Below are 70,099 nucleotides of genomic sequence, written 5' to 3'. Positions count from 1 at the left end.
TGTGTGAATACATAGACAAACGGAGTGTCACTAGTATGCCTCTACTTGGCTAGCTCATTAATCAAAGATGGTTAAGTTTCCTAGCCATGGACAAAGAGTTGTCATTTGATAAATGGGATCACATCATTAGAGAATGATGTGATTGACTTGACCCATCCGTTAGCTTAGCACGATGATCGCTTAGTTTACTGCTATTGCTTTCTCCATAACTTATACATGTTCCTATGACTATGAGATTATGCAACTCCCGAATACCGGAGGAACACTTAGTGTGCTATCAAACGTCACAACGTAACTGGGAGACTATAAAGATGCTCTACAGGTGTCTCCGATGGTGTTTGTTGAGTTGGCATAGATCGAGATTAGGATTAGTCACTCCGTATATCGGAGAGGTATCTCTGGGCCCTCTCAGTAATGCACATCACTATAAGCCTTGCAAGCAATGTGGATAATGGGTTAGTTACGGGATGTTGCATTACGGAACGAGTAAAGAGACTTGTCGATAACGATATTGAACTAGGTATTGAGATACCGACAATCGAATCTCGGGCAAGTAACATACCGATGACAAAGGGAACAACGTATGTTGTTATGCAGTTCGACCGATAAAGATTTTCATAGAATATGTAGGAGCCAATATGGGCATCCAGGTTCCGCTATTGGTTATTCATGAGAGAGGTGTCTCGGTCATGTCTACATAGTTCTCGAACCCGTAGGGTCCGCACATTTAACGTTCGTTGACGATATAGTACTATATGAGTTATGTATGTTGGTGACTGAATGTTGTTCGGAGGCCCAAATGAGATCACGGACATGACGAGGAACTCCGGAATGGTCCGGAGATAAAGATTGATATATGGTATAATAGTGTTTGGTCTCTGGAAGGGTTCCGGAATTCATCGGAAGGGGTTCCGGATGTTTCGCGAAATGTTTGGGTACGAGAACACTTTATTTGGGCCAAAGGGGAAAGCCCACAAGTTTTTTGGAAAGAGCAAAAGGAAGTTTTGCGGAGTCCAAGGGCCAGACGCCAAGGTCCCTGGCGTCTGGGTCCAGACGTCGGGAACCCTGGCGTCTGGTCCTGGAGTCCGAGAAGGTCTCTTGCCTTTCAGGTGAAACGGACTTTGTGTAGGCTTTTACTCCAAGTTTCGACCCCAAGGCTCAACATATAAATAGAGGGGTAGGGATAGCACCCAAGACACATCAAGAAATACCAAGCCATGTGCTGGCAACCCCGTCCCCTCTAGTTTATCCTCCGTCATAGTTTTCATAGTGCTTAGGTGAAGCCCTGTGGAGATTGTTCTTCACCAACACCGTCATCACGCCGTCATGCTGCCGGAACTCATCTACTACTTCGCTCCTCTTGCTGGATCAAGAAGGCGAGGACGTCATCGAGCTGAACGTGTGCTGAACACGGAGGTGCCGTATTTCGGTACTTGATCGTGACGGATCGTGAAGGTGTACGACTACATCAACCGCGTTGATAAACGCTTCCGCTTTCGATCTACGAGGGTACGTAGACACACTCTCCCCTCTCGTTGCTATGCATCACCATGATAGATCTTGCGTGTGCGTAGGATTTTTTTTTTTGAAATTACTGCGTTCCCCAACATAAACTCCTCATTGGCCTGAGCTATCTCATCTTGCAGTTTCGCGACATCCACCTTATGATGTGCTTGATTCTCCGTTGTTACCTCTGCAGTCAATAAGGTTGCCAAAGCCTCCAAGAGTTCGGATAAAACTTGAGCCGGCGGGCACGCAAAGCCGCTCGCCCCGGCCGACGCCGCCGCTGTTGAGTTGGAAGTCATAGCTGCAGCAGTTGAGGAATTGAGCACCGGTTGTGTACCGGCCATGAAGATTGCGACCCTGTTCGGCGGCTCATAGGGGTCCGGAATACTGTTACCATCGGAGCAGCCCCCAAGCCCGCCGTCTTGCAATTGATACATCGAATTGGTCTCACCAGTGGAAGACTCGTGATCAGAGTAGATGGCCGTCTCTCCACCAGATACAGATCCGTCCTCGAGATCCGCCCCATGGATAAAACCAACAAAGGCATCCTTCACGACGGCTTGAACCTTGGCGGGTCATGCACGCTGAGCCGTCTCGATGATGTCGGTGCAGACTCCCGGCTCAAGCTCCGACTCGCCGATCTTGCCGATGAAGATGTGGATTCCGCCGAAGGGGACCCGGTACCCATACTCGATTAAGCTGGCCACGGGGCCCCAGTCAGCGTCGTCGATGTAGAGCTTGTCGCGACGGCTCTTGGTCATCCGCCCTACGATGTATCCCTTGATCCCTGTGAAGCTGCCCTTCAAGAACTCGAAACCACCGTGCGCTGGCCCCATGGTGGGCACCAATTGTCGAGGTCTTAACACGGCAGATGCCCTAGCAAAAGGACCTAGGTGTGGGGCCATCGCAACTAGGTTAACTTAAAGGGGTTAAACGGGACAAAGGACACAGAGAGTTTACCCAAGTTTGGCCCCTCTCAACGAGGTAAAAGCCTACTTCTGCTTTAGGTTGTATTGCTTGGGTTTCTATTACCAGGGAGCGAATACGCTTGACCTAGTTCTCGATTGATTCTTACTTGAGTTAACCCGCCGCCGGGTCACCCCTTTATATACAGGTGGATGTCCGACGGCTTACAGAATCCCGGCCGGCTCACACAAACGTGACCGGCTCGGTTTCTAACTAAGCTTGCTTTACAAAACAAGTTAAACATATGGCGGCTCATCCCTTTGGGCCTCAGGTCGCCTCTGGGTCTTGGGCCTCCAATAAGCCTGCTTCATGAACCGCCATCTTCATATCTCCTTGGACCTTATCGGGCTTCTTCATCTTTAAGTCGCCAGCGGCGTGACCCGGCCCCTCCTGAGCGGGTCATACCCAATAGTTATATCCCCAACACCCACCGTATGCTTTCTTCGAGAGAGAAGCCTCTAGTGAAACCTATGCCTCCCGGGTCTATTTTCCATCATATTATTATCAGATCTACAAAACTAAAAATCCAAAAATATCTTGCTGCAATTTATTTATATTTACTTATCTTTTATATCTATCTCTATTAGATCTCACTCTTGCAAGTGACCGTGAAAGGATTGACAACCCCTTTTCGTGTTTTGTGCAAGTGTTTTTTAGTTTGTGTAGGTGCATATATTGGGGACTTGTTTTGTGCCTCCTACTAGATTGATACCTTGGTTCTTAACTGAGGGAAATACTTATCTCTACTTTGCGGCATCACCCTTTTCTCTTCCAGGGAAAATTCAACACAAGCTCAAGAAGTAGCAACGTTTGATACACACAAGGCATTCCTCCGGAGTCCGGGAGTTGCATGATCTCATGGTCGAAGGAACATGTATTTGACATTAAGAAAGCAGTAGCAATAAACTGAAAGATCATATGCTATGCTAACGGATGAGTCTGGTCCATCACATCATTCTCCTAATGACGTGATCCCTTTATCAAATGACAACTCATGTCTATGGTCAGGAAACCTTAACCATCTTTTGATCAACGAGCTAGTCTAGTAGAGGTTTACTAGGGACTTGATATATTTGTTTATATATTTACATATGTATTTAAGTTTCCGTTCAATACAATTATATATTGAATAACAAACCTTTATCATTATTAAAGAAATATAATAATAACCACTTTATTATTGCCCCTAGGGCATATTTCCAATAGGCAGGGACGCCGGAACTGGGCGACGGCGGCGACGCGATGGAGCGGGCGAGGGCTTGCTGACGATAGGGATGGAAGAGAATAGCCAATGTGCCATCGACTGGCGGGCCGACAAGAGGAGTAGGCGTGTGTCGCCCACGTCTGCTTTGTGTCCGTGCGACGCAAATAAGGCCTAAATTTGGGCCAGAAATAAGTCGGCAGGCAGACGATAAGCAGACGCTTGTCCGTCTGGGTCGACGCGTTGGGCCGACTTTTCTGCCCGCGACGACCCAAACACATACGCGCGGATGAAATGTGTGAGAGTGTTGGAGTTGCTCTTAGATGTCTAATTCATCAGCTAGAAGCCCGTTTAACCAAGCATCCCCCTTAATCAGTTGCAGATGTAGACAGGGGTCACATCGTTTTCCCCAAAAAGAAGAGCTGGACAGCAAGTTCACTCCAACTTGCATCAACAACATGGCAACCGCAAAAAAAAGTAAAAAAAATAACTCTACAGATACTTGACCCAGAAAATGAAATGGAACACATAAAAGGCGAGACCAAAAGAAACATGATAATGTGCACACAATCACAACGTTACCACTTAAAAAAAGAAAAGAAAACTATGTCCATGGCACATCGATTTGCAAAACCAGCTCCTCGGTGACGTTCAGCGTCGGGCGTCGTGATGCCCTTTCACTTGGCCCGGCTCCAGTCCTAGTGACGCAGCAGAGTTATCTACGGCTCTTTGTAATAACGTCGCGTTTTGGAAATACTCGCTCCGTTTCTAAATAAAGTCCTTACGGACAAAATGAGTAAATCATACTCTAAACTACGTCTATATACATTCGCATGTGGCTTATATTAAAAAAAAATTAAAAAAGTTTATATTTAGAAACGGATGGATGGGGTACACGTCTAGAGAAAGTATCGGATTTTGGATGGAACTACATACGAATAAAACAAGTGAATCATACTCTAAGCTACCTCTACATACATCCGTGTGTAGCTCATATTAATAAAATCTCTAAAAAAACTTATGTCTATGGACGGACGAGAAGGAGTATACGTTTAGAGGAAGTAATGGGTTTTGGGCGGTAATCGGCGCGCCGAGGTAGACGACAGGCGAGTGGGGGAGATAAGGATGAGGGCAGCCGCACGTGCCCTGCGGCTCGACAGATGGACCCAACTAAAATTTAATGGAAGCATCCATGCCAACAAACAGCAGAGTGTGATAAAGCCACTCGTAGAGCGGAGGCGCCACAGAGCAGAGCAGAGCGGAGGAGCAGAAGCAAAGGCAAGAAGAGAGAGGAGGGAGGGAGGCGCCGGAGGGGAAGCACGACCGCAGAGAATTCAGATCAGAGCGAAGGTTTATATCCCTCTCCCCTCCCTGACGCGGACGTCGTCGGCCCCTTCCTCTCGTCTGATATTTCAGTGATCTAGACGCTCTTGTATTTCTTTACGGATACGGAGGGAGTAGTAGTAATTTTATATGCGCCGAGAGAGAAAGAGAGGAAAAAAGAGGCCATCTTCTCCGTCTGTTCCATGCGTATGCGCGTACAGTAGGTTCGCCCCGCCCTCTCCTTTTATACCCCTCCTCTGTTTCGCTGCGGCTTTGGGTGGGAGGACGAGAAGAGAGCAGCAGCAGCAGCAGGAAGAGAGGAGCGGGGCCAAGCAAATGCGCAGCGCTGGTGAGTCCTTCGGATCCGGGCGCTACTAGGGTTCCTCCTCCTCCTCCTCCTCCTCCTCCTCCTTCTCCTCGGTGTTGGGCTGGTTCTTGATTTCCGGCGGAGATGGCTCGGAGCAGTGCCAGGCAGCGGCCATGGACCGCAATTCTCCCTGCTCTTCTCGAACGGATCGTGGCTCGAAATTCTCGAGCAGCCCTTAGAACGTCGCCGCTCGTAAAAACAAGGGCCGATTGGTCCGCTCCGCCGCAGCGGGGTTTTAGACGGGGTGCAGTGCAGTTGTGGAGCCGGAAGCTCGATTTGGAGACGAACTGTTGAATTACGGGTGGGTGGGGGATCAGTTCTTGATCTGGCCGCTTCCTTCCATCTGACGGGCAATGGCGTGGCGTCATCCGAGTTCCTTCTGGGTTTCTTTTTCCCAGCGGGATAAGGGCGGAACGGGCCAAAGGAAGCGGCGCCTTTTGTCAGTCTGGCATCCAGAGCGGGTTTCACTGCAGCGTTCCTGCCTTTTTCTTCTCTTTTCTTTCACTGGTGTGCTTTTGTTGCCACTCCACAGCAAGAATGCTTTGGAATCTTTGAGCTGGTCTCGGCTCGGATGGTGTCCGCTAAACCTTGCAGCTGCAGCTTCCCTTGCTAGTTCTTCTTCCCCAATGCTGTTTACAGAGTTGGGTTAAGCTTAGCGCCAGTAGAAGCCAGCGTGTTTTCTTTTAATGACCTGCTTCCTCGTTTGGAACTATTAGGTGTTCTAACTTTTTTTTTCTGGATCGGGTGTATATAGACGCGTTTTACCTGTGTTTGTTCACTCATTTTAGTCCGTAGGTAGTCCATATTGAAATATCCAAAACATCTTATAACTCGGAACGGAGGTACTCCAGTATTTATGTTCTCTAGACGAATGTTACTGACTGTGTGATACTCTTGTGTGTAATGCTGAGATTACTCATGCTGCTATGCCTTTTCTTATTTCAGATTAATATCGTTGGAAGTTCAGTTTTGGTAGTTAGTTTGGGAACCTTGGGCCACGTGTATTATTAGTTCACAAGAGATCATTTGCATCTCAATTTTGGATTTGGCGTTTTGGCCTGATGTTCATGTGCAGCAGTATGTTTTACTCAACCGTGGGTTGAGAGCGAGTTCCAGCTATTAACGCGCAATGGTGGAAATCCCTTCTTGCAAAATTTACCGGGAATGCCAAAGTAGAATGATTTAAAGCAATGGTAGATCTATCATGTCATGCGTATTAGCAAATTCAACTGGATTTTCTGTCACATCATATTATACAGCAAATCTATGCTTCCTCAGGTTGACGTGAAAGGCGTTTATGTTCCTTTTTTTTAGGTGTTTTGATGTTGTGTGCAAACTCTTTTCTTTAAAACTATTTCCTTCTGGTCAAGCTCTACAAACACAGTAGTAGTTCTCTAACCATTTCCCCTGCAAGTTGGCAATTTGTCCTGTTATGCTATCTGAAAGTCCAAACATAGCTTGTAGAAGGATGCCATATTAAAAAATGAACATGTTATCTACTTGCTTTTCCAGTTTCCTCGATTGTCACTCTTCTGTGTTCTAGAAGGTAGCCCCATGTTGTAATATTCTACTGCAGGGTTATTTTAGACATTTGAGGTTATGCGTGATATTTCTAATTCTATAGTCAGTTAACATAAAAGTGACAAAATAGCCTTGCTAATGCATGTTTTAATATTGGTTGATGGAGGTTATCTTTCACTGCCAATTGTCAATTGTGACATCCCAGTTAATAAGGAAAGCGCTGCTATGATGGTGATATGCACTATATAGGATAACAGGGTGTATGGGATTAGGTGATGATATTGTATAGGATTGATCACGTGCCTCTGTTCACCATTTTGGCACCTTTCTGGCTGAAGCTGTTAGAGATTGTCTCTGTTTTTCAACATGAAACTATTAGGAACTTAAGAACTGTTTCCATGATTGAACTTTGAAGTTTTCTTAAGTTCTGATGTTCTGTACATGATATTTTGCAGGATAGATTTTATTTTGCTTTTCAAGATTTTGGTGCCTTGCTGAAAGCTAGATTATGTCACTATGTTGCAGTTTTCTTAAATTCTGATGTTCTGTGCACGAGTTGGATCACTTCTGCTGGACCTCCTTGTTGATAATATATTGATGCTTTTTGTGCAGGATTATTTGGTGTAGTAATAACTCGTTAGAGTTCTAGGCTGAAGCAAACAATGGAGAGGGAAATTGCTGCCTCATATGAGCCAAAACTGAACAGTGAAATAAGGATTTTTGAGAGTTCAGATGAGATATTAACAGATCTAGCTGAGTATATCTCCCAAGTTTCAGAAATCTCTGTTAAAGAAAGGGGATACTTCGCTATTGCCCTATCTGGAGGGTCCCTTGTCAGTTTTTTGAGGTAATGAATTTTCCTATTCTTTGTTAGCTAATATGCTATATTTGTTTCTGCGCAAGAAATTTCATTCAGTTCGGATTATTGCATCTGAAGTTTTTTTTTAATTTATGAAAAGCAAACTTTGTGAAGCGCCATACATCAAGACCCTGGATTGGTCTAAATGGTACATATTCTGGTCTGACGAACGTGCTGTAGCAAAGAACCATGCAGACAGTAACTATAAGTTAACAAAAGAAGGATTTCTATCAAAGGTATGTGGACTTTAGGAGAAATTTTGCTGTATAACCTAGAGCATATATTAGTTTCTGGATGTTTGTTGCCTGAGTTTCATTTTACGTTGTGCTTATGAGATGATATTTATACCTTGCATGAGGTCCATCATACATAGTACTTTTCTTCAGTATATCAAGTCAAATAGCCAATAGCAGTTCCCAGTTGGGTCATTCAGGGTTTTCCTTTTCATTTTCATTTTCTGTACTGCATATGGTGTTAGGTTACAATTTGTGTATCAGCTATGAGGGAAAAGAGCTGAAGTGGGTATATTTGAAATTGTTACACTGTAGATATATCATTATTGGTGTCCACTGTTAGTAGGTTATCCTGCCTGTCAATCCAATTGATTGTACGATGGACCTGTGACTTCGTACTATTATTGTTCGCCGAATGTTCTGAGTATCTGGTGCTTGATAAATGTCCAACTTGTTGGACTTTTGACAGTTAATTTGAGTAGTCAAAAGTGTAAGTGTTCACAAGAAGAATTCAGTAGTAAGGACCAACCGATGGGCTACAATAATATATTAATAATCAAATATTTCATGTTCTCTGTTACAATTAAAAAAAGTTGAAAGAAAGACCAGGTTTAGAGTTGGAAAATATAACGCGCCTTGGCTCAGAGTTGTATTGCAGTCTCATGTCTTTTTTCTCATTTGGCATATAGTACATTTTACTTGCCTGAATACTGTTCGTTGTGCTTTCGTACTGGTATTTTAACATGGTGAAAGACACAAATATGCAAATATTATTATTATGTAAGTTAAGAATATCACCTTTCTGTAGATTCTGCATATTAGATACTGGTGGTTGTTCTGGTAGCTTGTGAGTCAGGTAGGCCATTTTGCTTTACCATTTCCTGTTAGTCTGCTATGTTCAGATTGTTCGGTGTCATTTGGCAACCATGGGAACCAGATTAAGACTTCCTAACAGCTACTTCAGTAGTTCCAACTTCCAACTACTCCTGCAACCCCCACCACCAACCACACCCTTCCCTATCTTCTCCAGTCTTTATTGTCGGACTAAGGAGCTTATCCAAATGAGTACTCTTGATTGAAACATGATGATTGCCTCTGGCACACCTGTCTTAAGTTGCACCAACCACATGATTTATGTAGTTGAAGGAGTTTGTTTTAAGGCAAAGTCTGGATACCATTTTCCCCTGCATGCCACTGCCCTTGCCATTTCATGTTACATGAGTAGATTCCATGATTTCACTTTATTTGGTTTATTATTATCCTGCACCAACGAGAAAAAATCGCTTGTTTTCACCAAGTTAACCATCTGTTGTGTCTAAATTTTTTCTAGGTACCTATTATGAGTGGCCATGTCTACTCCATAAACGACAGCGCCACGGTGGAGGACGCGGCGACGGACTACGAATTTGTCATCAGGCAGCTGGTGAAGATCCGCACTGTAGGGGTCTCGGAGAGCACCGACTGCCCCAAGTTCGATCTCATCCTCCTCAGCATGGGCTCTGACGGCCACGTGGCGTCATTGTTCCCTAGCCACCAAGCCCTGGAGGTGAAGGACGACTGGGTGACCTACATCACGGACTCCCCGCAGCCTCCGCCCGAGAGAATCACCTTCACTCTCCCTGTGATAAACTCGGCGTCAAACATCGCGATCCTAGCGATGGGCGTCGACAAGGCGAACGCGGTGCATTCGGCCGTCTCTGACGGCGGCGACGGCCCAGACGCCCCTGCATCCCTGCCGGCCAGGATGGTCCAGCCAACGGACGGGAAGCTGGTGTGGTTCCTGGACAAGGAGGCCGCCTCATCGCTCGAGGCGCTGTCCGACGACGCCTACCAGCAGCAGCGTCGTGAGTGCTAGCTTAGTGAGAGCAAAGCGTAGATTCCTTTGCTGTGTAAAATGAAGTTGTGTAAGTACTTAGGTGGGTGGATCGTATGATGGAACAATGTTTGCTTGGTTCAACGCCTTTAGTCCTCTTCGTGTTGGTCCGACGGGTGGTTCGTTCCGGGAAACCGGAAGCGCCGTCGGTCTTGGCAGACGACGGAGATGGTTTTGTTGTGCGGCGTTGATGTTTATGCGGGCGTTGTGGCCTCAGAGTTGAGAACATTAAGACATGAATTGTGGCCAGTTTTTTATGGTGTTGTGAACTCCGTTCTGTCTAGCTAAGATCAGATTATTTTGCCGGCATGTGTTTTCTTGCGCGTAGCTGATCCTTGTCTGTTGTTTGAAGCGTTGCCTGGAACCCAGAGCTATAGATTCGTCCGGTTTTTACCCGATGTGGGTTCAGTGTTTTTCTTCCCTGATATTTCTTGTGATTTCTTGTGTTTGCGAGATGGAATTTGGTTCGACGTAATTTTGCTGAATTGCTGCCCAAAAGGTTCTGAAATTTCATTCTTGAAATAGGTGGCTGTACAAGCATGTGCATTGCCATTATCCGCACCGTTTTTTGGCCACTTTGCACACTTGTCCCATGTCAGCCTGGTTGAGATAATACAGGCAAAAAACCAACATCGACATGTTGATTGGTTGCCTCCATACTCTTAAACACTTTGATGCAGCTATTTTTGTAGCCCGCCACTTGTCCATCGCATGCTTCCCATAAACTGTAAACCCTCGGAACTCTCCCTCGTAACACCACATACCACTTGTCCTAATATGGCAGAAGAGCAAACAATTCAAGCAGCAAGCAATGGAGCACACTAGACATGAAATATAAGTAAGCATGCATGATCATACAGCACAACAAGTTCTGCTTGAATTGTTTGCTCTTCTGCCATATTAGGACAAGTGGTATGTGGTGTTCCGAGGGTTTACAGTTTATGGGAAGCATGCGATGAACAAGTGGCGGGCTACAAAAATAGTTGCATCCAAGTGTTTAAGAGTATGCAGACAACCAATCAACATGCAGATGTTACTTTTTTATCTGTATTATCTCAATCAGGCTAACATGGGACAAATATGCAAAATGGCAAAAAAAAGCTATGCGGATAGTGGCAATGCACATGCTTGTACAACCACCTATTTCAAGAATTTTCATAACCTTTTTGGACAGCAATTCACCAAAAATACATGGAACCAAATTCCATCTGACAAACACAAGAAATCACGAGAAATGTCACGGCAGAAAAACACAGAACCCACATCAAGTAAAACCAGACGAATCTATAGCCCTGGTTCTAGGTGGTGCTCCAAACAACGCAAAGGGATCGGCCACATACAAAGAAAAACATGCCTGCAGAAGAATCTAATATTTGCCAGATAGAATAGAGTTCACAATACCATAAAAACTGGCCACAATTCAGGTCTCAATGTTCTCGTCTCCGAGGCCACGACTCGCGCATAAACATCAATGCCGAACAAAACCATCTACGTCGTCCGCCAAAACTGACGGCCCTTCCGATTTCATGGAACGAACCATGCGTCGGACTATCACGGAGAGGACTAAAGGCGTCGAACCAAGCAAACCTTCTCCCATCATATGATCCACCCACCTAAGTACCTACACGCCTTCATTTTTCACAGCAAAGGAATCTCCGCTTTGTTCTCAGTTAGCTACTAGTACTCACGATGTTGTTGCTCGTAGGCATCGTCAGACAGCGCCTCGAGTGATGAGGCAGCCGCCTTGTGCAAAAATCACACCGGCTTCTCGTGCGTTGGCTGGACCGTCCTGGCAGGCAGGGGCACGGGGGCGTCTGGACCGTCGCTGCTGTCAGGCACGGCCAGATGCACGCCGTTTGCCTTGCCGACGCCCGTCGCTTGGATCGCTATGTTTGATGTCGAGTTTGTTACAGGGAGGGTGAAGGTGATTCTCTCGGGTGGAGGCTACGGGGAGTCTGTGATGTAGGTGACCCAGTCGTCCTTCAGCTCCATGGCTTCGTGGTTAGGGAACAATGAGTCCACATGTCCGTCGGAGCCCGTGCTAAGGAGGACGAGATCAAACTTGGGGTAGTCGGTGCTATCTGAGACTCCTACGGTGCGGATCTTGACCAGATGCTTGATGACAAATTCGTAATCCGTCGCTGCGTCCTCCACCGTGGCGCTGTTCCCCGGCCCACACGGAGGCGCCACACAATGCATGCACACGGCGAGGCGATGGCGTGGCCACTGCGTCACGCGGCAGCCCTCGGCCCGATGATGCTCCTAGCGCGACCACGACTATCGGCCTCCGAATAAATTAAGGCGGCGCCACGACAGGCACAAAGGCGGGGTTGCAGCTCCTCATCTCCCGGCCCTGGCGCGGCAACCCCGACGCGCGACGCATCCCGGCGGCGGCCAATGGCGGCTGCCTCCACACGCGGGAAAGGAAACAACGTCGACAAAACGGCGGATCAACAAGATGAAAAAGACACGCAACCGCTGCGCCCGCCGAAGTTGTCTCACCATGCTCCCAGTGCTTTGAACCGCTGCGAAACAAGCAACACCCTCAGAAGGGGAAGCGATAGCGACATTGTTGCTGCCCGGGCAAGTCCGGGGGTTTCCCCCGATACGCCGAGGGAGTTGGGTGGGTGTAAAAACCGACGCCCTTTAGGAAGGGATGATGGCGCCCGAACACGTCCCCGCGTCGGTGTCGAACCTCACACGGATTTCTCCCGACTCTCACCCCACCCTCAGACGTTTCGAAGCCCTCCCTCCCACACACACCATCAATCAGCATGCGCCACCATGGCCTTACTACCAGAAACTTGACTTTTTGCTGTGAGTGGCTTAATTTTCCCGTGAGGCCCGAAGCTCCCCACAGGAATTCGAATATTCCTGGCGGGCAAAATTTGACCCTCACGAGAATAACCTATTTTACTGTAGGTACTTCCATGCTTCTCCTCCACAAATAACTCGTTCTAGCGCCGCCCGCCTCCGACCTCCACTACCGCCCGTATCTCATCTCGTCCACATGCGTCCGCCACGCCCATCCGTCTCCCGTGTCCCGTCCTGACATCCTCTACCGCCGTTCTGCCTTCACTAGCGTCCGCCGCCGCATCCCACCTCCCTCGGCTCACACCCTCCACCGCACTCTAATAGGGTCGTCCGCTACGCGTTGCCGGCGCCTCGTGCTTCCTACTGCAGATCTGGGGAGTCTCTGGTCGCAAATCCAGCAAGCCGCCGCCGCCTCCTCTTCCGATGTGACCTCCTCCTCCTTTTCTCCAAGACCGTGGTAAGTCTCAACTAGGATCTTGAGTTGTTCACCCACGCAAAAAAAAAAAAAGATTCTGAAGTTGTTCATACAAATTATGTATAAGAATAATGGTCTCGGGACAACAGGATCTCGATTTTCTTTTTTCTTGGCTAAGCGACCGAAAGATTTTGCCATATGAGTGACAAATAAGCGCCATTTGCATTTGTTTGTAGTGTGTTGATTTATTCAGTTTTCATTTTCAATAAAGAGCTTTCTTCTTTCTCCTATCTAGAAAATTTTAGGAGCTACTTTTAGGTGTGCTATTAGCACTTCCATTTGTTGATGTCATTGAAAAACTGGAAAATGTTCTTCTCCATATAATTTGTTCCGTTACTTACTATGTGCTTTCAGGAACTCTCTGAGAATTAAGAAACTCTCTTGGTCGCTCGGAACTCTGCACCTCTTCTCTACCGTACAGCTTCTCCATAGTGAGAGAAACCTTAAGATCCAAGTGAAGAAAAGAAAGGTACATGCTTTCTGAACTGATTTCTCGCATACAAATGTCAGTGCTAGTGTTTATATTGGCTTGATAGTGTATTGTATTTGACCCAGGCTTATGCAACAACATGTAGCTTGGTCACTTGCTTTTTCTGTGTTCTTTCTCCTATTGCATCAATGAATAGCAGGCAATTTTTCTCGGTTCACTGGTGATGAGGTCTGGATATTTTCTCAATGTTGGGTATGTGCATTTGATCATGACTTCATGATTGAATTACAGTTTAATGTCCTGTTCTATGTTAATCCTATTATGTTTACAGTCAGGAGTTATTTGTATATACTATTGGCACATCGGATCTAATATCCAGACATAATCATGCAGGATGACCGCCTCACTTCACTACACTAGATTCCATTGCAAAGCTGATGGTAACTCAATTGGTAATGGTATCATATCCCAAAGTACCAAATGTTCATGGTAATGATAAATATGCTTTACTATAATCCATGCGAAATTCAAATAAATATACTTTGCTGTATAATCCATGATAAAATGCATTCTTGGCAGATGCTTTTTGAGGATCTCACTACAATTTATCTTTAGTGGCTGCAACATGCTTTCACTTATAACTATCTGTTTGCACTTGTAGGAATATACTTTGGACCTGAGAAGCAGTGGCGGAGCTACGTTGTAGCTTACAGGGGCCATGGCCCCCCCCAGCCTTGACAAAGAATAGGAAGGAAATTTTTTAAGGGATGCTTGGATTAGAAAAAGTATACACTTTGGCCCCCCCAAACATGTAGTATTTCTGTTTGGCCCCCCCTGAAGATCCTGCCTAGCTCCGTCAGTGCTGAGAAGGCCACCATAATAAACACATATGCTGTGATGAAATCTGGTATGAAAGACCTCGACGAAAGTGGCAATAATGGTGCAATCAGTAGCCAGAAAGCACAAAAGCGCCTTGTATGTTTCATCTCTTTCCCCTTTTTTGTGTTAGCTTGTACATCCTATGCTTGCTGATTCTCTGATTGCTAGTGAAACTTTACTTCTTGTTCAATGCCTACTTCTGAAACTTATTGCTAGTAAAACCTCTTGCTTGCGAATTGCCTAGGAACCTTGCATCTGTCCACCTATGTTTTTAAGGCGTCGCCTAAGCGTCGCCTAAGCGTCAAGGCGCCCCAGGATGGCAAGGCGTCTACCCCGCCTTAGACAGACATGAAGTGTACGGCTGTGGCTGCCCTAGTTCTGGCTGCTCCTGGGGCTTGGAGATGACGGCCCCGCTGTCTCCCGGCACCATGAAGAGGAGGGAGGACTGGGAGCTCCTGGGGCTTGCTGCTGTGAGGGAGAAGGGTGGGGCCATGAAGAGGAGAGGGGACTGGAGGAGGGAGGGAGGACCAGAAGGGTGTGGCTTCGTGGCGGCTGTGGTGGGAAAGAAGGGAAGGAGATAGTGGAATTAGGTCACGGGGTGTATATGGCCACTAGATGGGCTTTTGGGCCACTGGGAGGTGCATAAGTAGTGGCCCATCTCTCAGCCATTGCTCTTTTTCTAGTATTAATATGTGCAGACCTATTGATGACTCTTTTCCTGCAATGTTTAAGGCGTCGCCTTGCCTCGCCTTACCGCCTCGCCTTGGCGCTTAGGCGTCAGAGCGGCCCTCCTCCGCCTTATGACGCTTTACCGCCTTAAAAACATAGCTGTCCACACAATATTCTACTGTAACCTTTTGCTCGTCCCTTTGGTACTTAGGCAAGTTTGATGTGACTATCATTTATAGCTTCCTTTCTTGAAGTTCTGATTAGCTAGAGCTTGTCTTGTTGGTTCAAGCTAGAAGTATTTCTAGTTGTTTCTTTTGTATGAACATGTATCAGCGTGCTAAGTAAGTTGCAGATTTGTTTTTCCTTTTTATATCATGGTTAGGAATTTGTAATTCTTTTGCGGTAAGTTATCCTTTTAATTTAGTCGTTTTTCAGCAAGCTCAGCCATGTTTCTTTTCTGCTGATAGTACACCTTGTATATCTTACTATGTTTGTTGGTGTATGTGATTATGAGATCTTACGAATTTTAGATAATGATTTATGAAACCTGGAGCACAACAGAAGGCAGAGATGTAAACAGAACTAAGTGCACCTTGCTACTATTGGAATTAATTGTAATATTGCAAATCTGGTTACTTTGGAAGCAAGACCTGATAGCTTCATAAACCTGTTATAAAATGGTTGGAGATTACTGAAATAGCTTCAAATCATGTGTTCTTATGTGCCTGTTCTCATTAATGTTGTGTATGACTTTGTAGGTAAACACGGATTCATCTCATGTTAGTTCAGAGGATGGCCCTATCGACCATGATGTCGACCATTGCAACAATGACAGCGGCAATGATGAGGAGAACATTGGTGGTACCGATAACAATTGTGGCTTCAATCCTGATGGTGTCTCCTGAGGAGGATCTCACTAGTCACTTGCATGGCAATTGATGATTAATGGTCTTTATGGTATTCTGGATATGTGTGTAGTAGTACCATATGCTCCGGGCCAAACTTAGCAGCTTATCCTTTTGTTGCATTCACTTTTCTAAAGTGATGTCCTCATTAACCTAGGAGGCTTTCTATCCATGTAGTTTGATATCACTGCAGTGTTTTGTGCACTGTGATGGATATGATAATTAGAGTGGTGGTGGCCAGTATGTATGTAGCACTGTTGTATGCAACTCTTGGTCAAGTCTATATATGGACTCAACTTTATGTGACGTCTATAGATTGTTTTTTTGGATGCTTGGTTGCCATTGATATATGATATGGACAATTTTCTTAGTATCTATTTACCAGAAATTATACTGATTAAATGCATGGTTAATCGCAATAAATGAAATATTGTTTTCCTGGTGTCTTTTTCCTGACGGGAACCATCACAATAAGCTGATTTCTAAACCTGACGGATCTAAGTTTTTCCTGGGCATGGCCGACAGGAAAAACCGCCAGGAAAATAATTCCTGTTGGTTTACCGTCAGCCATGCTTGAAAAAAAGGGACTTATATGCAATGCTTGAAAAAAAGGGACTTATATGCAATGCTTGAAAAAAAGGGACTTATATGCAATGCTTGAAAAAAAGGGACTTATATGCAATGCTTGAAAAAAAGGGACGCACCTTTGCTGGAAACCAGAAGCAGCAGAAGCATACCGGGCCTGCAGGTCCGACCAAGCCTCGGAGGGGCCTGTGAAGCCCCGCCACCGCGATGCAGGAGGACCGAACCGGCCCGCCTATAACCCAGATGGGGCCCAAGGGCCTAGATCTAGGTCGGGGGCGACACGTCGGACCAGCTCACCGGCGGCCACCACTGAACCGGCCCGCCTATAACCCAGATGGGGCCCAAGGGCCCAGATTTGGGTCGGGGGCGACGCGTCGGACCAGCTCACCGGCGGCCACCACTGAACCGGCCCGCCTATAACCCAGATGGGGCCCAAGGGCCCAGATCTGGGGCGACGCGTCGGACCAGCTCACCGGCGGCCACCACCGAACCGGCCCGCCTATAACCCAGATGGGGCCCAAGGGCCTAGATCTGGGCCGGGGGCGACGTGTCAGACCAGCTCACCGGCGGCCACTACCGAATCGGCCCGCCTATAACCCAGATGGGGCCAAGGGCCCAGATCTGGGCTGGGGGCGACGCGCCGAACCAGCTCACTGGCAGCCACTACCGAACCGGTCCGCCTATAACCCAGATGGGGCCCAAGGGCCCAGATCTGGGTCAGGGGCGACGCGTCGGACCAGCTCACCGGCGGCCACTACCTCGCCGCCAAGGGGCAGCACCACCGCGGACTAGCAACCCGGGGATCGCCGGACCGCCTGCCGTCCAAGTAGCACCGCCATCCAGACTCACCCTCGAGTGGGAGGCCAGGACACGCGGGGAAGGGAGATCCCGACGCCGCCGACACCGCCCGGGCGGCGGCAGGGAGGGGCGGGGAGGATGGACGCTAGGGGCATGGCGAGCAGCGTCGCCTCGGTCGCCGCTTGCGGCGCAGGGAGGGGGAGGAAGGGGTCGGGAAGGGGGCGAAGGGGCTGGCCGCGACGGCGGACTCCGGCCGCGGCAGCGGCGGCTACGTGCTGGATGGGGGAGCCGGCGGCGGCGCTAGGAACCCTAGATGTGAGTTGTTTCCTTTTATGTGCGGTTGTGTTGTTGGTGCCCCAGTTGCTATATTAATATAGCGGGGTGCGGGGCGCAAGCCTGTTTCGGCCTCCACACGCGGAGGGGTTCTCCATTAACGTAAGAACATTATTTCATTCGTAACTTTGCTTTATCACTTTGACATATTTCCAGTTTAGCCCTCAAATATTACTTTAACATGAATCGTGCCACTAAAAAAGAATCTGGCTCACACCCGAAGTGTTCTCCCTCCTCCTTATCAGCTACTCCCTCTATAAGCAAATACTCCCTCCTTTCCTAAATATAAGTCTTTTTCTTTTTAGAGATTTCAATATGCACTACATATGGCTCTAAAAAGACTTATATTTAGAAACGACATTTTAGATCACTACCTAATGATCTAAAACCATTATATTTGTTTATAAGAGTATTATTTTGCATGTTCATCCAATACCACTAATACAATGGGCCAATGATCTGCATGTTAAGAATATAATAATAATTCAATGAAAGTATCCACATAACACCAACACTCACGCTTACAATTCCCCAATACTGGCAAAACATAACTGCCACCGCCACCCACTACACTTGCGATTGCAGTTTCCCAATAGTGGAAAAACATAAAATCATATAATCAACGACATGGCCCAGGAATAACAAATCCATATAATGAATAGATTCCACGTTGAAGAGTAACTGATGGTTCTGGAAAATATCTCATGTAATAAAAATCATTTTTACTAGTAGTACAAAAAAATTCCTTTAGAGAACACTGAATGTCACTTGGAACTCGGTAACCAGCAGCAGGAGAAATTCAGAAATAATTACTGCTATAGAATTGAATACTTAACGAACTAATTACATCAGGATGCAAAGAGATTCGGTGGCGCGACTTCACTGCCATCGTACAGGTTTGAACTTGGTGTTCATCGTACAGGTTTGAACTCAGCACACGGAAGCAACACTCTATCCCTGGGGCTACAAGTTAAGCAACAGTAATTTGTCGGCCCTAGAGCGGAACAATTCGCTTGTACAAGCTGCATAAGGAGAGTTGTTTATGAAGAGCGAGATTACAGTTACAGAGAACAATAAATTTCAATATTTCAGTCACTTGCCTCAACTTACCCAGCATATCCTTCAGCCTTCACAAACTTACGGAGCCCATCAGATAAACCTCTTGCAAAGGCAAGTTGTGTCTGAACACGGACCTTCACAACCTCCATGGCTCCATAGAGCAGAGGGCAACATCGGCGATAGCCTCAGCTGAAGCAGAACCAGCCAGATAGATCAAAGTCTTGTGCAATACTGAAGAAATCCTTTGCCCCTTTGCTCTTTCAGGAAAACACCAAATCCGGAAGTGATGCTCTTACAATTGGCTGGGTCAATCTAACAAAATAGGCAAGCGATATTTTCATTACTAGCTGGTTTCACAACAATGATAACACATAGCAGACCAACCGAGTGCGGTTACAAATCATGCAAAAAAAAAATGGATGCCATATTTTGTTGGCACTTGGTTGGCAGAAACGACTACTTATGTAATAAATTTAAAGAATTACATGGACTAACTCTGGATGTTTGCAGAAGCCAGTCTGCAGTATCCTGTCCAACCAAATAGGAATATTCAATAGCAATTAACTAACATAACATCTGTGGAGGATTGGTTGAGCCAGCCCCTCATCCCGTCGATCGATCAGAGTGAAGAATAACTGGGTCACTAATAGAGTTTCTATATATATAATTGATCTTCTATTATTCTCAGGCAACAAGGGACGAGGATACTGCAGCTTCCTCTCCTAACCACTTCTACTGTGCCTCATAGAAATAGCTTTTCTTCACTGATGTGATTTGGATTTTTGCTCTATGCAGCCATTTCCTGTGATTAAGTTCAGAAGATGGCGACAGCGGTTGGTCAAATTAGTTAATTAATTTATTTCATATATATGCTTTGAAAAAAAAACTATGTTCATAAATCATGCTGTATGAGCTTAGGATGCACCCAGTCATTATTCATTAGAATCAAGTAGTTTGTTTGTTCAGCAATCTAGCTGGAGGCATCAGATTTTACTTTTTGGACTGTAGGTTACGTTGCTGGTGACACCACTCAGTTGGTCCATTGGTGTTGCTGTATTGTGAATCTAGGTGTTTGGGGTAAATGAATTTCTTTATGTTGCGGAGCTGAAAAGGCACTTTGATAGTTTGGCACTGGCAGTAGCCATGCAATGGGTCAAGGAGAGATTGTATTTAAAACTTTGATAGTTTTGACGAATTGTGAAATACTGAATCTGCAAGGTGTTTTACTGTGGTTGCAGCTTTTAATGGTTATCTTGCAGGTGATGTAGCAACTATAAACAAGGAAATAACATGTACCTGTGTGGCGGTTGTTTTCTCTGTTCATCAGCCTCTGCTGCGGTTGAGGTACATTCTTTTTTTTTTTGACTGTACACAGTAGGGAAAATCCCTGAAAGGCCCCAAAGGGGCAGGTCTTACAGGCTTGAGGTAAGCCAACAGAACAAAAATAGAACCTAAAATAAAATAAAATAAAAGCTATCTAAAAAGGCCAAACAGAGAGAAGTAAAAGAAAAGAAAAGAAAAACCAAGAAAATTACAATACAGAGTCCAGCCATGATTGATACAAAGTGGAGTACTTCTTCATTCTGAATTTTAACAAATTGAGCTCCATGAAGTAGGTGTCCTTTCATCTTTGAAATGAAGGGGGGATTTGGGAATATCCTGTTGTTTCTAGTTATCCAGATGGCCCAAGAAGCCAAAATAATAATGTCCATAGCAAAAGGCAAGGCCAGACTCTGCTTCATATCTTCAATGGTCTGTAAGACTGACAGAGCTACATTTTTGTTGGGGCAAACAAAGTTCCAACAAAAAGCAGCAAAAGGGCATCCCCAGAATAGGTGTAAGGTTTCTTCCTGTTGACAATCCATCACAACACAGTTGTATGTGTCCAAATGAAATGTTTTTCTTCTGAGTAGGTTAAGCACCATCCAGAAAAAACTTTGTGCTTGGGTTGACATGATGTGTTCCAAACCCACTGGAAGTGAGGTGGTACAATTTTAACTCCAATCATGCAGGTATATGCTTTTGAAGAAGAGAAATTAGCAGACCCCCATAAATAGCTCCAGGTGTCATTACAATCCCTGTATTCAGATGATCTAACCTCCTCACAGATGATCTCAAGTTGCTGGAATTCCTCATAAGCTTGTGTAGACAGGGGGAGGTGAAACAGGTCTTCCAAATATTCCAAGTTGGTAGCTTCCTGAACTGATAATAGAGTATTCTTTGTAAAAGAGGATAAGTGAGGCAGGCATTGAAATAGACATGTAGAGTGCCATTGATCAGTCCAGAATAGAGCAGACTTCCCATCACCAATACTGCATATGGCCATGGATTTGAATAAGTCAAGCAGTTTCAAATTTGTCTTCCACCAAAAAGATCCAACCATGTTCTGACCAGGCAACATGCCATTACTGTAATAAATTTCCCAAAAAACAAATTTACCCATGGAATGTTGTGACTGTTAAAGAATTTGTGCAAGTTTTTCAGCAGAAGAGCATTGTTTTGCACACTTAAGTTGCAAATTCCCAGGCCTCCTTGATTTTTAGGTCTAGACACCACACTCCAAGCAACCATTGCTGGCATGTGATCTTCCATGTCTGATCCTCTCCAGAGAGAGTGTCTAAGATATTTTGCAATTTGTTTTTTGATGGTCTGTGGTATATCCAAGCAACACATGAAAAAGATTGGTAAAGATGCAAGAATAGATTTGACCAGTAACAGTCTCCCAGCTTGTGTCATGAATGTTGCCAGTCCCATTAGTTTTTTTGCAATTCTCTGCACCAAGTGGGTTTAACTAGTCCAAGTGGCAATCCAAGATATGTGAATGGAAAATAACCTCTTTTGCATCCCAAGGTGTTAATCATGATGTCAGATCTGTCTTCAGATAAGTTGATAGGAATCAAATTTGATTTGTGATAATTTACCTTGAGACCTGTAGCAGTAGCAAAAGTATTGAGCAAAGCCTTGAGATTGAACAAATGAACTGGGTTTGTCTTCATAATGATCAGGGTATCATCAGCATATTGCACAACAGGGAAATCAGGACAGCTACCCACATTTAAAGGGGGTATAACTAACTTTCTGCTCATTGCTTTGTTTAGGATGGATTGAAGTAGGTCTACAGCAAGGACAAACAGTAGAGAGGAGAGGGGATCACCTTGCCTGACCCCTCTCTTACAATAAAATTCCTTTCCTGGCACTCCATTGAGTATCACAGAAGATGAGGCATAATTAAATAGCACTTTCATCCAGTGAATCCATTTACTACCAAATCCTTTAGCCTTGAGAATTTCCAAAATTGCTTGGTGTTCAATTTTGTCAAAAGCCTTTTCAAAATCCAATTTTAACACAACCACTTGCTCTTTAGAGGCATGGCACTGGTGCAGGTATCCATATGCCCAACCCAAGCAATCTTGGGTTGCTCTGTCCTTGAGAAACCCATATTGATTAATGTGCACAATCTTCAAGATGATTTTTTGTAACCTGTTTGCCAATAGCTTGGTGATGATTTTGAGGCAACTATTTAGCAAGGATATAGGTCATTTGGTGATATGGGGCAATCCACCTTTGGAATGAGAGTGATGTATGAGGAATTAATGCTTTCCAAATTGATGTTCCCTGCATGGAAATCATGAACTAGTTGCCTGATGTCTGGACCAATGATACCCCAACAAGCTTTGTAGAACTCATTATTGAAACCATCAGGACCAGGAGATTTGTCATTGGGTAGTTCCTTAACTACATCATTTATCTCCTGATCAGTAAAAGGAGTTTCCAAACTTTCAAAGAGGGCATGGTCAAGTTGTTGATGTAAAATATCCCGGAGATCAAAATGCATAGTAGTTTCTTCAGTCATGCCCAATCTTTGCTTGAAAGCATTCCACAAAATAGCTGATTTTCCATCATGATCAGTAATCTTCACCTTGTCATCGTTCTGAAGAATAGCAATGTGATTGTTTCTAAGGTTTATGGTTGCTTTTGTGTGAAAAAAAATTGTGTTCTCATCTCCAAATTTAACCCCTTTGATTCTCCCTCTTTGCTTCCAATAAATCATTTGGTTCTTAAGGACCACAAGTAATTCTTCTTTAACAAAATAGATCTGCAATTCCATTCGCAAAGACTTGACTCTCTGAACTCCTCAAAAGTATCAAATAATCCAATCCAGTCATTCAAGGTGGCAATTTGCTTTTTAAGATCTAACAATTGTTTTGCCCATAACTTAATAGCCGTTCCCAAATTCTTAAATTTAGTAGTAATTTTCTTAGCAAAGTCGGTGTAACCCACAGGTATGTGCAAGCATTGGCCACCATCTCTTTGAAAGTGTTGTGGTGAAGCCAGAAATTTTCAAACCTGAAAATGTTTGATTTAGCAATGGAAGTCCCTATTTTGATCATACAAGGCAGGTGATCAGAAATTGGTCTAGCAAGGGGTAGCACCACAGAGTCAGGATAAGAGGTAAGCCAAGCTGCAGAGGTGAAGAACCAGTCCAACTTTTCCGAAAGAGGGCCGAGTTGCATATTAGACCAACTAAATTGTCTGCCTTTTAGGGGCAACTCAACAAAACCTAATTTGCTAATGGCCTCATTAAAAAGAAGCATCTCATTGGCATCTCCCCCAGCTCTGTTTCTATCAGATGGGCTTCTAATGAAGCTGAAATCTCCTATGATCATCCAGTCTACTTCATTTGGCATATGGATATTAGCAAACCAATCAATGAACTCCAACTTATCTTCATGCACAAGACTGGGCCAGCTGAGGTATTTTTCAGAATGTCAGAGAAGTAGTTGAAGATTTCCCCCTTTCTGTTCATGCTGAGGTGAGAGATGGGCAAGAGTGCCCTTTTGGAGAAGCGTATGTGCGGTTTGCGCGGGTTCGGGACAGAGATAGGTTAATAAGAGACAATCCGCATGCATTTGGAGATATATTCCTTACTTTTGTCAAACACAATGAGGAGAGAAATTGGAGACGCACCTATTTTAACAGAGATGTTTGGTTGCTGCTGACTGGAGTCCCTTTTGATTTTTGGACCACTGAAGATCTGACGCATGCGATCAGCAAGTTTGGTAGGTTGATGATGTGGGAGAAGGATGAAACTAGGAGAGGAGGGGTTTTAGTTAATGCTAAAGTAACTGATCTTGGCAGCATCCCCAAGAGCTTAATATGGTGTGAGGGAGAGGATTTTGAAGAGGATACCTGGTCATGCTCTATGGAATTGCTTCTTGAGAACATGCTTGGGCGAGGGCCAGCTGATGAGGACCCGTTCCCTCCACCTGGTGTAGACCCCCATCCAGTGGCGGATCCAGGATTTGAAGTTACCCGGGGCAGACTTTTAAAGTAAACAAAATCCGAATCCATGATGGTATCAAACAAGACAATCAACACCATAAATTTAGCAAGTAGTATGCATACAGATAAGACAATCAACACAAACAATTGTTCAAAGTAGTTTCAATCTCAAGAACTAGGTAAAAAAGCATTAAAAACAACCAAAACAATTATAAGGCTTAACTTGTGCTCCCGCTGATTGAATCTTTCGTTCTTCATCCCAAAATGTCCAATCTTCAAGTCCAGGTACCTAAAACATGCACAGATTGTTCAAAAAAATGCACAAAAAATAAAATATAAATCTTAGCATAATATGACACTTATACCAACAAAAGATAAGAAAAGAAGATTGGGGGAGAGCAGAAGAACCTGCTGTTTGTGTCCTCCATGGCTGCTTGCTTGTACTTGTAAGCGCGGCGCATGGCTATTCCAGTGGCGAAGTTGCCAGAAATTGGGAACGGCAAGGCGGCGACCCGGCTCTCAGATCTCCATTAAGCACCATCTATCGGGCTTGGGCAGCACCAGGGTGAGGCAGCGAGCCGGCGGCGGAAGACGTGATGGCCTAATGCCCAGATTTGTTTACTCCGTCGATCGTGATGGGAAGTTAGAGAAATTGGGGAACGTCAAGGCTTGAAGCTGTACATAAAAATGGGCTCCTGCTTAATTGGGCCTTTACTACCAACTTATAAGACGTACTAGCTGGCCCATCTCAAAAATGAATCGTTATTTCGCTCCTCGTCTTCCTCCTCGGCTGATCCCACGATCGAACACACAGGTTACAGGGAACACGTCTCATCTTCCATGGCGGCCACTAACCAAAGTAGTAGAGGAGCTACCCTAGGTCCCAAAATTTACCCGGGGCGGCCGCCCCTACACGACCCCACGCTGGCGCCGCCCCTGCCCCCATCCTCTGCTTGAAAATGCTGATAACCTTCAAGGATTTGAACCAGATGACAACCAGTTAAACAATGACATTCCAGATGATGATGGATGGGATGAAGGTAGCTATTGGGCCATGCCCCAGCAGGAGGATCAGGAGGTCATTCAACCACAGGTTCAAGAGGAGCTAGTTGTGGACAATGATGAACTCCATGGCAATGGCAACAGCTTATCCTGGGCATACTTAGAGGTACATTCTGCTTGGTGCTACTCCTTTGTTTGTCGCCTAGGTTGCTGTTTACCATGGTTACCATTAGGATATAGGATCTGCAAGGTTGCAACATAGTTCTCGCCATCAAGTTTTTTACAATCGTAGCTAAACCCAAAATTGTTTTCCTATTCAGAAGATAGAAATAAAGTTTAGAGAAACACATGCGTACCGGCTGCCAATTTAGTGCACGGGTACAGCCAGTCAACCCCTCTTGATTTTTAGTTCATTGGTTAATTAAGAATGTAGAAATGAATTCCTCTTTGTTTATGGATTCCCCACTTTTTCCAGGGGAATTATTTTCTAAGTAAATACAGACGGAGAGATACCACAGTAATTAAGGTTTCCTTTGTTTGACAGTCCAACACCAGTAGTAATAAATTCCCTATTGAACACTTACACTGAAAGTGAGCATATTTTGGAAAAGCAGCTAGGAATCTTTGGTTTGAAAGAGTCATACTCCCTCCGATCCAAATTAATTGACACACACTTAGTACAACTTTAATACAAAGTTGTACCAAGTGTGCGTCAACTAATATGAATAGGAGGGAGTACATCTATTAAGTCAAGATATATACTGTCAAGATTCTGACGTTGTTCTATATTGCTGTCACATGAGAATAATAGCACCAAAATAAAGGCCAGGTGGTGGTAACTTGCAGTCGAATATATTAATACCTTTTCTGAGCAAAAAAGGAACGTGACTGCACTTAATTTGTCCTTCAGGAAAAACGTTGTGGATGATGAGATTATGAATACAACCCCTGTCAACATTTAAGAGGTGGCGGATAGGCATGTCTATGGGCATGCGATTAGAGAAACACATACACAAGATCAGGACGTATTCCTAGACTGGCAACTATGCTAGGATGATACGTGAGACAGTGGGATGTATCAAAATTATACCATTCCGGTAATTACACTATGTATTTCCACCCTTCTGTTTCCAGCTGATACATAACTTCTGCTACATGAATCAATCCAGCTTCTCTGTACGGCGTTACGTCTAAAGATCAGTGTGCACTGCTGCTCATTCAATTATGTTTGTCTAAATACTTGCATCTTCTGTACTGATATAATGTTAACTGAAAACTGGCAATCTTTTCCAGTCATGTTTGGTGGAATTTCCACTAAGGTACTATAGAAAATGTATGGCATGCCTGGCAAACATACCTATCAGATATGCTTTTCGATCTGCAGTTCTCCCAGTCTGCAACTCTGTGTTTATACGCGCTGCCAAGTTCGCTGTGAAGCAATATTGCTGTGAAGAACATGTGTTAGCCTGAAAGCATCAATAATTGTGCACATTGTGGTACATTTATAGTGAGATGGGCCATTTGTTTTTTATTTGAGTTATGGACTGCTTGTGTTTCTCTTATGGTTATTTCTGTCGGATGCTTTGTTGAGAGAAATAGTGGCATCGTCGGAGGCAGCTCTTCCATTTAACAGAAAAAGGCTGAACATACCACCAGCTGAAGTAATGTCTACTTCATTTTCCAATACCAAAGATGTCTGGGCAAAGAGCTGCAAATCAAAGACGCTTCCTGGTGAAGAAATATTTTGTTGGCTAGTTTCCATGTAATGAAGTTTACTGAATCCTTATGGAAGAAGTGTACCGTTGATTCTATCTTATCATATGCTATCTTATGCAAGGTATTAACTATCTTAACAGCTATTTCAACCCCATGTTTCCAAATGTGATCGATTCTAAATTGCGCACGCTCAAGTATATATTTTTCAAAGAGAAATCCTCATTAATTTTTCATCCGAGGGTTTCAATTGATGCCCTAAGTGGTTGCTAAAACCTAATGTTACCAAGAAAGACCATCCTTTTCAAAGCACTCTGGGTTTTAAATGGGACCTTGCGCCATTTGGCGCTGCATGTTACCCGAATGACGTAACTAATTATGCAAGCTCAAATATATATTTTGAAACATAAGTCTTTCTTAATTTTTCATATATAAGGATTACAATTCGTACCCTAAACCTAAAGTTACTATAACAAATACAAATATTTTGGCGCAACGGGTAATCTAGTATTTCAAAGGCCAAGGATTATAGACACAATAAAATAGCATCATCGAATGTAAAGAGCTTGGAACAACAGATCAGCAAAAGGACAGACTAGCACAACCTGTTTCCAGCAACGGTGGAATCAATGCTTAATCCAGCTCCATCTCATTATCCCGCGCGCTGCCTCTGCATGACCAGATCTTTATCGTTCTATCAAGTGAAACAGTCACAATCTGTTGTCCATCTCCACTAATATCCAGACTAGTAACGTTTGACTCATGGCCTGACAAGCTTTTAATTGGTTTGTAATCCCGAGTTGACCATAGCGCTGCTTTAGTGTCATAGGAAGATGTTGCTAAATAATAACCCTCCTGGGGTTCAAATTTCACATGCGAGATGAGACTCTTATGTGCTGGTATAGAATATAACATTTGTCTGGTCCTCAAATCCCATATTCGACAGAAATTGTCTTCACTCACGGTTGCAACCAGATGACCATTAGGTGAGAAGGTGACTCCTAGGACAGGTTTGACATGTCCAATGAGGGTACAGTACAATCTTCCTGATCTTAGATCCCAAACTCGAGCACTCGCATCAAACCCACAAGATGCAGCTAAAGAACCGTCCGGGTGAAAGCTGACACCATATACACTTCTGCTATGTCCCTCCTGGAGTAGAAGTTCAGTTCCAGTGTTGATGTCCCACAATCTCCAGGTCTTGTCAAAGCTAGCTGTACCAAGGTACTTTCCAGATGGATGAAAAGCAAGGCGAGCAAGACGATCCAGGTGGCCATCAAAAGACATCAGAAGTGACCCATCGCTGTTCCACAATTTGGCAGTTTTATCAGCTGAGGCTGTCGCTAAGCAGTTGTCGACTGGGGAGAAGGCAACATCAGTTGCACGTTCTGTATGGCCTTTCAGGGTTGCGATTCTGGTTATCTGTGGCAAGCTCCATACTTTGACGATCCCACTCCAGGAGCTTGTGGCGAGCATTGAGGCATCCCGGGAGAAGGAGCAGCCGGTGAGCGGGCGGTCGTCTCCAATCTCGCTGCGCTCAAGCGCGAAATCCGCCGCCTGCTTCACGACAAGGGCGGCCTCTGCCTCGGGGTCCTCGTCGGGGTCGGCGAGGCGTCGCTTGGCCCTCTCGACCCTGGCCTTGGCGCGGGGCAGTGAGTACATGGCGATGTCGACGCGCGCCTGGAGCAGTTGGTTGGTCCCCTCGGTGAAGAACGGGTACTTGATCTGCTCCGCGCCCTCGTCGTCGTCGTCGTCGCCCGGGACTACCTGTTCGTCCTCCTGCGCGCGGAGGAGGCGGTCGAACTGGCCCTCGGCCTCGAGGCGGGCCATGAGCGCGCGCAGGCGGTCGCGGCGCTCCATCGCGCCCTCGCCGAAGAGCGTGATGGGCTCGCCGAGGCGGCGGAGGCGCGCGCGCACGGCGGAGTCGTTGGTGGGCACGGCCATGGCGTAGGCGCGCCGGCGCTGCAGGAGCTCCTGCACGGCGCGCTCGTGGCGCTTCCGCGCGGCGCGGTGGTCGTCGGAGACCTCGTAGCCGACCTCGTCATCGTCCCCGCCTCCGGCAGCGGCGGATGTGGAGGCGGGGGCGCGGGGTGGGACGGGGACGGGGACGGGGGCGATGGGTGGGTGGACGGGGAGGGGGGCCATGGGAGGGGTGATGGCAGGGGGTAGGGGCCTGGGGTTCTCCATGGACGCTAGCCGGGGTTTGGGAACGAGGACTAGGGTTTTGAGCTGCGAGGCGGCGGCGGCGGTGGTGGTAGCGGCGATCTGTGACCAATATTTTATTGCCGAAGAAGAGAATTCGAAGTTCGTCCAGTTTTCCGGCCTTTCCGGTGGCTATCAGAATACCGAGCGCCCGAAAGATTCGGCCTGCGTTTGAATTTGGGATCTGGTCAAGCCCGTCCCAGTACACACACAAAAGAAAACATAAATAACCTCACAGCCACTACACAAACCCTAGGCCACAATCCGGCGCCACTCTCTTTCCTCTTCTCTCTCTCGGCCGCTAGCGGCGACATGATTCGAGCAAGGCGGCAGCGCAAACGCTGCATCCTTTCGGGGGTGTGCAAGCTGCACGTCGTTGGTTGGCATGGGGGCGCAGGAGGGGTGAGGCTCCCCACATCGACTCGCGTCCGAATGAAACTTGACCGCGTGCACATTGGTGAAGTCTTCGACAACCCGATGCTCTCTCTTCTAGTCATGACCGGCCGCGGGAGGGGGCGAGGCGCTGCTCCATCGACTTGGGGCCAGAGGGAGCTCGAGCTCGTGGTCATTGGTGTTGTCTCCGGCGACCAGGACGCATCCGAATAATGTGGCATCGTCGACATATGGATCAGAGGGAGGGGTGGATGCAGTGGAGAGCGATGGTGTGGGGCGATAGGTGGAGGTGGACGGTGGCATTGGCGGCGAAAGCAACTTGGCGGAGGAGGACAATGAGCATGGCCATGGCCGAGGCCGTGACAACAGAGGCTCAACATGACCAACAACAATACCACCCTATGGAAGGGGAAGGGGACGCGAAGGCAGGGGAGGAGGTATGTTTCTTGGAGCGGCTAGATGACAGTTGACTGAAAACAATATTTGGGCCAGTCAACTGACCACAATTTGTTTCAGTCGATTTGTGTACTAGCGAGGCTTCCCTTGGGTAGTAGTGGACCGACCAATGTATGCATGTCCTTTCACCAACTAATAGCAAAGCTGAGTTGCTGAATTTTGTAATCTCATATTGTTTCATAAGCAAGCGGTGCCATGACAAGTTGTCCTATGCGTGTGTAAGATGAGATGAGTTGAGCCTGACTGGATAAGACATGGCTAGAAAAAAAAAGGAAGATTGTTTTTTTTTTCGGCGTGGAAGATTGCTAGTATGATTGTTTACAATATGTAAGAATAAGCATATAATAGAGGAGTATTTTGCAAAACAAAAGTTCTCTAAGACGGAATGAATTGGTTCCATTAGTATTACCCATAGAGAAGTTCTTTTAAAAGAATACATTCATGTCTTCAGTATTACACTTTAAGAAGAAAAAATGAAAAAAATAATGACAAGATTTTCACACAATTTACTCAGAAAATGCACTTTTTAAAAAATATGCAGGAATAATTCTATACTAGTAGAATTTTGGCAAAAAGGGGTTTTCTAAGAATGAATTAGTGGCATTGGTACTAACCTTAATAAAGATGAAAAAAAGAGACAACTCAAACAAATAATAACAAAAATTGCACACTATTTACACCGAAAATTGCACATTTTTATAAATGCAAAAATAAGCATGTAATAGTGGATTTTTTTGCGAAGAAAAGTTTTTTAAAATGAAATGAATACGTGCCATTAGTACTACATTTTCTGGAACAATTTTTTTGGAATGTATCATTGGTACTATCCTTAAAGAAAAAAATGAAATGAAACAATCAAAAAAATAACGATAGATTTTACACACGATTTGCACAGAAAATTGCACTCTTTTATAATACAGAAGAATAGGCATATAATAGTGAAATTTCTCAAACAAAAGTTTCCAAACAAGTAAAGAATTACTAGCATTGGTATTACCCATAATGAAGAAATAAAATAAAATAAAATAAAAGCTCAAACAAAATCAAAATAATGAAGTTTACTAAGTAACAATGAATTAGTGGCATTGGTATTACCCTCCAAAAGGAAGAAAATGAAAAGGAAACTAAAAAATAATAACCAAATTTGCACATGATTTACATAGAATTTACGTCTTTTTATAATATGCAAGAAAATAGGCTTGTAAAAGTGCAACTTTTGCAAAAAAAAGATTTGTAAGATGACATGAATTAGTGTCATTAGTATTGCGCTTAAAAGAGAATGAAAAAATTAAAAAATTGCACACAAGTATACACAAATTATGCTTTTATAATATGCAGGAATAAGCATATAATAATGGATTTTTCGCAATAAATAGTTTTCTAGTAGGAAATGAATTAGTGGCATTAGTATTTCCTTAAGGAAGAAACATAATGAAATAAAAACTGAAACAGAATAATAAAAAAATAAAGTTCTCTAGAGAAAAAATGAATATATACATAATATTAGAAAAATGGAAAATTTTGCATTTAATTTATCCAGAAATTGCATTTTTTATAACACGCAAGAATAAATATATAATCATGAAATTTTCGCAAAAAAGAAATTTCCTAAGAATGAATAATTTAGTGGAATCGGTCTTATCATTAAAAAGAAATAAAAATATAAAAAATAAATCAAATGTTGACAGAATTTACACACAATGTACACAGAAGGGTTTCACAAAAATAAAATTGCACACATTTTACATAGAAATTGTGCTTTTTATACGAAAGGATAACCATATAATAGAGGAACGAAATTGGAATTGCCGTTAAAGAAAGAAAATGAAATAAAATGAAAAAAAAAGAAAGAAAAATGATGATTTTTTCTACGGAAGAATAAAACACTTTAAGAAGAAAGAAAATAAAAAACAAAAACAAAATAATGAAATTTTCTAGGAAAGATTGAAACCCTTTAAGAAGAAAGAAAAAAATAGTGAAGTTTTCTGTGCAATAATGAAACCCTTTAAGAAGAAAGAAAATAAAAAACCTAAAATTAAAACAAAATAATGAAGTTTTCTGTGCAATAATGAAACCCTTTAAGAAGAAAGAAAATATAAAAAATAAAACTAAAACAAAATTATGAAGTTTTCTAGGGAAGAATGAAACCCTTCAAGAAGAAATAAAATAAAATAAAAAACAAAAATAAAATAAAATAATGAAGTTTTCTGAGGAATAATGAAACCCTTTAAGAAAGAAAAATACAGAAACTAAAACTAAAGCAAAATAATGAAGTTTTTTATGTAAGAATGAAACCCTTTAAGAAGGAAGAAAATATAAAAACAAAAACAAAAAAACAAAATAATGAAGTTTTCTAGGGGAAAATGAAACCCTTTAAGAAGAAAGATAATTAAAAAATAACTTGCACACAAGTATGCTCTGGAATTGCACTTTTGTAATATGCAGAAGATAAGCATATACGGTGCAATTTTTTCTTTCTACTATAATTTACACACATGGTATATCATACTTGTGTGCATACTTACTTACAAACACAAAAATAAAAATATTTGTTATCTAAGAAGAAATCAAGTATAGTGGCATTGGGACCACCCTTTAAGTAGAAAGAAAGTAAAAATAATAATGATACAATTTGCACACAATTTACACATAAATTGCTCCTTTTAAGTTATGTAAGAATAAACATATAATAGTGAATTTTACATAGAAACAAAGTTTTTAAACAAGGAACAAATTAGTGGCACTGGTATCATCCTTAAAAACGGGAAATGAATTTAAAACTAAAAATAATAAAACAAATAACATTTTCTAAGAGAGAGAGAGAGAGAGAGAGAGAGTAAATTAGTGACATTTGTATTACTCTTAAGAAGAAAGAAAATAAAAAAAACTTGCACACAACTTTGCAGTGAAATTGCACTTTTTATAATATGCAGTAATACACATATAATAATGTAACTTCAGCTGTCGAGTATAATTTACAAAAATGTTGTATAGTACTTTCATGCATTCATACACATAATAATAATAAAAATATTTAATTAGCAAAAAAATTAGCACAAAAACAATTAGCATTTTTATTACCCTGAAGAATAAAAAAATGAAAAATAAATAAAATTTCCACACAATTAGCACAGAAGTTGCACTTTTTAGAATATGTCGAATTAATATATAAGAGTGAAGTTTCCATACTTTAACATAATTTGTACATGTATACATTTACACACACTCAACATCTAGAAAATACACGTAAAGAAAAAGAAACTCAACTGAAAAATAGAAAAATAAAAGCAGAAAAAAAACTCACAAATCTTAAAGGACAATCCAACGGACAGAAAATCTACTGGCCACAAAACTAAAAGTCAGCTGACTGAAATCTGGCTAAAGTGATTTTTCTTTGCACCAAGTATGGTAGAATTTGCGTCGTGTGCATGCCTTTGAATGGTCCTCTTGATGACCCGTGCTTGTTTTGTTACAACTTCCAAGCTTTGTAAAGTTGACGATGACGTGCTTGTGAATGGTTCTTAAAGAATAACTGTTTGCGGGAATGTCGGTGTTGGTACTACACGAATATGATTGTGCTGAAAACTGATTGATGGGCATGCATGGTTGAATTGGTAATGAACATGGTCATTATCGTTTTGAAATAATACACATGGTGTTGTAACTTTGTATGCATCTCCGGTTTGTGCAGTCCACGAACAATGAATCTACTGTTAATGCATATATCCTAACTCAACTGGAGTAGCAGCTTACTGATTTTTGAAACACATGTGCCACATACTGGCAGTATTTTTTTTTCTTGTTTATCTTGGACAATATTTTGACTGCAAGGTGCTGGAAATATTCCTCGAGTTGGGTTGCAATCTCTGGATCCTAGTCAACTGAGTGAGATTTGGTACTTGGATCCTCCTAACGACACGACCACATAGAAGTGGAAGCAGCCTGAGTGCATGGCCGACTAACTTTTGTTTTGGCAAACGGGCTGGCCGAGTGGCTTGATCAGCTATAGACGATGGCAAAGTGTGTGTAGACCGAGCGACCGAGCTCCTTTTGCTACCGAAGATAATAATCTTGATTGACTAGAGGCGGGGTCAGAGCGTACATTTTCCCCTCCTGGACTTGTTCTGCCTCCGCTACCGCTAGCCAGCCACATCCTACGACGCTTTCGACTGGGAGGAGAGGAGCGTGCCCGCGCGCACGAACGAAACACGGCGGCTCCGGGCCAATGCAAACGAGACGGCCGGCGGGAGAGATCGGTCGCACACGCATGGGTTGCGCCGCGCAGGCGCTCCGGGTCACGCAAGCAGTGCATCTCATCTGCCGCTTCGAACGGACCGAGGACCGGAAGAAGAGCATAGGGCGGCCGAGCGTGTCTTTTTTTACATCAGTACAGATACAAGCGCTCATATACACACGCATACACTCATTTCTATGAACGTACACAAGTACACCCTACCTTTATGAGCACCTCCGAGAGACTGAACCGGCATATCATCTTGAGATTTACGAAGTCACCGTAGGCGCCTCGTCGTCGACGGGAACGTCTCCTTGCACTGAAAACGCATCGCCGAAAATCCTGAAATAAATCCAGGAATAATGCGAGCACCAGGATTTGAACCCTGATGGATTGGGGATATCACTGTCCACCTAACCATCTCAACCACAGGTTGGTTCGCGCCGCATGCGTTCAGCTGGATCTCGGTTGTCGTATGCAGAGCGGCACGTTCATGAGGCCTGCATGCATGGATGGACACGCGACATCGACGTAGCCTTCCGTGGACGGTCTCTGCATAACGTCCGCAGGTGGAAATTCTAGACGAGCCGTGACATTCTTTTGCGTTCATGAAATTGAACCGAGCTCGTCGCAAAAAGAACAACGAAAAAAACGCGTGCAGGTTGCACCTAGATTGCCCTTTCACCGGGACTGCCTTTTTTTAGCATTAGTGCAGACACAAGCGCTCATATACACGTGCATACACTCACCCCTATGAACGCGCACACACACACACCCTACCCCTATGAGCACTTCTGAGAGACTGAGCCGGCATATCATCTTGAGATTTATGAAGCCACAGTAGGCGCCTCGTCGTCGACGGGAACGCCTCCTCCCACTGAAAGCGCATCGCCGGAAATTCTGAAATAAATCCAGAAATAATGCGAGCACCAGGATTTGAATCCTGATGGATTGGGGATACCACTGTCCACCTAACCATCTCAATCACAGGTTGGTTTGCAGGGACTGCCGTACTCAAAGAACCGGGGGATGTTGTGAACTCAACCACCACTAATTGCCAGAGTCTATATATAGGCAACTTTCATACGTCGAGGCTTTTCCCGTAAGGAAACGGAGACGTTAACGTTTGCAGCACAACACTCCGGTTGATATGGCGTGCCGATGGCCGTTCGCGCCAGCCAGTGGGAAATTCCTTTAGCCTTTATTAGGGAAAGGGAAAGATTGCGCACATAAGACACGAAAAGCTGAGCTTTATGATCGGTCCAAGTCCATCTAGTCTAGAAGAAGAAAATGGACCTTGGGTTCGGATCAGCGAGCGCTAGTCAAGAGGACTGATGATGAAGATAAATCCATCACGCACATTAATCAGGACATCCGACTCTACCAAACATCGGATACTTGTTGCTCCTCGGTCAACCAAGCGACGAGAAATCTTTCATCATCACTGAATGAACCAAGCAAAGGCCAGGAAAAGGCAACGTGACAGCCATCGGTGGAGCGTCGGAGCCACGGAAATAGAGGGAAGGGAACCAGAAACACGGCTAGCAGTAATGACGATCAAGTCTACCGGCTAGTATTTCCAAGAACAGTTTGACTAATTCACATCTAGATGTTTTTTAAGAATGTCACATCTAAACTCCCACAAATTTATAATGCAGTAACAAAAAAAAACTAAGACAAAAAAATAGACCATAAATAGAGTGGATATAAGCTTAGATGTGACATAGTTATGTCAATCTAGATGTGTCCTAGACAGACCCTTTTAAAAAACAAACAAGCCGTTCGGTAGCTGGCTTGCTGCACACTTGCACTCCCACCGTCGTCCCACGGCAGCGAAGGGGAAAGCCTCCCACGAGAATAGCTCAAAGCCGTCTGCATGTAGTAGTAGCACACGGCTACGCGCAACAACAAATCCGACTCACACTCACACACTATACACACACGCACACGCACACGCACACACGGCCACAGGCACAAACCTCGCTCTCTGACCCCGGCCCGCTTTTCTGGAGCCCCGTCCGCGCAGAGCACATCGTGCTCGTCGGAGGGAGTGATCAGGGGGGTGCAGCTGGTTCCTGAGACTCACTCGAGCGAGCGACCTCGTACTCGACCGGCCATGGCGGCGGCGGCGGCACCGCGTCCCCTGAGGACCTCCATTGCGCTGCTCCTCCTCGCCCTCGCCCTCTCCGCGCTGGTGCCGTCGTCAGGTAAGGGCTCTTGATTTCTTGGGTTTTCTTTCCTCTCTGTTTATTTTTTCTTGGAGTTGTTCGTCGATTCATGCGCTGCTCGAGCAAGATCGTTCGGGGGCGAGACGCGGGCAGATTCTTGGGGATCCACGGACGGAGATTTGGGTAACCGGTAGAAGCACGAGAGGGAGGGGGAGGATTTGGTCCGCCCTGCTAATTTTGGTAACGGCGATGATTTCTCCGTCCGCCATAAATGTGATCGTCATGATCAACACGCGATTTTCATTCGGGGATGCATTTCTGGGAGGGCTTTGTTTGGGGAGCGAGAAATCACATGCCATCGTTCATCTTTACCAGTACTATTTTTTGCAACCATTGAATGATCTGTTTTCACGTCAATTACAGTCTTCTTTCATCGTCGCCTGAGAGCCTGTCTGAAACCGGAAGGGTCTCCTGTTCCCCATCCCACATTTCACTGCCTCCTAAAAAAAGCTTGAAATTACAACACTTCTAGGCCTCTTGCACCACCATTAGCTCTTCGATCGTGTTAGAGGTTTTTTATTTATTCAAATTGGTTTCGTTCAATTTAGTTTTATAGCTTTTGTAGTTCATGTAGCCATGTATTAGGCTTGGTCTGTATTATGACCAAGTGCAGTGGAAACTGAGTGGGTGCACACTATTCTGTTTCATTTCAGCGAAAAAACCGCCTTATGAACGGCATCATGCTAAAATTGTGACCTCCACTTGGTATGTAAACAACACTTAGTGAGAGTAAAATGGGTGTAGTTTAATCACCAATTTGGTAACTTGATAAGTGGCAGCTCCAGTTAGTGTTCATTCAGTTTAATTTATTATGGCCCTTGTTCAAAAAATTCAGTCCACTTTATGGTAACATGTGATTCAGTCCACTTTATGGGAGTAAAATTCAGTCCACTTTATGAACTTGATACATGTCTCCTACCATGACATCCTTACATTTTTGTGGAACCATGCCCCAAGCAAATTTCCTTGGCATTTTGCAGATGCGTACGATTCGCTTGATCCGGTTGGGAACATTACGATCAAGTGGGATGTGAAGAAGTGGACGGAGGATGGCTACGAGGTAAGTAAGCCAGTTCAGCCTGTTCGAAGCTAAGACCAATTCAGCGAATGCCCCTATCGCTACACGAGTCCACACGAGCGTTCTCCATTCTTACATGAGCAAATTCCATGAAGAAGAATCTCCCATGGGAAAATAGAATAGATGGTGCACTGATATTGCAATACTTTGTGGAGCTGCAGGTCAAAGAGATGCTGAAAAGAAAATGACACAAAACATTTGGCTTCCCTGTTAGTAGTATCTTTTTTTTTCCACCAGGAAAATTGGTCTATTTGGCTGGTCTTAACAATCAAAAGTCATATGACACGATGATTTACCGATATGCTGCAGCATTTAGGGTTTCTTCATATGTATTTGCACAACTTATAAGCTGAGAAGCAACAACCTCCACAGTCCATACAAAATCGTTTATCCAAACTGATGACAAACAAGCTGTAAACTCCTTTTTCCTCCTGCAGGCCACCGTTTCACTGTACAACTACCAGCAGTATCGCCACATCCAAGCGCCGGGATGGAAGCTCGGCTGGGCGTGGGCGGGGAAGGAAATGATCTGGACAATGGCCGGCGCCCAAACCACGGAGCAGGGCGATTGCTCCAACTTCAAAGTGGAGCCGCCGCCGCACTGCTGCCGAACGGACCCGGAGGTGGTGGACTTCCTTCCGGGGGCACCCTACAGCCAGCAGACCCCAAACTGCTGCAAAGGAGGAGTCCTCAGCTCATGGGGACAGGACCCCGCCAACGCCATTGCCACATTTGACGTCAGGGTTGGCCGGGCAGGGACTACGAACAGCTCCGTCCAGGTGCCCGCCAATTTCACCCTCAAGGCCCCTGGGCCAGGGTACACCTGCGGGCCTGCAAAGGAAGTAGACCCTACCAAGTTCATTGTCGGGGACGGGAGGAGGACGACTCAGGCCCTCAGTGAGATTTCCATTTTTCATCATCTACCCTCCCTACCACCATTTGATGCATAGCAGTAGTAGTATATTTCAGAAGGAGCTTTTTTTCTTCGAGAAGGAGGATAAACCCCCGGCGAAGCTTTTGAACTTTTCGACGCCGTGTTCATGATCTTCCTGCCGTGGCAACAACATTTACTAGCATTTTGGTGATAGCTTTGTGTTTCTTCTGTGCAGAGACATGGAATGTGACGTGCACATACTCGCAGTTCGTCGCGGGAAGATCCCCGACGTGCTGCGTTGCGCTCTCGTCGTTTTACAACAGCACCATAGTCGACTGCAACACGTGCTCATGTGGCTGCCAAGACAACAACACAAACCCAGTGAGCTGTGTCAAGTAAGTTAAGTTACATATGATGCAAGAACATGAGTCACAACTTTTGTGTTCGGTTATATATGTGACACGGTTGGGTGTCCTCCTTGGCAGGCCCAACTCACCTTATCTGGCTTCTGTCGTGCCCGGGGATAGCACCAACATCCCGGCACCTCTCGTCAAATGCTCCTCTCATATGTGCCCAATAAGGGTGCAGTGGCACGTCAAGGCTAACTACAAGGACTACTGGAGGGTGAAGATCACGGCGACAAATCTCAACTACCTGATGAACTACTCGCATTGGAACCTCGTCGCGCAGCACCCGAACTTCAACAACCTGACCACTATCTTCAGCTTCAGATACAAAGATCTGAACCCTTATGGAACAATAAGTGAGGGCTTTGTTTCAATCATCTTCCCCTGAAAACTTATACATTATGCAGTGTATATTTGTCTCCATGCAGAGGCCGGGGGCAATCCTCCTTAAAAAGAAAAGAATGTTTATGTTCCAGCTACTGACAAGTTATTGCTCTGTCGATCGCAGACGACACCGGGATGATGTGGGGCATCAAGTACTACAATGACCTGCTCATGACTGCCGAGCATAATGGAAATGTTCAGTCTGAGCTTTTGTTCCGGAAGGACCCGGACACCTTCACCTTCCAGAAAGGATGGGCGTTTCCGAGGCGAGTGTACTTCAACGGCGAGAACTGCGTGATGCCGCCTCCAGATGCGTACCCATGGCTGCCGAACGCTTCTCATCGACTGTCGGCGTCACTTACCATTCCATTCATAACCGTTTGGACAGCATTGGCATTCTTGCTGGTTCATGCGTAGTGAAGGTCGGTCCAAGGAGGAATGAATACATTAGATGGAATTGCACAGAGGTTTTCACATGATTATTGAACAAAGGTTTATATGACAACTATCTTGGAGTGCAGATTCAGATTCAGATGATTATTGAACAACCTAACCAAGCCTGAAGCTCTGGCTGATGGTTGTACATTACTACTTGATGTGCTTCCTTTTTTTCTTTTTTGCGGGGATACTTGATGTGCATTCTAACTAAGGCAAGACAGATACTTAAGTTGACGCAAAACATTTTAAATTTTTAATAAAGAAAAAAACACAATAAAGATAGATATTGACTGTACTCCTTCTATTCCTCGTGTAGTGTGCATATTTTTTTGGAAGTCAAACATTGTTTAGTTTGACCAAGTTTAGGCTGGTCATAGTGGGGAGTAACTTATACTAGTGTCATGCATATGACACTAGTCTAAGTTACTATCTTCATAGTGCAAAGTAACATAGTACTAGTGTCATAGATGACTTCATTTATTAGTTTATAGACTCATCTTGTCTTGGGAAGCGCTATGTTACAGTAACATATTATGTTACCACTTCTCATTAACTATATGCCACGTAAGCAAACTTTTCTTGAAGTGCGCTATGTTACTAGCTAAGTTACTCCCACTATGACTAGCCTTAGCGAGAAACATATCAACAGAAATAATACCAAATAAATACTAGTCCTACTATAAATATATGTTTAATGATGTATCTAATGATATTTATTTATTATTATAGATATTGCTATTTTCCTCTATAAATGTAGTCAAAGTTTGGGAAATTTGACTTTTCAAATATTTTATGTGCACTAAACAGAGAAGTATAGAACATCTATTTCCATTGTGGATATGAAAAGCACATTCAGATAAGCATTGCTTTCTATCTTAACATATAAACACGTAGAGCTCATGCTTCATGCATGCTCTTGGAAAGAAGAAGAAAAGCATATACCCAGGCAAATTGAGGTTATTTGAAATCGGTTTTGCTAAAGCACATCAGATGTACCCTAAGTATTGCACATCTAAGTCCTATGTCATTGATTTACATGAAGATTTGTGCGGAAATTTGCTTGTTCTTTTTCCTTTTCCTTTTTCTTTTTATGTTTGATTTGAGCCACTTAGATGTGCAATAGCTAGGACTCATTTGAAATCTCTAATTTAGGCAGATCGGATTTTTTTGGATGGCCAATAGGGATGACAATTTTTATTTGTTTCATAAAGGGAATTTCATTTCTATCTGATCAATTTTGCGTTGTTGTTCTCCCCCTTTCCCCTCAAATGTCAAATGAACTACTCATTTTCGTGGCAACTACTCCCTCCGTTCCCAAATATAAGTCTTTTTAGAGAGTCTAACAAGTGACTACATACAGAGCAAAATGAGTGAATCTACACTCTAAAATATGTCTACATACATCCGTATGTTGTAGTCCATTTGAAGTGTCTAAAAAGACTTATATTTAAGAATGGAGGGAGTAGTTCATTTTAGATACTCCAAGGTTTTGACATGATGTGCATAAAAAAATCAGGAGAAAAAACACTGCACATGGCAAATTCACCCATAGTTGACAACTACGGTTCGAAAAGGTTACGGATCTGTGGGCAACAACACAAATAACTGATGGCATAAATCTTGAGGGGGAGGGGGGGGGGGGTATGACCCGATTTCAAGGGAATAACTGACCTTGATTAAGCATGTCCTCGCCGTAGTCCTCTAGATCTGCCTAGGGTTTGCGCCGAGTCGCCATGGCAACTTGCTAGAAGGGGATCGGGGCAAGGGAGGGAGATGATCGAAACTGGGAGTGGCGGCTTTGATGACTGCCTTCGCACCGCGGATCGGAGAGGGGTTTAGAGGTTTTTCGAGGAGTCTGTCCCGTGGTGGCCCACGCGTTCGCGCTCATGGTTTGGGGAGTTAGTAGTTGTCGTTGGTTCAGCCTGCAGGCTGTCATGCTTACACCCGAACGTGCGTGCAGTTTATATGCTCGCCCGCACGGGATCGTGTGGGCTGGCTCCCAGGTACGACCGGACGAGTCGTGCGGGTGGGTGTCCATTGTACCACACGGGTGGCAGATATCGGCATCCAAGAAAAAACACCAATGAACAGAAGAAAGTGCTATGGGTCAGAAACGGGAGATGCAAACTCCAACCTGATTGTGTTACACAGACATATTCCTCTACCGAAATCATGCTCCTGTCCTGCGTGCTCTACTTGAAATGGGGAAAAAACTTGCGTTTAATTATATCCAGATCAAAACACAACCGATGTCAATCTTGAAGCCCAAAACGTTCTCCTATGATCTACAGGCAAAACATCATGGCCGCCTCCGACGCTCATGCCACGAGGAGAACCAAGAAGGCGACGACGACGACGGAGGCGGAGCTCACGAGCGGCGCCGGCGCGGAGTTGGGCAGGTAAGGGTAGGAGTCCGGCGGCGGCATCCGGCACTCGTCGCCGTTGAAGTAGATCTTCCGCGGGAACGCCCACCCCTGCCTGAACGTGAATGTGCTCTCGTCCTTGCGCATCAGCACCTCCGACTGCACGTTCCCGTACGGCCCCGCCTCCATCAGCTGGTCGTTGAAGAACTTCATCCCGTAGAACAGCGCCGTGTCATCTGCACACCCACCCAACCGTAGATCTAAATTTAGTTCTCATTGCAGAGTTTGTGATGATGAAACGAAGGGAATTGATCGAGATCTTGTTTGCTTACTGATGGAGCCGTAGGAGACGACGGGCTTGTAGTCGAAGCTGAAGACCTGGGTGATGTTGTCGAGGTTGGGGTGCTGGGCGACGAGCGTCCAGCCGGTGTAGTTGGTGCGGTAGTCGAAGTTGGTGACGGTCACCTTGGCGCGCCAGTAGTCGTGGTAGTTGAGCTTGACGTGCCAGTGGACGCGCACGGGGCACATGTGCGTCGTGCACTGCAGCAGCGGCGCCGCGCTCTGCCGGTTCACGTGCCCGCGCAGTGCCGCGGTGACCGCGTGCGCGCTCTTCCCCGACGACGCCGGCATGAGCCGCTTCGAGTCCCGCTCGCTGCGGGCGCAGGTCTTGTGCTCGCAGCCGCACGCGCACCTGGCGCACGGCACGATGGTGTCGTTGTAGAAGGAGGAGAAGGAGACGCAGCAGGACGGGTACTTGGACGCCAGGTGCTGCGAGTAGGTGCACGTCACGTTCCACGTCACTGCATGGAGCGCCATTATATTCATCCATCCATGGTGGCTCGTTACTCGTTAGTTACTTACAAAACTATTTCATGCATGCATGCATGCATGCATGCATGGCGAGGAGAAGAGAGAGAAGGTGAGGACGTACTGAGGGCCTGGGTCTTGCGGCGGCGGTCGGCGGTGAGGAAGACGGTGGAGGGGACGACCTTGGCGGGGCCGCAGGTGTAGCCGGGGCCGGGGCCGAGGAGGGTGAAGTTCTTGGGGACCTTGACGGTGCGGTTGGTGGTGCCGGCCTGGCCGACGCTGACCTGGAAGGAGGAGACGGCGCCGGACGGGTCCTGGCCGTAGGCGGAGACGACGCCGCCGCGGCAGCAGTTGGCGATCTGCTGGTTGTAGGGCACGCCCGGGAGCAGGTCGACGACGGCGGGGGTGCGCTTGCACGAGTGTGGGAGGTTTGCCTTGAACTTGGAGCAGTCGCCCTGCTCCGTGGCCTGCGCGCCCACCATGGACCAGATCACCTCCCGCTTCGCCCACGTCCACCCCACCGTCCACCCCGGCGCCATGATCTGCCGGTACGTCTGGAAGTTGTTGATCGTCACCGTCGCCTGCCATGCACGCACGCATGCAACCGATCGGTTAGCTCCTTCACATTGTCCTTGACACGATCGATCATAATGAACCCCGGAGAGAGATGGATGGAGAGGAGAGGATACTCACGACGTATCCGTCTGGCGTCCACGAGAGAACGTCCCATTTGATGGTGATGTTCCCGTTGGGATCCAGCGGGTCGTAGGCCACTGCAACGCACGAGCGAGATCAACACGCTGCTCAGCACCACCATGGAGCAAACAAACCATGATCGAATTCGCCAAAACACAAGCGTAGGGAGCTAGAGAGGAACCTGCGACGGAGAGCGTGGCCGCCGCGGCGAGGATCAGCGCGAGCGCGGCGCTGGGCAGCTCCATGGTCACCACGCGTGCAAATGCCTGCAAGAGCAACGCACGTACTCTCACCAGAAGGCGCAGATATTGTGGTGCGCGTGCGATGCCGGGGGCTTTAAGGCAAAGAAAGGGAGCACCGGAGCAGGGCTAGCTAGCGCGCGGCGGGTGGCTTTTGCAGGAGGTGCATTGTGCGGGAAGGAAGCCAAGCCATGCCAGCCAGCGGCCGGCGGCGCCCGCGCGATCTCGATGGCAATGCGCCACCAACCTCGATCGGGCTGGTGCTGCGCGTGCCTGCGTGTGTGCGCTGCTGAACTCATGGTCACATCACATGGGCTCTGATCTCTGACGATTGGTGACTCGACAGAGCGGCACCATGCCGCCCCTGTGCGCGCGGCGTTGGGTGTGGTGGCTCGGGTCGGTGCGCGAGCGCGACGTACGTACGTGGCGTGCGCCTTTGGCGGTTTGGCTGGCTGGATCGGGGTTTGCTTGCGGTTTGGTTCCTCACCGGGCAAGCAACGTGGTGGGTGGTCTGGCCGCGCCCGGAGTGGGAGTAGGAACAGTTTGGTTCCTGTCTCGTGGATTCTTTCTTTTGCGGGAAATGGAATTTTGTAGAAACTGGTTGATGCAGTGTAGCGGCGGCCGGCCGTTGCGATTGCGACTGGTCTCCGATCACGACGCCGCAACGTCCGAACACGCCTGAACATTCTCAAAACGTGTGTGTGTGGCCCATGCCGTATGCTTGCGTCCCAAGTAAGCACTACGGAAAACGATTCATGTTTCGGTCTATTTAATGAGAGCCGTTAGATTCTAATTCAACGACTGATGTATCTCTTTTCTGGAACGCGCAAGAGAATTGCGCGTCATATCATTGAACATATAACTCTAGCTACGCAACCCGCCTTACGAGAGCCATCTCGGTTTCAAATCGACCTCCCCGCATGATTTGACTCGCTGTCCAGTGCCAGCGTCCTTTTCATCGTGCTGGTAAAAATCGGGCCGTCCGTTTTCCTGTACGCTTCGTTCTCGCGCTAGAGCCACTGAAGCCTGGGCCAGGGTTGCGCGTGGGTCCATCTCGCAGTGCCGCCGTGTGTGCGTGTGTGTGTCCAAGAGCCTGCTCGGTCAAAACGGGCGTCGATCGTGGGTTCGCAGCGCTGGCAGGCCCGTCCATCGTGGGTTGGTTCGATTTTTTTACCTTCCGTGCTTGCACCCAGCTGCGTCTGTTCCGCTTCAGCTGCGTTGGGCCCATTTGTCCGTCTCTTGGGTGCGTGGGGGTTACGTTCTTGCTTGCTCGCGTGGCTGGCCCGCTTCGGTCCGCTGGGTAAAGAGGCGCTTCGCCTGTTTCTTGTTCGTACGCGGGGTTTCTTCTCTCCGTGCCGCTGCAGGTGGCCCATTCACGCGTTTGGTCCCGCTCGTTAGTCAGGTTGTGTTCGTCCGTCGGTTCCTCTAGGAGTTATAGCGTCTGGTCGGGGGCGTGCTGCCTTCATCTACTCTGGTGCCTCGACTCCCGGTTCACTCCCCCGCCTGCGCCTCCTTGTTCTTCCTCCGCCTGCACCTCCTCGTTCTCATCTGGTCGCCATCGCCGCTCGCCATCGGTAGGAATCGATCCCCGTCGGCTTCTTCGTTGGTTGCTTGCGCCGCCTTCGCCTTGTTTCGTCTTGTCTCCTCGTGCTGCTGCTGTGGCCTTTGGTTAGGAAGGGTGAGCTCCTTCCTTCTTTCGGTTGGTTCGTGCTCGATTCTTGCCTGCTCCTGCCTGACTTGTTCTTCCTTCTGCCTTCTGCTTCTTTATGCCTTGTAGGCCTGCTTTGACTGCTTTGCTGTGTTGTGGCTGTGCGGCTGGTTGTTTCTTCTGTGCAAGGTGAGGTTCTGCCTGCTCCTGTGCTTGCTATGCGCTTGATGAAATGCGCGATTGGATTTCTGTCGGCCTAAGAATCTCATATGTTGTGCGAGACACAAATGGGTGTGTGCCATGTTTAGATCTACTGTGTGGTGCTCCTAGGGGTTGATTTAGTTTAGCTTAGCCTCTACTTGACACTGCTCTCATACCCGGTCCTGTTTCTGACAGGCCCCATCGATTTTCAGATGCTAGCCCGCTTTGGTTGCTGCGGTTCCTACCCAGTGTGTTCGTTCCAGGGATTATCTTGGTTGGTTTAGGGTTTAGGACTGCATTGTTTGCGTTCTTGCCTTGGTCTAGAGTGATGGTTGCTATACGTACGGTTGCATGCCGATGTGGCCTGTCGCACCTACATTCTCTCCAGGACTTGTTTCTGCCCTATTTGTTCTTTAATGTTCTTTAATGCTCCTTTGCATCTGCTTTAATGCTCCTGCTTGTTTGACTTGATTTTGTTCTTGCTCACTTAATTTCTGCCTGCCATGTGTGTGTTCTGCATCTCAACTTTCGTTTCGATGTCTTCCTTCTTCCCGTTCGCTTGATCTGCCCTTTTCCGTGCTTTAGTTCAGTTACTTATTGCTTCTTCATTTTTATATTCTATTTCCGTAGAACAAAGATGTTTAAATATCTAATTTGACTTTCTTATACATGTGTAGGTCTCCTTCGGTGACATTGGACTTCCGGGTCAGTTGATCTCCTTGCTCATGTTTCAGGAAGGTTCTGCCACGCTTCGGTTCACCTCACAGCTCGTGTGCTGTCTTTCATCTAGCCAAGGTTTCATGCTTTCCTTCCCTGCTATTTCTATTCTTGTACTCCTTTAAAGTTCAGTCTCTAACTTGGTTCTAATCATGTGTCTTATGTGCGTTGGGTTCTTCCATGTCTTTGTGTACTGTTATTGCTGTTGACTATTTCTTCAGTTTGCTTTTCTTGATTGCTCATACACGCTCTTTCCTGCTTACGGTCTTATTATTCGCCTGCTCAGGATGCGTCCTGTGGTGCCATTTGTTGTGCCAATTCTGGAAACTGTGGCAGCACACTATGAGCTTCCTCCTCCTGTCTATCTGTGTGAGGTTGATGGGGATGGGCATGTCCTTGCTGGGGTAGAGGTTGAGATCCCTGGGGATGGTCTTGCGGTGATGCCACGGAGAATTTTTTTTTGGAGCCCTGCGTGCCTCAGTTCTGCAGATGCATACGAACAGGCTGCCCTTCAGGCAATCAAGTTTTTGCAGGGGCTCTATGGCTTTGTAGTTAGAGATTACAATTATGAGTGTGTTGTTGTCTATAGGAATTGTGGGAATATTGCGGTCGCTGTTGCTGCATCAGCTGTTCTCTATGCAGCTTATTTAGAAAGAGTTCTTGCCTACCCGCACTCATTAGGCACGGGCTCCTCTGTTAGTGTCTCTCGTGCCCAGGCGCATCCCCCTCCTAACTTAGCGTTGCTGTACTCAAGGCTTCTAGCGTCTGTGTGTTACATTTAATCATCATGGGGTGTTGTTGTTGTATTATTGTACTCATTTAGTAGTAATAATAAATAATAATTTTATCAGATGCTTGTAGATCCAGTGTAAACAATTAGTTTCCGATGTAAAGTCTTACTGCTTTTCATGATACGTGCACCCATGGTGCTGTCTTCTATGCTCATAGGCTATGCTCCTCTTATTTATATTCCACCAGAGCAATTTCAATGCTCTGTTGGTCTTTGTTTCCTCTCTGTTTGCAGCACTATGGTGTATGCTTTTTCCTGCTTTTAGTTCCTCTGCTCACGGTATGCCTCCGCGTCGTCCTGTTCCAACACGGCCAGCTGTCCCTTCGGGACGTGCTTCTACTTCTGGTCGTGCGGTCCCTGTCCGGCCTCCATGCCGAGCAGCCCGTGCTGCACCTGCTTTGCCTGTTATTCCGGTCGTGCATGCCACTCCCCTTGTTCGAAAGAGGAAGCGTACATTCTGTTCCTCTTGTCATAACTTGGATGCTATTGGATACTTACTCTTAGCCATGTCATGTTGCTTCAGCGTGTTTTTATTTTTCTACTTCCTTAGGAGATGGCTACTTTCCATTCCTTAGTTCTGCTGAGACTGCACGCAATCGTAAAAGGCGCAAGTTCTTGTTGCTAAGGATGCGCGCTCACAACAAGGGTGGTTAGTTCATGTTCCCTTCATTGTACATGGGTTTCTTCCTTTCCTCAATGTGTTGTATTAGTACCTTCTCCTTATGGCTCTCGCAGAGCATGTCCTTGCGTCACCTCTGCATCCTGATTGGGTTGGTTTTTCTCCTGATGAGGTGGACATACTTAAAGGTATGCCTGTGTACTCTCGTCGACCCTGCTTCTTTCTACCAGCACAATGTCGTGTGCCCTTACACGCGAGACGTTCTGCAGCCTTTTATCCAAAAAGATCATACTACGAAGGCCCAGACTACTAATGCAACCGCTACCAGGCTAGCTTTTGGTGGCGCGAGAGGGTGAAGTCAAAGTCTGCTATTACAAAAAGACGAGTGGTTTACAACAACTGTTGTAAATCTGGGAAGGTCTTCATTAAACCCTTTGACCCCCCCCCGTTCTTAGCAACCCTGCTTGATTATACAGGACCACCACGCAGCCTAAGATTTATTAAACAAATACGCCGGTACAATTGTCTGTTTGCGTTTACATCCATGGGGGCAAAAATTGACTGGTCTGTTAATGATGGCGGAGGCCCAATTTTTTTTAAAATAAATGGTCAGGTTTGTCATCGTATAGGCTCGTTGCTTCCCAATGAAGGTGATACACCCAAGTATGCAGAGTTATATATACATGATAGAGAAAATGAGGTTAATAATAGAATCCAGGTTTTAAATCACCATGATGAAAAAGGTGCCGGGTTAGATAAGGACACTGTGAGGGGTCTTATGCAAATGCTTGATACAAATAATTCTTTAGTCAAAAATTTTTGTATGGCTGCGGAGATATTAGAACAAAATAAACATGAGGTGATTTCAATAAGGCTTATAGCTCCTGGCGAGAATGATAGCCCTCAGTTTAGTTTACCGGCGACGGATGAGCTGGCGGCTTTGGTTTATGGTGAGTTCACGTTAGAGGCACCATGTCGAGATCTGATCATACAGACTAAAGGCGACAGACTGCACTGTATTTCTTCTTTGGATACCACCTACATGTCCTTGCAATACCCTTTGCTATTTCCATATGGTGAGCGTGGTTTTCAGCTCAGTGTGCACTACATGGGTGCTGATGTTGATGACCTGAACAAGAGGGTGAAAATGACCATGCAAGATTATTACTGCTTTTGTTCACATTATAAACCAAAGCAGCACAATCCATATCTTTGATGTGGCCTGTTGTCATCACAGGCTGCTATTGACTTCCGTGCTTGCATTGATGAGTGACGCCTCAATTTTATTCTTAAGTGTAACGATGAAATGCGGGCTGAAAATCTTCAGGGGGTTGCTGACGCAGTAGACCAGGGTATGATTGATGGGTCAGAGGTTGGGAAGAAAAATATTCTTCCATCAACCTACACTGGCGGTCGTCGGTATATGTATGAAAATTTCCAAGATGTTGTTGCTGTCTCCCGGGTTCATGGGTCACCGGACGTTTTTACAACTTTCACATGTAACCCAAAGTGGGAGGAAATCCTTGATTCTGTTGAACCTGGGCAAACAACAACAGATAGGGCTGACATTGCTGTTAGGGTGTACCACATGAAACTTATGCAGTACCTTCATCGGATCAAAAAAGGGAATGCCTTTGGTCCTATTGTTGCTGGTACTGTCCCTTGCAAGCCTCTTTCATTTTGGTCTTCCTCTTTCTACGTTGTTCTTACGTCATTATGTCGCCTTTCTCTCCTATTTTCAGTCTTGCACACTATTGAATTTCAGAAGAGGGGATTGCCACATGCACACATCCTTGTTTGGCAAAAGAAGGATGATGATAGAATTGTCACGCCGGCTCTGATAGATTCTTATATTTCGGCTGAAATACCTGATCCTGTACAGGATCCTTTAGGATATGCGCTTGTCGCTGAGTTCATGATGCATGGCCCCTGTGGCATTGATGGCCCAAAGTGTCCTTGCATGAAAAAGGGTGTTTGCTCAAAAAAAATTCCAAAATCGTTTCAGAATGAAACTTCTATTGATGAGAGTGGGTTTCCCTTATATAAGCGCCCTGACAATGGTCGTTTTGTGATGAAGAATAATGCCAGGCTTGATAATAGACATGTGGTTCCTTATAACATGCTAATATTGAAAAAGTGGCAGGCTCATATTAATGTTGAATGGTGTAACAAAACTTATGTTATCAAATATCTATACAAGTACGTCACCAAAGGACTAGACAAGTCTAAAACCCTATTTGAGAATGTTAGAAATGGTAGCAGCCAGGATGTTGATGAGATCAAAGAGTATAGGGAGTGCCGTTATATTGTTGACTATGATTCTTTTTGGAGGGTCTATGGGTTTGACATACATAGTAAAACACCCTCTGTTGAGAGATTGCCTGTTCATCTCCTAAACATGCATGTCGTGCAATTTCACACTAAAGCCACACTGAACTCAGTTGTTAATAATGCATGGATGCAGAAAACAATGTTGACAGAATGGTTTGTAGCGAACAGGCTATACCTTGCTGCTAGAACCTTAACTTATTGTGATTTCCCTACTAGATGGTCGTGGATAGCTGAGGACAAAAAGTGGAAACATAGGATACGAAGTGATAGAATTGGTAGAATATACTCTGTCCATCCAGCAAGTGGAGAACTTTTTTATTTTAGAATGTTGCTTATGATTGTCAAAGGTGCAAAATGCTATGAGGATGTTAGGACCTACAATGGCATCGTATACTCAACCTTTAGAGAGGCATGTGGGGGCAAGGGGTTTGCTTGGTGATGATATAGAATGGTACAATGCTTTTGATGAAGCTGTCAAATGGGGTATGGGGAATCAATTGCGCCAGCTGTTTGTTACTATGATACTTCACTGTGCTGTTAATGATGAGGGTGCTTTCTTTGAGAAGTATGAAACTTACCTAGGCGATGATATTGAACATAGGATTCGGCAGTCTAGAAATGATTTTACGCATGTCGTACCTCCTGTAGCATTAAGGGACATGGTCCTTGATGAATTAGCTGCTGTATTTTCTAAGAACAGTGCATGCATCCTAGATCATCGATTGCCTTTGAAATCTGCATGCCATGATGCTGCAGTGCAAACTGATATGCTTTCGGATGCACTAGATGTTGATGTTGTTAGTCTTCTTAAAAAGGCTAAGTTGATGTATGACAAGTTAAACAAAGACTAGCTCTATGCTTACTCTGCTATAGTTGACCGCATTAGATCCGGGAAGCCTGGTTTTTTCTTTGTCTCTGGTTATGGTGGTACTGGAAAAACGTTTCTCTGGAATGCGCTCGATGCTTATCTTAGAGGTAATGAGAGGGTGGTTCTGTCGGTTGCTTCCTCGAGGGTTGCGGCCTTGCTTTTACCAGCTGACAGAACTGCGCATTCTAGGTTTAAAATACCTGTTGACTTACCTGATCATGGCACCTGTGAAATTAAACGGTCTACCATGCTCTCCGCCCTAATAGAATCAGCTGATCTTTTTATATGGGACGATGCATTGATGTCCCATCAGAAATGCTTTGAGGCCTTGGACAGATCATTTCGTGATATCCTGTCTGCCAATGATCCTTCTTTAGCTAAAGTTCCATTCGGCGGTAAGGTTGTTGTGTTGGGTGGGGACCTTAGACAAATATTGCCTGTCATTGAGGGCGGGTCTCGAGTGCAGATTCTTGCTGCTGCTATCACTAACTCCCCTTTGTGGAATATTGTAGATGTTTTGCACCTAAACATTAACATGCGCTTGACTGCACACACAAATGATCCAATTCTCCAGTCTGAGGTTGTTGCCTTTGCTGAGTGGGTCCTCAGTTTAGGTGATGGCACAACACCTGCTATGGCTCGTGAGGGGGAGTCTGAACCCTCTTGGATAACTATCCCCGATGAGCTCTTAATACACACCGACAGTGACAAAATTGATGCCATTGTTCAGGCCATATATAAAGATATCCCAACAAGGTATTCTGATGTTAGTTATCTAAAAGAAAGGGCAATACTAACACCGACAAATGAGGTCGCCGAGAAAATAAATGAGCATGTCTTGTCTTTAGTGCCTACCGATGAGAGGGAGTACCTTAGCTGTGATACTATAGGGAATTCTGCTGACGCAGTTCACAATCAAGATGCTTTCTATCCTGTCGAGTACTTGAATGGGATTAAGGTCAATAACTTTCCGTACCATAGGTTGGTGCTCAAGGTAGGCGTTCCCATCATGCTTTTGAGGAATCTGAACCAATCAACAAGCTTATGCAATGGCACAAGGCTCATAGTCACAAAGCTTGCTAATAAGATTATTGAGGCAGCTGTCATCACTGGTTCAAACATAGGTGATGTTTTTTTCATACCAAGGATAGGCCTGACTTCAAATGATCCTAAATGGCCTTTCGCTTTGCATCGTCGTCAATTTCCTGTTAGGGTGTCATATGCGATGACCATTAACAAAAGTCAAGGGCAGACGCTTTCAAATGTTGGTTTATATCTGGATACACCTGTGTTCACACACGGGCAACTCTATGTGGCTGTATCGCGTGTCACTTCAAAAAAATTGCTGAAGATCTTAATCAAAGGAGAGGATGATAAGACTACTTCTCAGACAAGGAACATCGTGTTCCCTGAGATTTTTCGGTCCATTCGTTAGGTGCTATCGATAATAGTCTATAGTATATATCATAAGATTTTGCTGATCTATGTTTTCTTTCTCCTATAATCTTCCTATGATAGAGTTGCAGTTTTTACATGTTCTTAACTTATTTTGGCTTGCATCCTGGCTTATGCAACTTCGTGCCCCAAATCACTTTTGCGATTGCATGTTATGCTTCTTTTTCACCTGATCCCCTCATTTTGCTTTCTCTTGAGTTCGTGCCTCGTCAAGTAAGCATGTATGAATGGCCTCATCAGATTTAAACTTTATTTCCCTTCATTTGTTCATCACTTTGACTTTTGCTTCCGCACTACAGATGTCAAGCGGAAAGTTTAGCCTTCTCTCATAGGTCCATACCAAGGAACTGTACTGGAATGCGAAGGTTCTGGTGTCTCGCCTGTGGGAGTACCAAGGTGCAACTGACGATGGCCCACTCGTGCACACTGGCATTGTGGTGCTTGACCAAGAGGTTTGTTTTGACTTGTGTCATCTTTGCTTATACTGCTGTTGTTGACCTCTGGCCCTAATTATTGATGTGGATATGTAGGGCACCCACATGTATGGTCAGATCCCTCCAGAGCCATCAGAACTTCTGAGAGATGTCTTAAAGGAAGGCGAGGTCTATTTGATAAACAGATTTGTGTGCAAACAATCCAAGCAGACTTACAGGGCTGTTGAAAGTCCATATATGATGCAGTTCACTCGCTTTACTACTGTGATCCCTCAGCCCGGTGATGAAGAAGACTATCCATACTGCACTTACAACCTCCTGTCCTTTTCGGATATACCTGTGCCAGGCCCACACACTCCTCGCTTTCTTGGTTCGTAATTCTATGCTTCCTTTATGTATGATCTGTTTACTGCTGGCCTTTCATAATGTCATACTAATGTTGTTTTGTTGCTTGCAGATGTCATTGGTAGAATTACTGCGGTCACAGACATTGTTGTTGTCCACTCTCAGTACCAGCCCGAACCTTCGGATACTAGGACTATAGTTCTTCAAAATGAATCATGAGTTGCTACCTTACTTCTTCTTTCTTCCTCTTGTCTTCCGCCCTTTCCCTTTCCTGACATGCTCGCGTTGATTTATAGAGGAAATGAAATCAATCTTGTTGTCTGGGGTTGTCGAGCTCCTGCGTTTGAAGCAAAAGAGGTTCGTGCTGCAAGTGAAACAGGAGCTGTTGTCGCTATCTTCGTAGGGACACCGCCAAAAATATACCGAGGTAATTCTTTCGCTTACACCTTGCTTGGCGTATTGCTTCCTCTGCTACCTTAATACAGATTTTTACTTACCTATCTCAACAGGCCTGAAGGGACTGAGTGGTAGCTCTGCATGCCATTGGTATATTAATGAGGACTTGTCAGAGATTAATGCCTTTCGTGCTAGGTATTTTCTCCTTGTATGACATTATCATTCGCGAAGATCTTTACAGATGTTTCATTCCTAATTCAATTGACTTTTCTTCATCCAGCCTTCCAGAAGGTCTTGCTGTTGTCACTGATCACATCCTAGGAGAACAGGCAGTGGTTGCCACACCTGTTCGTGAACCTCCTGTTGAGATGAGCGTTCGGGAGATGCTTTCTCTTGACCCGTTTGATAATATGGTATTCTCTCCTTCTCTTCATTTCCCCTGTGATGTTCCTGCTGTGTTTTGTACTTGCTTCTCATTGCGCTTGTGTTTCTCATCAACACAGAAAAAACAGTTCGTGGTCAAGGTTAATATTACAGGTCTGGGCACCGACAATCACTGGTGGTTTCTCTCATGCAAGGAATGCCATAAAACAACATATACCTGTGGCAGACAGTATCGATGCTCAGACAACACGTGCTCTTCTGTCGCAGCAGATCCTTCGTGAGTGCTTTTCCCACGAGAGCTTCTGTTCTGGTTTATCTGGTAAATTGTTTCTCAATACATTTGCCTTGCAATGTCTAGGTACTGTCTATGCACCTTCGGAAGCGATGGTGCAGATGAGGCGGGATTTATGTTCTTTGATAGGGTTGCAAAGAGTGCTATTGGCAGGCCACTCATGACTCTGATCTACCACAAGTACCCAGTTTTTACAAGTGCACTTGATCTTGCCCAGATAGGAGGTGCTGATGTAGGCTTGCCTGTTGAAATTTCCCGTCTTGTTACCTGGAAGTTTACCCTTGTCGTCACTATCTCCACGAAGAGCTTCCAGCCTTCAAGCACCCAGCTGTCCTTTCAAGTTAGCAGGATTGCTGAAGCCTTTAAACCTGATCTTGTGCCCTTGGGAGTTGCTGGTGCATCACATGCATCTGGCGCATCATCTTCTGCTGATAGCTCAGGCACAACCGTGCCTATCCTCACTTCTTACCCTACAGGATCGTCTACGCTTGTCATGTTGCCTCCCAATGAGGTATATCTGCTATTGATTCTCTTTCTCAAATTTCCTTTCAGTCGTTTGACTCCTGCACTGTTTGTTTGGCAGATGAACACTCCTATATCTACGTTCAAAGGAAAAAGACATGGTATAAAGCCTAAAACACCCAGGTATTGTCATTGCCTTTGCCATGCCATGCATCTTGAAAGTTCAGTGTGTTCTCCTGCAAATAACTATTTTTACAGCAAATCACCGTGTCCTAAGAACGCTCGCCGCAAGCTCCTTGCTGGACCACCACAGTCTCAGGACGCCACTCCATCTGACTCAACCACTAATGTAGATCCCCAGGCTGAAGGCGATGCTTCTATTGGAAAAGCTGTTCAGCCTACATCCGTGACAAATGTTCGTGGCCATTTTTACTATGCAAATATGTTTCTGCTTCTGTGCAGACAAAGCTTCATTTTCAATAGAATTTAATGCTGCTAAACTAAATAGATTGGCGAGGAAACCGGAGCTGCAGCTGCTGAGGATTCAAAGGGCGTTCCTGTTGTCCAGTCTATAACCAAAAGGTTAAAATTCATAATTGTTATATTCAGTGCCTTCAGCATAGAATGTGACTTCATTCTCCTTACTTTACATTACTACATGCACATGCCATTTTCCTTGTTCCATGCAAGATAGCTTGATTCATGAACTCGAGTTGATTAACCATACAGTGGAATTAGCTGTGTGTTAGCGTTTGGTTTCCTTTCTGCTTGTTTATGGCATCGTCCGTTTCATTTGCCTAATCTTTATGACCTTGTTGTTTTTATTGCATTCTATGCCTTTGGGTCCTTTTCGATGCAATTGGACTTGCTAACACGCCTCTTTGCTTTGCCAATGGAAAAAACTCAGGGCAAACCCTGCTGCAAAGGGGAGTGGCACTCCAAAGAAGGCAAGACAGTAGTTCTTCCATGAACTGCACTAGATATGTACATACGGTATAACTGGCGTGCTTTCCGTTCGCTTTTTCATGTTACCATGCTAGATGATATGTAATCATACAACGCTTGTGCTTTCTGTTCTCCTCAGGGCTACTTCTGCGTTCTTTCTACTTATTAAGCTACGTTTACCGCTGGATGGTTGTGTCGCTGACGAGAGATTTCGACTTTGCTGCACCGCAAGAACGATCTAGACAGCAGATTTCAAGGTCGTCAACTCAGCACACTTTTGGTCATGCACTTAATATATTTTGTGCGTCTTTGTAAGGCAAGGCTTTGACACCTACAGACGTATGTCAAGCCACTGCCGTAACAATTCCTCTATCTAAGCCGTTAAAAAGACCAGCTACTATGCATTGTAAATATCACCTTTATCCCTTTCTACCTTATCCTCCTTCGCATGACAATTTCTGCTCTCTGTAAATACCACTGGGATATCCTGCTTTGTCTAGATCTTACCGTTGTTACTATATTATGTGTGTTTGCTTGTGCTTTTCATTTACTACTGGGCTTGATGATCTAAAAATGGTTCTCCTTTACTGGCTTATCTCATAATGCCAGACATACTAATTTTTACAGTTGATTGGCTGCAGCACTGCATCATTCAAGTCTTGTTTTCCCTCTTCTCTTTGTGTTAGTACACACATTAGGGATTAAAAGCTATGAAATCTTAATATTCAGAATAGATAGTATCATCCATACCTCATTTTCCTTGTGTCCTTGACTGGTTACCTGCTACCAGGTGATTTTTCCAGCGCTTATGCAGTTCATCCTTCCTATTTAGATTTAAGTAGATCCATATGCTCGCTGCCTGTCGTGTCCCGGTCCTTCACAAAGCTTGATTTCTGCTGTTCATTTATTTTTCCCCTGGAATCATCATCATATATTAAAGGAGTGGGGAAAAGAGCCCCATTCGCATACCATTCTTACAATATATTACTTGCAAGAGTGCACACCCTTAGGATCACCTACATAACTAACCACTCATTCCGTTGAACTAACTAAACCTCCGAGAAAGGTGGTGGGTTCGCCTTTGAGCCTGGCTATGCTCCGCGCTCTACATTGCTTTTCCATGTTGGCAACCACGGGCGTAGCACATGGAGTTGCTCCGTCAAAGACAATGCCATTCTGGTGCTTCCATACTTCCTGTAGTCCGTGCTGAGCATACTTGTTGCCGTCCTGTCCCAAAGAAGGAGAAGCTCCTATAGTTTCTCCTCATCCATGTCCGCCCCTACCTCGAGCGCACAAGCTCCGCCTTGTGCTGTATCAGAGGCTGTAGGTTTATCTAAGGTCACATCAAATGCGGTGCTAATTTTTAAGTCCTCACTCCTTTAATAAGATCAATATTAGTTACCTCACAACACGAGCATAGAATGCATGTTCACCCCCTGCAAGGATTTTTTACAATTATCTTTATATACTACACACTTATAATTAATTATGAGAAGAACTTATTATTAACATTTTTATATCCGTATAGTAGATAGATTATTTATACCTCTTATTATTTTATCACAATACAACGATTATCGTATTTAAACATCAAACAAATATACACTTAATTTAATTATTCTACTGATTATAATAACACGCACAATTATATAATCTTAATCTATTATCATCCTTACATTCTGCAAACTTTTTTATAACTAATCACTATGTTTCAACTATATTTAAAATATTCACTATATATGTTATAATGTAAAATAGTATTCGTCTTTATCCTTATACTTTATAGTACTAATATATTGCAATATTGTCTAATATTACTCTATGGCCCAATGGCATTTGTATCGATCCATAACTGAGGCCCTTCTTCTAGCCTGCCACATCCACCCAACCTTATCCTGTTGCTATAAAAAAAATCTTTCTGTCTGCTGCCCTGTTCTTATCTCCTTCCCACATCTTCTCACCCTCATCCGCTCACCCTCGTCTGCTCTCTACCTGCATTGTACCCGCGGTCGCCTGGATCCCCCGCAAGTAGAGGAGCTCCCAGCCAGCCAACTTGCAGGTAATCCTCATGGGAACCTCTCGCTCCCTCCTCCTCATTCCCCCGTGGTGTTGCTAGATGGAGAAATCCCCATCCCTCTCTCTCTGACTCGTTTTGATTTCTTGCATATTAGATCCGTTCATCCGTTCTGATGCTCAGCAAGGGCAACAAGATCCTCCACCTAGGACAAATCTAATTACCAAGGTATATCCTTATATTTTAGCTCTAGCCATACTCCTGCTTTACAATACACTGTCCATATAAATGCTTTCTTATTATTTTCTTATCCACATAAAATCGGTTGGAGGAAGAGTCTGATAGGTTTCGTTTCCTGTCCCGGTACATGCTTGGCTCTCCTGATGTCCTCATGATATTAAAATTTCGTTTTCCCATAGGTTCAGTACAAAGTTCTTTAATTGTTAGTGCATATATATAATCTAAAGCTCAGTGCTTATTGTTCTTAATGGATGCTGTGTTTATACCTTCTGCCAACCCTCTGGGTTTATCTTGTGGATCTATTCTCATGGAGTTGGTTGAGCTATCTAGCACATCACTGGCTGAAGCAATGTTCGAGAAACTCGGTCTCCCTAAACCAGTGTACTTTGTGCATCATCTTTCACAAGATCGATTTAGAACAGAGATTCAATTTCATCGCACAAAAGCACGGTACCATGCTTCAGCGCGCCGGACTAAATTATCAAGCCGTATATGTCAGAATGTGGTAGCATCAATGAATCATGCAGCCGAGAAGGCCATCGAATACATGCAGAACAAAGAGGGTAAGGTGCTTGTGGACTATAACTATTATCAACTAGAGCAAATGAAAATGGCACATATAAGATTATCAGCCAGGTTGCTAGAACAGTCAGATGAAATCAACCAGCATAGCAAAACCATCAAGCAGATAACTAAAGAAGCATGCAACTATGTGAAGCAAGTGCACAATGCATCAAACAGAATCCAAGACCTTGCTGCCGTTTTCTTAGACCCTGCTACCTCAATGTGTGTTTCTAATATGAAGCAAGCTATTGTGACGCCCGGATAATTAAGCTACAGTGATCCCACGCTAATGATGCCACGTCACCTTGGTTACTGTTGATAAACTTGCGTCAGTTCAAAACCCAGTTCAAATTTCAAATTTAAAATAAAGGCAAACAATAAAAGTTTTCTAATATAAAAACTAAATGTTCGAAGTGAACCAAATAATGCATAGGTAATTGTGGTGGATAATTCTCACTTTTATAAAATATTTAAGTACTCTAAAATGAACAAAGCAGTAGCAAAAACAAATATTTAAAAACTTTTATAATAATAAACCATCGCAAACTATTTTACTTTGTGCGCCAAGTTAAATGTGGTTGTGGCATATTTACATATACTAAATTAGGTGCAACTTTGATATTTTAATAAAACTAAGGTATATTGAAAATTAGAGAAAACATATAAAAAGGGAACAAATAAAAAGAAAAGAAAACTAGAAAACAAAACAAAAAAAAGACAATAGAACCACCCCTCTCCCCCCCGGGCCCTGGCCCAACTGGGCCAACCCGTCCAGTCGGCCGGCCCACCCTCGCTGCCCACTGGCCTATTAGGCCACTCCAACCCGAAACCCTAGCCACCAACCCCACCACCCCCTGATCCCCCCCACTCTCTCCTCACGCCCCTTCCTCTCGGACCTGATCTGGATCGGGGCAGGAGACCCCCATCGTCCCGCTTCTACATCGCCGGCGCTGCTTCCTCGTCGGACCGCCCTCGTCGTCACCTCCTCCTGCTGGAAACGCACCGAGCCCTCCGCCGCTCGGCCCCGACACCGGCGCCCGTTCCCAGCGCCGCCCCGCCGCCACTGTGGCCCACGGCCTCTACGCATCGGGCCTCGTCACCGTCATCTCCCCGCCTCGCCCCCGAGGGCCGCGGCGCCCCGAGGCCGACGTCGTCACCCATCGCCACTCGCCGTTGCCGCTCGGATCGAACGCCTCCTTGCCGGACCTCGCGTCCTCGTCCTCCTCCCCGAGCTCCGCAGGACGTCGTGCTCGTCGCACCGACGCCAACCGCCGCCGCCTGGAACCGTCGTCCTCATCCCCACCTCGCCGGACGGCCTCGACCTCCCCCGGCTTCACCGAGCCCTCCACGAGCTCCGCTGTGAGCCTCTCCGACGACCCCCACCTCCTCCCTCAATCAGGTTGTCGTAACCGCCGCGCCGCGTTTTCCCCTGCTGCTGCTCCCCTGCCACCACAGCGCCCACCTGCTGCCGCGCCGTCCCGCCTCCGCCCTGCCGCCCTGTTCCGGCCAGCGCCATCGCGGCCCTTGGCCGCCGGAGCCCGTACCCGGCTCCCCCCCATCGCCCGGGCAGGCTACGGCCTCGGGCACGGGCACCACACCCGCTGCCCGCTAGCGCCGGCGTCCGCTAAGGCCCCCTGACCCAATGACATGTGGGGCCTAGCCCCTGGAACGTTTATATAAAAAAAAGGAATTAAAAAAATAATAAAAATAATTAAATAAACAATAATAATTACATTAATTAATTAATTAAGGAATTAATTAAGTTAATTAATCATAATTAGATTAACCTAATTAACTAATTAGTTTAATTAAACAGTACTTAGATTAGTTAAACACTAATTAGGCTAAACAATCAATGACATGCGGGACCCACACATAGTTGACCGAGTCAACTGCTTAGTTGACTGCTGATGTCAGCATGATGTCATGCTGACGTCATCTTTTACTATTCTGGATAATGTTGAATTAAATAATTAATTCCAAGAATTAATAAAACTTTAGAAAATCATTTTAAAATAAACCGTAGCTCGGATCGAAAAACTTTGTACATGAAAGTTGCTCAGAACGACGAGACGAATCCGGATACGCAACCCGTTCGTCCGCCACACCCCCCTAACCTATCAAACTCGCAACTTTCCCCCTCCGGCTCCTCTGCCCGTAAACGCGAAACACCGGGAATACTTTTCCGGATGTTTCCCCCTTCACCGGTATCACCTCATACCGCGTTAGGGCACCTCTAGCACCGATACTTGTCATGTCATGCATCGCTATGCACCTGCTTGCTTAAATATTTATTGTTTCTTCCCCCTCTTCTCTCGCTAGACACTGAGACCGACGCTGCTGCTGCCCAGTTCGACTACGGAGTTGACGACCCCTCTCTCTTGCCAGAGCAACCAGGCAAGCCCCCCCTTTGATCACCAGATATCGCCTACTCTTCTCTATACTGCTTGCATTAGAGTAGTGTAGCATGTTACTGCTTCCCGTTAATCCTATCCTGATGCATAGCCTATCCTTGCTACTACTGTTGTTACCTTTACCTGCAATCCTAATGCTTAGTATAGGATGCTAGTTTATCATCAGTGGCCCTACATTCTTGTCCGTCTGCTGTGCTATACTATCGGGCCGTGATCACTCGGGAGGTGATCACGGGTATATACTATTTACTTTATACATGATACATGTGGTGATTAAAGACGGGTCGGCTCGTAGGAGCACCCGCGAGTGGATCTTTGAGGCGGAGCGACAGGGCAGGTTCCGACCACCTAGGAGAGAGGTGGGCCTGGCCCTGGTCGGCGTTCGCGGATACTTAACACGCTTAACGAGATCTGGGTATTTGATCTGAGTTTGGCCATTTGGTCTATACGCACTAACCATCTACGCGGGGACAGTTATGGGCACTCGACGTCGTGGTATCAGCCGAAGCCTTCGTGACGTCAGCAACGGAGCGGCGCGCGCTGGATTGGACTGGAACGCCACTAGGCTAGGTCTGCTTTCGGCCGCCCACGCAACGTGCAGGTGTGCTAAGGGCGATGGGCCCAGACCCCTGGGCGCTTAGGTTTAGACCTGCGTGCTGACCTCTCTGTTGGTCTAGGTGGGGCTGCGACGTGTTGATCTTCCGAGGCCGGGCATGACCCAGAAAAGTGTGTCCGGCCAAATGGGATCGAGTGTGTTGGGTTATGTGGTGCACCCCTGCAGGGAAGTTAATCTATTCGAATAGCCGTGATCTTCGGTAACAGGACGACTTGGAGTTGTACCTTGACCTTATGACAACTAGAACCGGATACTTAATAAAACACACCCTTCCAAGTGCCAGATACAACCGGTGATCGCTCTCTCACAGGGTGACGAGGGGAGGATCATCGGTTAGGATTATGCTATGCGATGCTACTTGGAGGACTTCAGTCTACTCTCTTCTACATGCTGCAAGACGGAGGCTGCCAGAAGCGTAGTCTTCGAAAGGACTAACTATCCCCCCCTTATCCCGGCTTTCTGCAGTTCAGTCCACATATAATAGCCTTATTCCAGTTGATACCAATGCATACATTTGTAGCATAGCTCCTTGCTTGCGAGTACTTTGGATGAGTACTCACGGTTGCTTTCTCCCTCTTTTCCCCCTATCCCTTCTACCTGGTTGTCGCAACCAGATGTTGGAGCCCAGGAGCCAGACGCCACCTTCGACGAAGACCCCTACTACACCGGAGGTGCCTACTACTACGTGATGCCCGCTGTCGACGACCAGGAGTAGTTAGGAGGATCCCAGGCAGGAGGCCTGCGCCTCTTTCGATCTGTATCCCAGTTTGTGCTAGCCTTCTTAAGGCAAACTTGTTTAACTTATGTCTGTACTCAGATATTGTTGCTTCCGCTGACTCGTCTATGATCGAGCTCTTGTATTCGAGCCCTCGAGGCCCCTGGCTTGTAATATGATGCTTGTATGACTTATTTTATTTGTAGAGTTGTGTTGTGATATCTTCCCGTGAGTCCCTGATCTTGATCGTACACGTTTGCGTGTATGATTAGTGTACGATTAAATCGGGGGCGTCACAAGTTGGTATCAGAGCCGATTGCCTGTAGGAATCCCCCTTCCACACTCCTTGGCCGAAGTCGAGTCTAGACATTGCAAAACTTTTACTAACATGGCTGTGTGCCTTACGGGCCCACGTCGCCATCTGGGTGGTATTAGGATCTTTTACTCCTCGATCCTTACTCTGGGACTCTGAGCTCTCTTCTATTCGGGTTAAATGAATTTACTAAAAATCTAACTTAGGTTCTCGAAAATACTTTCTCCCGGAGAGCCCCTTCAGTCCAGATGATCGCCGGCTGCACTAGAAGATTTCGAAGATAGTCTCTGATATTCTGTCGAGACCTTGTGCGTGTTGCTTTTGCAATTCCCTTCTATCGATAAACCTCTATGGATAACCACGTACACGTGCCATTCATATAATCATTCCTCATTGATCTTGTTATTACAAGATGCCCCAAAATTCTCTCTATTGTTCTGAGAATACTTTGTGCCTACTGCCTTGCATTCCTTGCCACATGAATACCACTATGGGTAATTTCTAGCACTCACCGGATATTTGCTCATCCCCAGTTGGTTCAAGTATTTCACAAAAGTCTTCAAAATACTATTTGAACTTCCGAAAATCTTGAGTAGCCTATTACTCTTGAAGTTCTTACTTGATTGCATTATGGTTAATCCCATAAGTCTATAATTTTATTGGCATCCCTTGTCATTATCATTTTGAGTCCGTTGATTCAGAATGTTGTGAATGCTCGCCAGCCTCAATCAGATCCAATGATTCATCCTTCCGGCTCACACGTCATTTTAAACATGAGCTGGTTATCGACCAATCAAATTGTCGTCGATTGTACCCCTAAGTCTATTCGACTGATCCATTCTTAATGAGAGCGTTGGCTTTTGATCCCTTGATTTGGAAATGCTAATCTGATGCCCTTTCATTCCATCTTCCTCAGATAAAGTACCGATACTCGCATCAGCTCCATTGTAGACCATAGGACCCCTTGTTGGATTATTATCCGGTAGTGTCCTTCCTATTCAATAACCTTGTGAGCCTCTCCATGGGTATGTGATACCTTTGGTAAATTGTATCCTCTGTTTTGCTAACCATGCTCTACTTTTGAGCTTGTGATATTTACCCTTGAAACTTGTGGTATATGTTTCTAAGAAACCCCGATGGGTTGAACCTATACAACCTTCTCTAAAACCGTGTGAACTCGAAAGTTTTCACGAGTCATACACTTCTAGTATTTTGCCAGATGAAATTTCAACACTACAACTTCTTCAAAAGTGAGAAGTGAATGAAAGGTTATGCATTGGAGAAGTGGGAGTCGACCTTGAACTTTGTGTTCATGCCCATGGGCACGATGTAGATCTTATCGTTAAAGCTTCTCTTAGATTAAATTATTCCTTTGGTATAAGTTCATCTTATATCTGGGATCTGACCTTTTTCAATCGTGGTTCCGACCATGTTCTCCTTTAAATACCGTTTCGCGTGCAAGTTTAAGCGCTTGTCTTCTGTAGAGCAATACCCCAGTCCAACCTCTACTTTGATCTGTCGTCGAGTATTACCCCCTCTGGTATCTTGAGATTATCACGGAACTGCATAACTTCTTATGAGTTCTTCATCAAGTACTACATTCTCACTGATGACAGTTTTCATGGGCTCTGAGTTATTAAACACTCAAAGACACCGATAACTGAACCGAGTCTGCCCTACGGTTCAACAACTCTTGATAATCTTCTTTAAGTCCGAGTTTGAACTCGATCACGTAAATACTAGCCTGCTCGGCTATATCATTATCGTGCCAATTTTAACTGTTCTACCTGGTCCTTAACCCCGGAGCACAACTTTCGATGATGAGCTAAGGTTACGCCGATCTCCCTCGTCATTCCATTCGCCTTGAACAACAAGCTTGATTTCAAGTTTGTGTCCTACCCATGGTTCCAATAACCTTCCGCTTCATCATTCCTTTGACTTGATGTCATCGCTGATTGATTACATCTTCATGAAATCTCTCGACAAATGTGTCGTGATCATCATCGACCTTATGAGCTCTTCCAGGATATCAATTGAGTTCATGATAAGAAATACTATCCTTGCCCCCGCTGATTTGTGTTATCTTTGACCACTTTATTGCCTTCCGTTCAACACAAACTTGTTCGTGTTTTGTGTTATACCTTGAGTTCCCTGCTATCTAGCATTTGTTCTTCTTTACCTTGGAGTATTACCATCTTTTAATATCAAGGATGTTGTGAGGATTGCTCCTCCTCTTAAGAATTCTTGGTATAGTGATACTTCTCATCATCACCATTCTTTCTTGGTCCTCACGTTGATTCCAACCGGGGTACCAACAAGTGAACGGTGCTGTTTGGATTCTGCCTTTCTAGCAACCCTATTGATTTGAAGTTAATGGTCGGCCGTTCGTTCTTAGACTATTGATTATTGAATCACCATTCTGACATTGGTCGTGCAACCCAACCCATATTTTGGGCGCACCTTTCAACCAATGTTTAATTGTGTATGTTTTCCGTGAGCATACTCCCTTATATCATTTGATCTGACAAATGTTATCTCCTTGTTCGCTTAATTGTGGAAATCCATCTTTTGGAAATCTCGATGAATTGCCGTTGAGTTCACCAGACACCTCCTTGTCCTCTCCTGGGATTAATGATGAACTCTTGTTAACGGAAATCACTTCATAGTTCATTTCCCGAGAATCTTACATTGTCATCTCGTCAATTGTGTTGCACCTTTCTTCTCAGGCTTACTAAGTCGGAGGTATCCTGGCACTAATCAGATCTGAATCTAGGTTAGATATGATGGTTGGAACATATTTCCAAGAGTTACAACATTGGTCCTTATATGACCCGGTAAGATGATGTCATGCCTAGCACACCTGGCCGGAGGACCTATTGTTATAGTTTCCTTTTCAGCAAGGTTATCCATTCTTCCATGAGGAAATTGTAAGACTTATTCTACAAGTTATTTCTAATAGACCCTTTGTGTTTCCAAAGTCTGATATTCACCTGTTGACCATGTCCATGCTATCTTGAAGCATGTCTGTGGTACTTCGATTTTGAACAGGAACAATTGAAGCCCAATGTTAAATGTTTCCTACTCAATTATCCAAACACCGCTGTATGGATAATGTCATGAAAATTCTCTCCCGTACCTAAGGAGTTTTCTACATTATATCATGTCATGGATATCATGATCTGCTTGTCCTTGGGTAGGATATACCCTTGAAATATGTGTTTAAACACAATTTCCTTTCCATTGTCCTGTTTAATCTGATAATCGTATTTTCCCTTCCATTGGTTGGTTTAACGTTTCTTGTGATCTATATGATCTAAGCAGGAATAATCTCCTGCTTATGTAAACACCTCGGTGTATAACTCTGTCAGTAAGACCCTGTTACTATTGTTGATGACATTCTGGTATCCACCGATGGACGAGAACTTTGCCTAATGGTCCGCCTCGTTCAACGAGCAGGAAAATGGTTCTCTTTGTCCCTCGCCCTTGGTACCAATGATGCTACCAACATAACTGACCGATTATTCACTGACATGCCTTGCTATCATGGCCGTGCAAGATGTCAATGCCCTTCCTACTTTAACCACGTGGTGGGCCCATAACCCACAGTTCCACAGGATCGAAACCTGACTCTCCTATACACCCCCCTGTTTTTAAGGTTGTTCCTCGCACCTGGCCTCGTATGTAATTCACGAGCCACCTTCCGTGTGATCCTCAATCCTGGTATTAAACACAATACTTGTTTCTGTTGCTTTGAACCCCTTTCACATTCTGTTTCAGGCAACGAACGATTGCCTACCCGCTTGAAACTTCTCATGGTACCTCCTTACTTTACTCTCGATATTTTCTTAAGTATTAATTCGAGAGTTACTTTCCGCCACCTTCCCCGATGTTAACTACCAGATAGTCAACCTTGCAGAGGTCCGTTCTCCCGGAATATACCCACCCTTTATTCTTTCGTAAGTACGATTGAGTTCTCGAAGAAAGGAAGCCGACTTCATCATGATGACTGAAGCATAGGGTTGAAGACATCAATGTTATGGATCGACCTCTTCGAGAAGAGCAACAACGATCAAGAAGAATCACTAGGATTTCGTAACCTATTCTTCCCCCTTACACACCTCTTAAATCTCGGGACGAGATTTCTTGTAGTGGAGGAGAATTGTGACGCCCGGATAATTAAGCTACAGTGATCCCACGCTAATGATGCCACGTCACCTCGGTTACTGTTGATAAACTTGCGTCAGTTCAAAACCCAGTTCAAATTTCAAATTTAAAATAAAGGCAAACAATAAAAGTTTTCTAATATAAAAACTAAATGTTCGAAGTGAACCAAATAATGCATAGGTAATTGTGGTGGATAATTCTCACTTTTATAAAATATTTAAGTACTCTAAAATGAACAAAGCATTAGCAAAAACAAATATTTAAAAGCTTTTATAATAATAAACCATCGCAAACTATTTTACTTTGTGCGCCAAGTTAAATGTGGTTGTGGCATATTTACATATACTAAATTAGGTGCAACTTTGATATTTTAATAAAAATAAGGTATATTGAAAATTAGAGAAAACATATAAAAAGGGAACAAATAAAAAGAAAAGAAAACTAGAAAACAAAACAAAAAAAAGACAATAGAACCACCCCTCTCCCCCCCGGGCCCTGGCCCAACTGGGCCAACCCGTCCAGTCGGCCGGCCCACCCTCGCTGCCCACTGGCCTATTAGGCCACTCCAACCCGAAACCCTAGCCACCAACCCCACCACCCCCCGACCCCCCCCACTCTCTCCTCGCGCCCCTTCCTCTCGGACCCGATCTGGATTGGGGCAGGAGACCCCCATCGTCCCGCTTCTACATCGCCGGCGCTGCTTCCTCGTCGGACCGCCCTCGTCGTCACCTCCTCCTGCTGGAACCGCCCCGAGCCCTCCGCCGCTCGGCCCCGACACCGGCACCCGTTCCCAGCGCCGTCCCGCCGCAGCTGTGGCCCACGGCCTCTACGCATCGGGCCTCGTCACCGTCATCTCCCCGCCTCGCCCCCGAGGGCCGCGGCGCCCCGAGGCCGACGTCGTCACCCATCGCCACTCGCCGTTGCCGCTCGGATCGAACGCCTCCTTGCCGGACCTCGCGTCCTCGTCCTCCTCCCCGAGCTCCGCAGGACGTCGTGCTCGTCGCACCGACGCCAACCGCCACCGCCTGGAACCGTCGTCCTCATCCCCACCTCGCCGGACGGCCTCGACCTCCCCCGGCTTCACCGAGCCCTCCACGAGCTCCGCTGTGAGCCTCTCCGACGACCCCCACCTCCTCCCTCAATCAGGTTGTCGTAACCGCCGCGCCGCGTTTTCCCCTGCTGCTGCTCCCCTGCCAACCAGCGCCACCTGCTGCCGCGCCGTCCCGCCTCCGCCCTGCCGCCCTGTTCCGGCCAGCGCCATCGCGGCCCTTGGCCGCCGGAGCCCGTACCCGGCTCCCCCCCATCGCCCGGGCAGGCTACGGCCTCGGGCACGGGCACCACACCCGCCGCTAGCGCCGGCGCCCGCTAAGGCCCCCTGACCCAATGACATGTGGGGCCTAGCCCCTGGAACGTTATATAAAAAAAAGGAATTAAAATAAAAAATTAATTAAAAATAATAATTAATTAATTAATATAGGAATTATAAGTTAATTAATCATAATTAGATTAACCTAATTAACTAATTAGTTTAATTAAACAGTACTTAGATTAGTTAAACACTAATTAGGCTAAACAATCAATGACATGCGGGACCCACACATAGTTGACCAGTCAACTGCTTAGTTGACTGCTGATGTCAGCATGATGTCATGCTGACGTCATCTTTTACTATTCTGGATAATGTTGAATTAAAAATAATTCCAAGAATTAATAAAACTTTAAAATCATATTAAAAATAACCGTAGCTCGGATGAAAAACTTTGTACATGAAAGTTGCTCAGAACGACGAGACGAATCCGGATACGCAACCGTTCGTCCGCCACACCCCCTAACCTATCGAACTCGCAACTTTCCCCCTCCGGCTCCTCTGCCCGTAAACGCGAAACACCGGGAATACTTTTCCGGATGTTTCCCCCTTCACCGGTATCACCTCATACCGCGTTAGGGCACCTAGCACCGATACTTGTCATGTCATGCATCGCTATGCATCTGTTGCTTAAATATTTATTGTTTCTTCCCCCTCTTCTCTCGCTAGACACCGAGACCGACGCCGCTGCTACCCAGTACGACTACGGTGTTGACGACCCCTCTCTCTTGCCAGAGCAACCAGGCACCCCCCTTGATCACCAGATATCGCCTACTCTTCTCTATACTGCTTGCATTAGAGTAGTGTAGCATGTTACTGCTTTCCGTTAATCCTATCCTGATGCATAGCCTGTCCTTGCTACTACTGTTGTTACCTTTACCTGCAATCCTAATGCTTAGTATAGGATGCTAGTTTATCATCAGTGGCCCTACATCTTGTCCGTCTGCCATGCTATACTATCGGGCCGTGATCACTCGGGAGGTGATCACGGGTATATACTATATACTTTATACATGATACATGTGGTGACTAAAGACGGGTCGGCTCGTAGGAGCACCCGCGAGTGGATCTTTGAGTGGCGGAGCGACAGGGCAGGTTGAGACCACCTAGGAGAGAGGTGGGCCTGGCCCTGGTCGGTGTTCGCGGATACTTAACACGTTTAACGAGATCTTGGTATTTGATCTGAGTCTGGCTACTGGCCTATACGCACTAACCATCTACGCGGGGACAGTTATGGGCACTCGACGTCGTGGTATCAGCCGAAGCCTTCGTGACGTCAGCAACTGAGCGGCGCGCGCCGGATTGGACTGGAACGCCTGCTAGGCTAGGTCTGCTTCCGGCCGCCCACGCAACGTGCAGGTGCTAAGGGCGATGGGCCCAGACCCCTGGGCGCTTAGGTTTAGACCGGCGTGCTGACCTCTCTGTTGGTCTAGGTGGGGCTGCGACGTGTTGATCTTCCGAGGCCGGGCATGACCCAGAAAGTGTGTCCGGCCAAATGGGATCGAGCGTGTTGGGTTATGTGGTGCACCCCTGCAGGGAAGTTAATCTATTCGAATAGCCGTGATCTTCGGTAACAGGACGACTTGGAGTTGTACCTTGACCTTATGACAACTAGAACCGGATACTTAATAAAACACACCCTTCCAAGTGCCAGATACAACCGGTGATCGCTCTCTCACAGGGTGACGAGGGGAGGATCATCGGTTAGGATTATGCTATGCGATGCTACTTGGAGGACTTCAGTCTACTCTCTTCTACATGCTGCAAGACGGAGGCTGCCAGAAGCGTAGTCTTCGAAAGGACTAGCTATCCCCCCTTATTCCGGCTTTCTGCAGTTCAGTCCACATATAATAGCCTTATTCCAGTTGATACCAATGCATACATTTGTAGCATAGCTCCTTGCTTGCGAGTACTTTGGATGAGTACTCACGGTTGCTTTCTCCCTCTTTTCCCCCTATCCCTTCTACCTGGTTGTCGCAACCAGATGTTGGAGCCCAGGAGCCAGATGCCACCTTCGACGACGACCCCTACTACACCGGAGGTGCCTACTACTACGTGATGCCCGCTGGCGACGACCAGGAGTAGTTAGGAGGATCCCAGGCAGGAGGCCTGCGCCTCTTTCGATCTGTATCCCAGTTTGTGCTAGCCTTCTTAAGGCAAACTTGTTTAACTTATGTATGTACTCAGATATTGTTGCTTCCGCTGACTCGTCT

The 70,099-nt window shown here is 45.5% G+C and overlaps 5 protein-coding genes and 1 pseudogene across 24 annotated transcripts; 3 read left to right on the top strand and 3 right to left on the bottom strand.

Moving 5' to 3' along the window:
• The first annotated feature begins 4,873 nt into the window (after positions 1-4,873).
• On the top strand, positions 4,874-10,158 carry LOC125536250 (probable 6-phosphogluconolactonase 2). 2 transcript variants are annotated; one of them, XM_048699441.1, is made up of 4 exons: positions 4,874-5,023; positions 7,497-7,731; positions 7,844-7,979; positions 9,307-10,158. In XM_048699441.1, exons 2-4 carry the CDS (start codon positions 7,547-7,549, stop codon positions 9,829-9,831), a joined length of 846 nt encoding a protein of 281 aa, XP_048555398.1. In that variant the 5' UTR covers positions 4,874-5,023; positions 7,497-7,546; the 3' UTR covers positions 9,832-10,158. The 2 variants fall into 2 exon arrangements, with proteins under 2 accessions (XP_048555398.1, XP_048555397.1); XM_048699440.1 differs by lacking the exon at positions 4,874-5,023 and adding an exon at positions 5,139-5,345.
• Positions 10,159-11,514: 1,356 nt separating this feature from the next.
• On the bottom strand, positions 11,515-12,616 carry LOC125536246 (annotated as a pseudogene).
• A 200-nt stretch (positions 12,617-12,816) lies between these two features.
• On the top strand, positions 12,817-16,327 carry LOC125536248. Of its 5 annotated transcripts, none has more exons than XM_048699433.1 (7): positions 12,817-13,120; positions 13,493-13,607; positions 13,714-13,820; positions 13,962-14,020; positions 14,230-14,244; positions 14,431-14,543; positions 15,875-16,327. In XM_048699433.1, exons 3-7 carry the CDS (start codon positions 13,792-13,794, stop codon positions 16,019-16,021), a joined length of 363 nt encoding a protein of 120 aa, XP_048555390.1. In that variant the 5' UTR covers positions 12,817-13,120; positions 13,493-13,607; positions 13,714-13,791; the 3' UTR covers positions 16,022-16,327. The 5 variants fall into 5 exon arrangements, with proteins under 5 accessions (XP_048555390.1, XP_048555389.1, XP_048555391.1 ...); XM_048699432.1 differs by having other exon boundaries at positions 13,694-13,820; XM_048699434.1 differs by lacking the exon at positions 13,714-13,820.
• Positions 16,328-18,422: 2,095 nt separating this feature from the next.
• On the bottom strand, positions 18,423-29,118 carry LOC125536245 (U4/U6 small nuclear ribonucleoprotein PRP4-like protein). 15 transcript variants are annotated; one of them, XR_007294943.1, is made up of 6 exons: positions 27,400-29,117; positions 26,439-26,526; positions 24,488-24,754; positions 20,093-24,368; positions 18,848-19,108; positions 18,423-18,759 (listed from the first exon to the last, which is right to left on the bottom strand). XR_007294943.1 is itself a non-coding variant. In XM_048699431.1 (2 exons), the coding sequence occupies exon 1, from the start codon at positions 28,979-28,981 to the stop codon at positions 27,428-27,430; it is 1,554 nt and encodes a 517-aa protein (XP_048555388.1). In that variant the 5' UTR covers positions 28,982-29,118; the 3' UTR covers positions 26,533-26,789; positions 27,400-27,427. The 15 variants fall into 15 exon arrangements, 1 of the variants encoding a protein (XP_048555388.1); XR_007294947.1 differs by lacking the exon at positions 24,488-24,754 and having other exon boundaries at positions 20,093-24,119; positions 24,303-24,368; XR_007294940.1 differs by having other exon boundaries at positions 20,093-23,886; positions 23,987-24,368; positions 24,488-26,526; positions 27,400-29,116.
• Positions 29,119-35,908: 6,790 nt separating this feature from the next.
• Positions 35,909-39,582, top strand: LOC125541250 (COBRA-like protein 1). Its single transcript, XM_048704708.1, has 6 exons — positions 35,909-36,286; positions 37,288-37,367; positions 37,823-38,282; positions 38,495-38,654; positions 38,745-39,022; positions 39,175-39,582. Exons 1-6 carry the CDS (start codon positions 36,196-36,198, stop codon positions 39,465-39,467), a joined length of 1,362 nt encoding a protein of 453 aa, XP_048560665.1. The 5' UTR covers positions 35,909-36,195; the 3' UTR covers positions 39,468-39,582.
• Positions 39,583-41,589: 2,007 nt separating this feature from the next.
• On the bottom strand, positions 41,590-43,695 carry LOC125541249 (COBRA-like protein 6). Its single transcript, XM_048704706.1, has 5 exons — positions 43,536-43,695; positions 43,352-43,431; positions 42,783-43,239; positions 42,184-42,651; positions 41,590-42,087 (listed from the first exon to the last, which is right to left on the bottom strand). Exons 1-5 carry the CDS (start codon positions 43,597-43,599, stop codon positions 41,807-41,809), a joined length of 1,350 nt encoding a protein of 449 aa, XP_048560663.1. The 5' UTR covers positions 43,600-43,695; the 3' UTR covers positions 41,590-41,806.
• Between the last annotated feature and the right edge of the window lie 26,404 nt (positions 43,696-70,099).

This window comes from Triticum urartu, chromosome 2 (genome assembly GCF_003073215.2).
Source record: "Triticum urartu cultivar G1812 chromosome 2, Tu2.1, whole genome shotgun sequence".
NCBI classification, from domain to species: domain Eukaryota; kingdom Viridiplantae; phylum Streptophyta; class Magnoliopsida; order Poales; family Poaceae; genus Triticum; species Triticum urartu.
The sequence above is the reverse complement of the archived record's forward strand: the minus strand, read 5'-3'. Positions and strand labels throughout refer to the sequence as shown.

Bases quoted from the DNA above. Each gene is read 5' to 3' on its own strand.
- LOC125541250 (XM_048704708.1), top strand. From the start codon at position 36,196: ATGGCGGCGGCGGCGGCACCGCGTCCCCTGAGGACCTCCATTGCGCTG. The intron at 36,287-37,287 runs GTAAGGGCTCTT...GGCATTTTGCAG, and splicing joins CGCGCTGGTGCCGTCGTCAG to ATGCGTACGATTCGCTTGAT. The intron at 38,655-38,744 runs GTAAGTTAAGTT...CCTCCTTGGCAG, and splicing joins AACCCAGTGAGCTGTGTCAA to GCCCAACTCACCTTATCTGG.
- LOC125541249 (XM_048704706.1), bottom strand. From the start codon at position 43,599: ATGGAGCTGCCCAGCGCCGCGCTCGCGCTGATCCTCGCCGCGGCGGCC. The intron at 43,432-43,535 runs GTTCCTCTCTAG...CGTGCGTTGCAG, and splicing joins GGCCACGCTCTCCGTCGCAG to TGGCCTACGACCCGCTGGAT. The intron at 43,240-43,351 runs GTGAGTATCCTC...CGTGCATGGCAG, and splicing joins GGACGCCAGACGGATACGTC to GCGACGGTGACGATCAACAA.
- LOC125536245 (XM_048699431.1), bottom strand. From the start codon at position 28,981: ATGGAGAACCCCAGGCCCCTACCCCCTGCCATCACCCCTCCCATGGCC.
- LOC125536248 (XM_048699433.1), top strand. From the start codon at position 13,792: ATGAGGTCTGGATATTTTCTCAATGTTGG. The intron at 13,821-13,961 runs GTATGTGCATTT...ATAATCATGCAG, and splicing joins GGATATTTTCTCAATGTTGG to GATGACCGCCTCACTTCACT. The intron at 14,544-15,874 runs GTATGTTTCATC...ATGACTTTGTAG, and splicing joins AGAAAGCACAAAAGCGCCTT to GTAAACACGGATTCATCTCA.
- LOC125536250 (XM_048699441.1), top strand. From the start codon at position 7,547: ATGGAGAGGGAAATTGCTGCCTCATATGAGCCAAAACTGAACAGTGAA. The intron at 7,732-7,843 runs GTAATGAATTTT...ATTTATGAAAAG, and splicing joins TCCCTTGTCAGTTTTTTGAG to CAAACTTTGTGAAGCGCCAT. The intron at 7,980-9,306 runs GTATGTGGACTT...AATTTTTTCTAG, and splicing joins AAGAAGGATTTCTATCAAAG to GTACCTATTATGAGTGGCCA.